Genomic DNA, 72089 nt, shown 5'->3' with positions numbered 1-72089 from the left:
GTGGAATGCAAGTGGTCACTTTTAAATAACATGGTCTTCAATGCTGGATTACTACCCAGGGAGACATTTCATAGAATGTTTCGATCTTGGATATTTTCCCTGTCAACAATTGAATTCACTTCACTCCTGGGATTCAATTGGGCCAACCCTGACAGCAATTTGTGTTCCATTGAAAGGAATGGGAAAAATGGATTTCTCCCACTAAATTGAAGTTCCTGAGCTATCAATAAAGTTGTAATGTTTGATGAAGATTGGAGACAAGATATGCGCTGCTTATTGCTAAACTATGTTCATGTGTTTCTGAAGTAAGCAGCTCCTTGATATTTTTGCTGCCCTTCAAGACAGCAGCAGAAATAAAAATTCAGTGTCTGTTTAATGAATACTCCAGAGGTTCTTGTTTCTAACGTTTCTGATCTATCTGGTAATATTGCTTTAGTATGAATCCTGACAAATTATATTTGGGATGTTCACCTCCCATCGGAATAAAATGCAAAGTGGGTCAAATTGATAGGCAAGTTAATTAAATCCAGAAAATTCATAAACACGAGATTCTGCAGAGGCTGGAATTCCAAAGTAACACACACAAACTGCAGGAGGAACTCAGCAGGACAGGCACCATCTATGGAGGGAAATTAATGTTTTGGATTGAGGCAATTTATCGGGACTCCCAATGGCATTTTGGAGACACAGATGATTCCGCAGATGCTGGAAATCTTGAGCAACGTACACACAAAATACTGGAGGAACTCAGAAGGTCAGGCAGCATCTATGGAGGGGAATGAACAGTCAATATTTCAGGCTGAGGCCCTTCAAAATTCCTCAAAATTCAAACCTGCTTGTGTTAATCCATCTTTGACATGATAAATAAAGTTTAGAGAGAAACAACAAATGTCTGTGCAGATCTTCCATTAATTCCTCTGTAGGTAACTCTTTTAAAAGTTTCATGCAATGTTTTTATGGTTAAAATTAACATCTTTGTGGACAAAGTGTGGGAAATGGTGTAAAAGTTACAGTTGGGTTATCGCTGAGGTTCTTTGACTCCGGTTGTGAACAAAGCAGAAGAGTCTCAGTTCAATGCCGAAAGCGAACAAATCTCACAAACCATTAACTGCCCAAGTGTGATATCGAGACATACATCCACCGTACATATATCTTGATGTATCTAGATACGGAATTTGCCTTTCAGAAATCAATTCTCATGTTATGTTTTTACCTCAATTGAAGATAGTTTCACAAATGGAGAGTGAAACGCAGTATTCCTGGATCGCTATTAACATAAAATTATCCCTAATCCATTTCACAGAGAAAACAAATCAATACAGAACAATGAAAAGATTAAAAAGACTAAACAAAAATTTGGATCATACAAGGGGTGATTGATAAGGTAGAAGGAGTCAATTTTAGAAAACCTAGCACATTTATTTTTCCTACATTTGCACACTTAGTCCAGCGGTCGTGGAGCATACGGATCCTTCTTTGCAGAAGTCGATGTCGTGGTCCACAGTAGGGGTGATTGATAAGTTTGTGGCCTAAGATAGAAGGAGATGTTATTAACTTCAAACTTTCTACATTTTCACTCAAAGAATTGAACTGTATGTGCATGTAACGAGAGCTGTATAACTCATCTCCTTCTACACTAGGCCACAAACTTATCAATCACCCCTGCTGTGGACCACTTCTACGAAGAAGGGATCTGTATGCTCCATGACCGCTGGACTAAGTGTGTACGTGTAGGAGGGGACTATGTTGAAAAGTAAATGAGCTGGGTTTTCTATTGACTCCTTCTATCTTAAGCCACGAACTTATCTATCACCCCTCGTATAACTGAGTTTAAGAATGTTCTTAAATGATGAAGTTGTCATCGGTATCTGGAATATTATTCTGCTCTAGATCATTTGGAAAATCTTAGCATGTTTCTTTTCATATAAAGGCTCATTCATTCATTATGTGCCGTATCGTATGACATGGGTGATCATGGTATTGACCATGACTGTTCTTCAGAAGTAGTTTACTAAAGAAGTGGTTTGCCATTGCCTTCTTCTGTGTGGTGTCTTTACAAGATGGGTGACCTCAGCCATTACCAATACTCTTCAGAGATTGCCTGCCTGGCGTCAGTGGTTACATAACCAGAACTTGTGATATGTACCAGCTGCTCATACGACCATCCACCACCTGCTCCCACGGCTTCACATGACCCTGATTGGGGGGATAAGCAGGTGCTACGCCTTGCCCAAGGGTATCCTGTGAGGTAGATGAGGGAAGGAAAGTCTTACGCTACTTTTGGTAGAGACATAGCTACACCACCAAAAAATACATGTAAATAGAAACATGAAATATTGGACTTGCTTTTAAAAGTGAGTGATGGGGAAATTTTGTATTCAATAATGTTGGAAAAATTCTGTTAAGGAATGGAATAACCTTGTCGTTGAACTGTCTCATTCTCCCAGCACTGAGATCTCCTAGATGAGGAAACCCACTTCAAGCTCCAAAATTATATCAATATTGAACCAACAGATAAATAATGCATTCCACTTGGACCATAACTGAGAGGCGTCCATCCCATTTGGCAGTACGGTTTCTTCACTCATGGGACATTTTGGAGTAAGGATACGAGTTCTCAGCAATCACGTTTCATTTCAAATAGCTTTCAAGTTTTTCCAGCAATTCCAAAAGTGCAGAAAACCCAGGTTTACAGTTCATTGTATGTTTAAATGATGAGATTCTATGATTTTTCAGGTTACTTAAATAAGCCTCAGTACTATGAAATCTCAGCATCTACTGAACAATTACTGGCTTCCCTAAATTACTTTCAAATCCCTGCACTATTTTAAACTATAATTTCAATTAGTACTGGAGCGAGATCGTGATGCTGAGGCACATCCTAGGATGTGCTGGGACACAGCATCAGTGATGTATCCTGGGGTCATCGGGTGTTTCAACATCAGACACGCTCGTCCAGGCAACCCAGCCAGGGTTGATCAGGCCTTGGCTTGCGTCTCCCAGTAGCGCTGGTTCACGGGTCACACCTCTTGATTCACAGCCACCTGGAGGCTCGCTCAGCAGCCTCTGTGACGGTCCTGATGGCTCTTTTCTTTGCAGCCCCCAGAAATGCCGAGGAGAGAGCAGGTTCTGCAGAGTGAGCAGCCAGCGAAACCTCCACACCCCACCTCTACAGGCTCGCATCGTGCCCTCCACCCCTCTCTCTGACACTGCTCTACCAGCTCCTGGTATTATGCTCAAACACCTCCTCAATCCAGTCTTCCCAGGGAACTGTCAGTTCTACCATGACCACCTGCTCCGAGGTTTCTGACAGAACGACCGTGTCAGGCCTCAGGGATAATGATGATGCAATGAAGTCAGGGAATTTTAATTGCCTGTTAAGTTCGATTTTCAGTTGCCAGTCAGACGCCGTGGTGAGCAAGCCTGCTGGCGATCTGGGCTGAGGATGTGATCGGTCTCCAGCTGTGGCATTTCTGGACTGGTGGAGGCAGATTTCATGAAAAACTAAATAAATAAAAGCTCAGAAAAAAAGGCACTCGAACGTCCATAAACCTGTTCATCATTTATGAGTTAAGGTTGTGTACGGCTGAGTCAGCTGGTGCCATATGTATTCAGGACACAATTAAAGTGGAATTATTCTGAACCAAATTTCACCACGGTATTTTAAATGAAAATGCAAGCAGCATTCAGATCTGAGAACCTTTCCTTCTCTGACATAGCTCTCCAGATTTTTAGGAAGGTCGGACATATTGGCAACAAATCTCATTTATGTTTCTTCCTTTGTACAAAGCCAAAGCCTCAAACATGTCTCGGACGGCCAAAGATGGCTCATAAATAACGAACGTCCATAGCAACCTCTAATGTTTTCCAATTGTTAATCACCTACACTTTTGACTCAATTTTCTACTAGTTGGTAATACAGAGTTTGTCATACATAAATCTTTAAACATTTTACAGCAAGAATAAAACAAAGTAATAAAATTTACTTTCCCTTCTTTCCTGCGCTACGGGCACTCTCAGAGACTACTGGTGAACTGACAATTGTTCATCCCAGTTTGGCAAAAGAATAAACCAGGGAAGGTAGTGCACCCGTGGCTGACAAGGGAAATTAGGGATAGTATCAAGTCCAAAGAAGAAACATATAAATTAGCAAAAAAAAAGCGGCACACCTGAGGACTGGGAGAAACTGTCAGAGACCAGTAGAGGAGGACAAAGGGCTTAATTAGGAAAGGGAAAAAAGGTTCTGAGTGAAAGCTGGCAGGGAACAAAAAAACCGACTGTAAAAGCTTTTATAGATATGTGAAAAGAAAAAGATTGGTCAAGACAAATGTAGGTCCTTTACAGTCAGAAACAGGAGAATTGATCATAGGGAACAAAGACATGGCAGACCAATTGAATAACTACTTTGGTTCTGTCTTCACTAAGGAGGACATAAATAATCTTCCGGAAATAGTAAGGGACCGAGGGTCTAGTGAGATGGAGGAACTGAGGGAAATACATGTTCGTAGGGAAGTGGTGTTCAGTAAATTGAAGGGATTAAAGGCAGATAAATCCCCAGGGCCAGATGGTCTGCAGCCCAGAGTGCTTAAGGAAGTAGCCCAAGAAATAGTGGATGCATTAGTGATAATTTTTCAAAACTCCTTAGATTCTGGATTAGTTCCTGAGGATTGGAGGGTGGCTAATGTAACCCAACTTTTTAAAAAAGGAGGGAGAGAGAAACCGGGAAATTATAGACTGGTTAGTCTGACATCGGTGGTGGGAAAATGCTAGAGTCGGTTATCAAAGATGTGATAACAGCACATTTGGAAAGAGGTGAAATCATCGGACAAAGTCAGCATGGATTTGTGAAAGGAAAATCATGTCTGACGAATCTTACAGAATTTTTTGAAGATGTAACTAGTAGAGTGGATAGGGGAGAACCAGTGGATGTGGTATATTTAGATTTTCAAAAGGCTTTTGACAAGGTCCCACACAGGAGATTAGTGTGGAAAATTAAAGCACATGGTATTGATGTGGATAGAGAATTGGTTGGCAGACAGGAAGCAAAGAGTGGGAGTAAATGGGACCTTTTCAGAATGGCAGGCAGTGACTAGTGGGGTACCGCAAAGCTCAGTGCTGGGACCCCAGTTGTTTACAATATAGATTAATGATTTAGACGAGGGAATTAAATGCAGCATTTCCACGTTTGCGGATGACACAAAGCTGGGCAGTGGTGCCAGCTGTGAGGAGGATGCTAAGAGGATGCAGGGTGACTTGGATAGGTTAGGTGAGTGGACAAATTCATGGTAGATGCAATTTAATGTGGATAAATGTGAGGTTATCCACTTTGGTTGCAAGAACAGGAGAACAGATTATTATCTGAATGGTGGCCTATTAGGAAAAGGGGAAATGCAACGAGACCTGGGTGTCATTGTACACCAGTCATTGAAGGTGGGCATGCAGGTACAGCAGGCGGTGAAAAAGGTAAATGGTATGTTGGCATTCATAGCAAAAGGATTTAAGTACAGGAGCAGGGAGGTTCTACTGCAGTTGTACAAGGCCTTGGTGAGAATATTATGTGCAGTTTTGGTCCCCTAATCTGAGGAAAGACATTCTTGCCATAGAGGGAGTACAGAGAAGGTTCACCAGATTGATTCCTGGGATGACAGGACTTTCATATGAAGAAAGACTGGATCAACAAGGCTTATACTCTCTGGAATTTAGAAGATTGAGGGGGGATCTTATTGAAACGTATAAAATTCTAAAGGTATTAGACAGGCTAGATGCAGGAAGATTGTTTCCAATGTTGGGGAAGTCCAGAACGAGGGGTCACAGTTTAAGGATAAAGGGGAAGCTTTTTAGGACCGAGATGTGGAAAAAGTTCTTCACACAGAGAGTGGTGAATCTGTGAAATTCTGTGCCACAGGAAACAGTTGAGGCTGCTTCATTGGCTATATTTAAGAGGAAGTTAGACATGGCCCTTGTGGCTAAAGGGATTGGGGGTATGGAGAGAAAGCAGGTACAGGGTTCTGAGTTGGATGATCAGCCATGATCATACTGAACGGCGGTGCAGGCTCGAAGGGCCAAATGTCCTACTCCTGCACCTATTTCCTATGTTTCTATGGCGCGCTCTCTGAGAATTAAGATCACATTATGGTTGCGTGGCGGTTAGCACGATGCTATTACCCTGGGCGTTAGAGTTTGGAGTTCAGAGTTCAAACCCTGAAAGGTGTCTCTGTACGCCTTCCCTGTGGAATGTATAGATCCTCTCCGGGTGCTCCGGTTTCCTCCCACAGTCCAAACGCATACCAGGTAGTTGTACATTGTACATTGCCCTGTGATTAGGTTGGGGTTAAATCAGGGTTGTGAGGTGCGGCTGGAGGGTTGGTAGGGCCTATTCCACACTGTAACTCTAGGTCAAATAAAATAAATAATTCTCTGAACCATAACTATGCTTCCTATTTCACTTGCTGTGTTCTCATGGAGTTGGAGTTTTCTGGCATCTAGCTTGAATAGTTCCAAGTGATAATAATTCCAAGCAGTACAGAACCTATGTAACTAAATATTTTATCCTGGATATAGAATTAAAAACTTTATAACCAATTTCTATCAAAAAAAATCCTATTCCCGTATGTAGAAATTAAATTTGTATCAAAAAATGTATTACGGTAGGCACAAAATCAGATTCGGGAAGTAGTTCTCACATTGAATTGTGTGGAGTAAACTACTATCTAGTAGTTTCAAAAGATGTCTGTAAATTTATTCATGTAGCTTCAAGATAGATGTTGTTTACAGATGTCTTTAGCTATAATCAGTACTAGTCAGTTTCCAGCACCATACCATCAATTCCTTAAATAACTTTGCTGCAAAAATTGATCACCAGAAACTATGAACTCATTTGGATCGTAGTTGATGCGGCAGAAAGTTTTCCTGCGAATTCCAATTATAACCAACGTGTCGAGCCACAGGAGAGAAAGGTGAATGGCTTCCTCAGTGCCAGTGGAACTTCTTCTGGCATTTAGGAGGTCACCCATTCATTTGCCAATGTTCAACCACATTTTCAGGTAAAGCCTCTGCACCAATGCAGGCAATAAGCTTAGATACCTAGACGACATTCTTCATCATCATTAAGTGCTGTGTTGTATGCCATAGGCGATTATGGTCTCATGGCCATGATTGTTCTTGGCAAGTTTTTCTACAGAAGCGTTTTGCCATTGCCTTCTTTTGGGCAGTGTCTTTACAAACCCCAACCACGATCAATGTCAGATTGTCTGCTGGTGTCAGTGGTTGCATAACCAGGATTTGTGATAAGCAAACACAAGGAAATCTGCAGATGCCGGAAATTCAAGCAACACACACAAAATGCTGGTGGAACACAGCAGGCCAGGCAGCATCTATAGGAAGAAGTACAGTCGATGTTTTGGGCCGAGACTCTTCGTCAGGACTCATGAAAGGTCTGACGAAGGGTCTCGACCCAAAATGTCGTCTGTACTTCTTCCTATAGATGCTGCCTGGCCTGCTACGTTCCACCAGCATTTTGTGTGCGTTACTTGTGATACACGCCGGCTGCTTATACGACCATCCACCACCTGCTCCCATGGCTACACATGACCCTGATCAGGGGGCTAAGCAGGTGCTGCACCTTGCCCAGGGTGACCTGCAGGCTAGCGGAGAGAAGGAGCACCTTACACCTCCTATAGTAGAGACGTATCTCTGCCCCGCCACCCATCAACAATATTACACACTTTATATTCAAGTTCATCTGCAAACTTGGACATAATGGACATTGTTACACTGCACCGTCCTCCCAGGATAAATGAATGAGCTGCAGGACAGAAGGAGAATGTGGTGGTCCACGTATCTGAGAGCTAAACTGAATGCCTTTCATTGAAAGTTATGAACATTGCAATGTGCAGCTAACACGTCCGTACTGTCCACATTGAGAGATAATATGCTTCCTGCTCTTAATGCAAGTAGCACATCAAGGTCATATAGACTGCACACTTAGAAATACTTAGCCTACTTGTTGGCTAAGTTTCCTTTCAAAGTAGCAGCTCTGTTTGTGTTAATAGATAATGCACCAGTAGGATCTTACAACGGTAAGAAAAGGATTTGCCTTCCCCCTTCCTTGCACCCCTAGCCTTGCATTCCTGAAGACAATCCAAAAATCCAGTTTATTAATGTCTCTGACATTTAGAAACATTTCAAAAAGATTAAATAATTTTAGACATTATTAAAAGTACTTAATCGTTCTAACTACTAGAAATTAGTTCAATGTACACTTCTCCTCAAAGTATGCACTGTATGCCTTGAGACTGGTCTCCTTACAGGCAGCCATGAAACAAAGAACCCAAAATAACCCGTAAAAGAAAACCCAGACAAACACCCAATGTGCAGTTTGAGGGAAAAAACAAATTGTGCAAACATTAAAAGTAAGCAAACAGCATTTAGAACAAAAGTGAGTTACATTAAAACTGAATGATATTAAAATGTTAATAAAGTTATAATCATATAACAACTACAGCACGGAAACAAGCCATCTTGGCCCTTCTAGCCCGTGCCAAATGCTTACTCTCACCTAGTCCCACTGGCCCACACTCAGCCCATAACTCTCCATTCCTTTCCTGTCCATATACCTATCCAATTTTACTTTAAATGACAATACCGAACCTGCCTCTACCACTCCTACTGGACAAACGGGTCACCTACATGTACATTTTTTTAATAAAAGTTGGTGATCTAATTCAACGAGTGGCTCACACTGGGGCTAACATAAAGCTGGTTCTGACTTTGGCTTTTAACTCGCCAAGGTTCTCATTCCCAGCATCACCTGCTGAATCTCAAAATAAATAAATAAAAATATAATATTGAGGATGGGAAAGGCACTTTATCAATGTAGGGTTTTCACTCTAATTTGAACATAATTTAATGCAATAAGATTTGTACTTCTGCGATTTGACAGAAATTTCCCTTTATTTCTTCAGTGGCTGAAGAGCTTTGTGCAATTGAGCTCTGCCCCATTGTGGCAGATACTTGAATTGCAATCAATGGATCACTGCAAGCTAGTTTCAGAAAGTTATAGGGGTTACTTTTCATATTTAATTTCAACTGGTATTGCACTTAAACTACTTAATTTAGTTCTTCTTTTACTGATGTTCAACTTTTCAAGCATTGCTTTCCAGTCATTAGGTCAAATTTTTGGGCCCCTGTACAAAGTTCTTTGTTAGCAACAAATTACCTTTGAGCTATATTGTGTAATGCCCTGGTTCATAGTTTTTACTATTATGCTGTATGTATTTCATTTTGTGCTGTTCTGTGCGGGCTGCTTGTTTGCAGCTTATGTTCAGGTTAATGCTGAAGATAAGAGCGAGGAGAAATGTGTGCCATCCAGTTAGGATGGTCTGGTTAAGGGGAGGTTTCTCTGGTGAGGGACTCTAAGGCTGAGCTTGGAGCTTTTGTTCGAGAGGAGATGAAAAGAGAAGACACTGGGGAGGACTGGTCGTAGCATATGATCCAGTGGGAGACCCGTTTGTTCGAGATGGGTTGCAAGCGACGTTCGGAAGGTCGTTTGTGCTTCCATGTTGACCGAGGGCCCAGTGCATGAGGGACAGAGAAGTTCAAGATGAGCTCCAATTTGTGCACGTTTGACTGTTTCCATCTCCCTGCTTTTGACCAGTCTTCCTCTCCCTCTCACCCGCTGCTGTTGGAGGAACGTGTAGGGGTCTTGGGATCCACACTGCCAGGACTGGTCCACATTGTGGCAAGTCAATGGACCTACTCTGGGGGACTTTGAGGTTCATATTGCATGTGTTACTGGATTCTAATTACTCTTTTTTTTGGTTATTTTTGAGTGGTTTGACCGGGATAATCGATGCAGACTGGGGCGGTTGGTCCTGCAGGACAATGGTCCTGCCACCTGCATTAGCTAGCGGTTGGGGGCAGAACTGAGCTAAACTGAATACTGCTGGACTCCTAGTTGAATGTTTGATACTCTACCTGTTGTCCGCTTGCTTCTTGGCATTTGCCATTTGTTCTCTTTTTTCGAGCATTGGCTGTTTGGTATGTTCTTGAACGGGTTTCCATGGTGTTTCTTTGTTTCATGGCTGCCCGCGGGAGGACAAATCTCAGACTTGTATTCTGTATACATACCTTGATAATAAATGTACATTGAATCTTTGATTCTTGAATTGTTAGATTTTGTTAGTGTTATAATGTGAGTATTATTAAAAGTAAGTTAATACTAATCGGGAAGCTGTTGGTAACAGGAGGCAGGTTCCGGGGTCAGCGGGGTTTTAACTCCCGGTGTGCATTGTATATAGTTCCACCACCCATGCCGCACGAGGTACCCGAAAGCCTCTGTATTATAAATATCATTTGCCGTCCCAGATAAAGATGTTCTTTTGGCCATAAAATTGTCGAGTGGTCCTTTTGTAAAGTAGAAGTTACCACATATTTTTGGTGACGAGGATAGAAGTTGCCACAGTTAGTACATCTTACGATTCCTTTAAAAATTTTAAGGTCAAAGGCAGGTTCATTGAGTTTGTTTGCATGTAAAATTATATCTATACTATTCAGGCAGGAAACTTGTGAAACGTTTTGCAACAGCAAGTTAGTATGTCAATGGGATTAATGAAAGTCCCGTGTTGTCTTCATATCTGTTCTATATATTTATAAACACCTTGTGCTAAAATCAGGAATTAAGCATTAACAAAGGCAGCATTTTGTAGTGGGCAATGAAACCATAAATGAATTTTGAAGTTCTGTTAAAATGAATATAAAAATAACTTTACAAAATAGTGTTATCAGCATATTTCATGGCACTAGGGTCTAAACAAAATCATGTTTAATGGTTTATTCAATGGGGAAAGACATGCTGGGGGAGTGGTTGTTGAAGTATATGGGATTCTAGGATTCACTGGGGCACAGGTTAGAAACATAGTAAAAGTACGTTGAACTTGATTGCTATATGGTTAGAATGGAAAATATAGGGTGGTCCTCTTCATAAGGAAGACAGATAAGAGGAGATTTGATAGAGGTCCACAAGATTTAAAAATTGATCTCATTATTTCAATGCCACAGGAAGATTAAAAATTTGGGCATAGGATCCAAGAGGGAAAGTTTTTTTTTAATTCTAGAGAGTACTTAGAAATGTATTGCCGGTAAGGCCTGTGGAAGCCTTCTGTCAGTCCTGGTCCTCAGGGTCCTGCAGGGAAGCCAGGATTGGACGGCATAGGAAAACCAGGTCAAGATGGATTAACAGGTAAGCCAGGAGCTGCAGGGTATAAAGGTGAGCCTGGACCACCAGGTGCGAGGGGTTTGCCTGGAGTTCCAGGGTATGAAAAACTAGGAATGAATGGAATAAAAGGCCAGCGAGGGCCTCCTGGTGCACCAGGTGCTCCAGGACCCAAGGGTGAACCAGGTGTAAATGGTTTACGTGGTGAACCAGGTTTTAAGGGTGAACAAGGTTATCCAGGGCCAATGGGATCCAAGGGTTTAATGGGAAAGCATGGTCTACCAGGACCTGAAGGTAAAATTGGGCTTACTGGGCCTCCAGGGCCAAAAGGAAGACAAGGGGATCAGGGATATAGTGGTGTACCTGGAAAATCTGGTATACCTGGGGAAAGGGGTTTACCAGGACTTCCAGGAGCACCAGGTAAAATTGGTCCGAAAGGAGACTTTGGACATACAGGGGCTCCTGGGATACCAGGATTAGCAGGTCCTATAGGACCCAAAGGTGAACCAGGGCAAAATGGACAACCAGGGCCCAGAGGCTCTTCAGGAATTCCAGGTATGCAGGGGGCTACAGGACCTAGAGGACCAATGGGTTTACCTGGTCCCAGAGGAGAATCAGGGCCTCCAGGCTTACCAGGAGAAGGAAAATTAGGAGTACCAGGAACTACAGGACCAATGGGCCCAATGGGACACCCTGGTATTCCAGGTAGGATGGGAGCTCAAGGCCTGCCTGGACCTCCAGGCCCACTGGGCCCACCCGGGATCATCGTTAATGGGGAAACAACAGGTATTGCTAGCCTGCAAGTAAATGGTGGTGTGGATGGTGCCTCAATACCAGTAAACGGAAAGCCAAAATATGAAAGAGGAGAAATTTCTGCACACGTAGTTCCAGCTTTCACTGCAATCCTTACCAAGTCATTTCCACCTTCAGGGGTTCCCATTAAGTTTGATAGGATTTTGTATAATGGACAACATGGTTACAATCCAGCAACCGGGCTATTCACGTGTCAAGTTCCCGGTGTCTACTACTTTGCTTATCACGTGCATATAAAGGGAACCAGTATCTGGGTGGCACTGTACAAGAATAATGTTCCTGCAATGTACACGTATGATGAATATAAGAAAGGATACCTTGATCAAGCATCAGGGAGTGCAGTTCTGGAACTCAGAGAGCATGATCAGGTGTGGATCCAGATGCCGTCAAACCAAGCCAATGGTTTATATTCCACCGATTACATCCATTCCTCATTCTCAGGATTCCTACTTTGCCCAACATAACGATGATCAACTTGAATTAGCGGATTTATATATTGTGTAGTAATTAACTGTATCAAGAGGGACACTGGGAACACACACACACACACGTACTATTTGTTGCTACCATTTTCCAGTATAAAAGAAAAGCCTCTGGATGAAAATCGGCGTAGTATAACAACCACAAACATCAGACCTTTTCCCTAGTGACTGCACATTTTCAGCTTACGCCATAAGGGACAAAATGTGGAACTGTTTTTTTTAATGGTCAGTTAGAGGGAAAAGTTTTGTCAATGAAAGTTGATATGATGTACGTGACACTTGTATTCCCTGTGGAACTTTTGAGTAATGTTCTGCGTAAGGAAGCATTTCTTGTTCTTTCTTCACATTTATACCATTGACAGAAACAATCTATCAATATTACGCAGTTGTATATTAATTATTATAATCATATCTTTTAAGTGCAATACATGATTAGTGGTGTTCCATTGTGAATTCTGACAACTGTGTACACTGTATACTTACTGAGAATTAAAACTTTGAGGAATGGTATAATCGCCACTGCAACTTGCTTGAATTTTAAATTTCAATTTAATTTGTAGTAATGTTTTGCTGACTAGAAGAAGGCTGAAGGATAAATGATGTAGTGCAAGTAAATGTCTCTTTTGTACTGGTTAGGTTTTATGTATTTTAAATTATCTTAGTACCCTGAGATATTCACGAACGTTAATTGAGTTGGATTAAAGGGTAAGAAATGTTGAACTGTACAGGAACTATTTTGTGCTCAAGTCTCAGGATTGGGATTTGAATCAGAATATTCTGACTCAGAGAGTGCTGTTCATTGGCTAATGCCCAAATCAGAATGTGGTGTACCCCAACATTTCACCAACTGATGAGACCATGCAGGAATTCATCCATTATCTGTCATTCCCTCTAATGAGATACTAAATGATCCCAGCTGATGTGATCTCAGAATAGTTACATGCAATGAATGACCTCTTTCTAGATCATAAATTGTTATGACTTTAACATATTGAAGACGTCTCTGGGACAGATGTAGTGTAGTTACTCGGTAATTTAATTCAGTTTGCTGGCAGCTAGAGTGCTGCACGTACATACGCCACTATTTTTCAAACTGGCAAAGACTGTGAAATGTTTAGTCTTTTAAAGCACATCACACAACAGCCTTGATGAGAACCCATTCCAGAGCCCAGAGGGAAAAGCACTTGGAGCAAAGGGCCATTGGATTGCAATTATAGTGGATCCTTCAATGGTTTATACATTGCTGAGATTCACTATGTCAAATTATTCCCATTGTGGATAATGCTTCATAAAAGCAATACATTACATATGCTGTTTCAGATTATGTTGTAGGGTCTGTGCTTCTGAGCTGAGGCATGTACACAACAGTAGATGTTATATTTTCAAAAAGAGGATACGTGCAGATTGACTATTATAAACCTCTAGGCGCTGTTTCTTTTCTTTTTTTTTTAATGCATTTTCTACATCGCTACAGATAGAAAAAAACCCCAAATCAAAATGAAGAAAATTAATACAGTGCAAAAAAAAACATAAAATACTAATATAATACAAAAAAGATAATTGAGAAAGCACCCAAATTGAAGACATCTAAAATTATTATCCTCCCCAAGCCCCGCAACAAAAAAAACTCCAGACCAACCACAACACAATATAGAGAATATAAATCAGGACATTCAAACCCCCAAAACTGTAAATACACTTAAAAACAGAAGATAATAATGCCTACTAATAAAAAAAAGAGCTGAAAGCAAGGGACCGAAAAAAAACCTTAGTTAAGAGGAAGGTTATGAAAGTACTCAATAAAAGGTCCCCAGACCTTATGGAACTTTATATCCGAATTAAGAACTGAATAATGAATTTTTTCAAGGTCTAAGCAGGACATAATATCATTAAGCCATTGAGCATACGTGGGCGGGGCAACATCTCTCCATCTAAGGAGGATTAAACGTCTAGCCAGGAGAGAAGCAATCTTTTCTGATCATAAGAGGCCAAATTATTTTTGTTGCTCGAGAAACTTATTGGTAAATTCTCTGCAAGTAAAACTTAGTTAATAAAAAAAATGCAATATAATTTACTTGCACTGGTTCATTTGTAAATGCCTTGTCTCTGAATTTTTTTCCCCCTGCCTCTTCTCTATCTGGTCTGCCTTGTCTCTGAATTTTTTCCCCCTGCCTCTTCTCTATCTGGTCTGCTAACACTTCTATTGACACAAGAAACCAATGTTGAAAGCTGTAATCCAAACCTATAATATACACATCCAATTAGATTTAAAAAGGTAATACAGATATTTTAAATATTCTGATGCGGTAAATAGAAGGAATGCATTCTACTGAAACAATCAATTAATAAAGAAATTCAGAATGGATAGCAAAAATGTTGTGGCTGATAAAAATGATGAAATATACTTAACAAGTAATTTGACTACTTATGAGTCAACAATGATCATTAAAACTGTTTTATGATCTCCCAGTTCTTTCCAGACATTCTGACTGAATTATAATAGTTATCCTGCTCCATAGAATAGTTAAATTCAAACTACTTTTTAACTTTTTAGTTGAATAATTGTATTTACAGAATCAAACTGATATGCAAAGCAATATGGCTTCTGATGAAATTACGCCAATAAGAATTCTGTTTACAGGCTCTTCCAATTGTTTTTGTGCAATTATGCATATTTATTGGCATATTACCCTTTTACTAACAGAATTAAAATCAACTGAACTGAAAAATGCACAGCAGAGACTGGGTTTGAAGGAATGAGTTAATAATTGTCTCAGTTTACTAAGATAGAAATTTCAGAGCAAAAGTCATAAAAAATGTTCAAAACATGGAGATTATAATATGAATTGATAATTTCTCTCAGATTTCAATTATAAGCACTGGGCTGTAAAATAATTTATTTTGTAACAAAATTACCACCACCAACTGAAGATGTCTTTTGCAAGAAAATGTAACGACAGCTGTTGCAATAAATCGCATTGTGAACCTCTGTAATATCATAATGTGCAAAGGATATTATATGAAATGTCCATTGTTTGAAACAAAGGCTTAAATCAATCACTTGGAAAGGTTAACAAGCATGGATTTGTTAATGTTACCATATGAATTTTCTGATAGAGTATCAGTGGATTGCAAATTGATACTTTCATTCTCTGTACTAACGTCAACAGAATTGTCATCTGAAATTCACTTATACATTACACTTTATTAACCTATTGTTATATCCAATGCCAGCCAGCATAACAATTCCAGCATGAAGGGATTGCATTTCAATATTTCACACTATGCAACTTTAGATTATAAGTATTTTAATAAGCTGTTGTTTTCACATCAACTGCTTTTTGATAAATCACATTTTGAGTCTGGGTGATTATGTTAATGAATTATTACTCGTGAAGAAAGAGACTAATTCTCCCTCTTTTTGTTAAGAGGAGATCTTCACCTTCTGTAGTCATCTTTTTCTGATGTAGAAGGATAAGTTTTCTTTTGTAAATACTTAAATGCACTGTAATAGCAACTGGTAAAATGCACTCCTATCGGAATTGAAAGCCAGACTCTTCTTTGAAAACTAAACTACTTGATTGTATTGACAGAACATCAATAAAGCGTTTCTTGGTATAAAGAAAAATGAATTTTGGTCTATTTTGTGTACTTCTAATAAAGCATTTCCTTTTTTATTCCTACCTGAAATATCCTGAGAAAAAGACACCTTTCAGTGTCAAAGCTTAGACAATTTTTCTTGTCTAAATTGGCAGCATGACAATTCATTTTGCATTATTAGATATAAAAAGAAAACAAATAGATGATTTTAATACTATTAAAATTTCACCTTTATATTACCATACAGGCTCATATTGGAAATTCAAAACCAACAACTCCTGATGAAGGATTTCGGCTGGAAACGTCGTCACTACCTCCTCCCATAGATGCTGTCTGGCCTGCTGAGTTCTGCCAGCATTTTGTGTTTTTAACTATTAGTACTGTTCCAACAACCAGCTACAAATAAAACGCTTCGATATTCTACTATATACAGTAAATACACTATATATCAGTATAATTAACTGATAGCAGGTCACTATTAAAAACACAAACACATTTATATCACACAGCAGCTTAGGGCATTTATAAACAACTCACACATTCTTAATTGATTCAACACAAGATTGTGAAGAAGGGACTGAAAAATCCACTCAAATTTTAGAAATAATATGATATACTGTGGTGACCCACTTTCCGGCTCACAAAGTGGCACACACCGGCATTGAGGCCGGCCCCAAAAAGGGCACCAGGCTTTCTCCACCAGTAAGCGGGACGGGACTGTGAATACTTGCCCCCTACAGCACGCCCGCCCGGGGAGGACGGGAACAGGAAGGCTTTAAAGCGAGGCTACGAAGTTTGAATAAACCTCTTTTACAACTGCGTGTCGTTATTTCAGCACGGCGTGTGGCACACCACTACAATTGGTGACCCCAACAGCCCAAACGATATTTGGACCGGAGATGAACGACGCCGCATCTGTTCATGCAATTTCGTTAAAACTGCCAAGCTTCTGGACGCTGCGACCTCACCTATGATTCCAACAAGCAGAAGCCCAATTCCACATTTGGCAGATAACCTCAGATGCCACACGTTACTACTACATGGTGAGCTCCCTTGACCAGGAGACAGCCACCCAGGTTGAGGAGTTCATACAGTCACCCCCGGAGGATGGCAAATACACAGAACTTAAAGCCCTGATCATAAGGACTTTTGGACTCTAACGGCGCGAGCGAGCTGCTGGCTTTTTGCACCTGGATGGTTTGGGAGACAGGCCGCCATCGGCGTCAATACTGACTGACAGAGTATAAAATTATAAAAGCACAACTGTAATAGCTTAAATAAATTAACATAGTTTAGTTTAGAGCAGGGGTTCCCAAACCTTGGATCTACGGACCTCTTGGTTAATGGTAGGGGTCCATGGCATAAAAAAGTTTAAGAACCCTTGGTTTAAAGTGATATGAAAGTTTCAGACTGTTTGAAAAGAGAGAAGCAACAGTGAGACTATCAGTTGTCATTGTTACTGTGGGAAAAATATGACAGCAGCCTGCAAAGAATGCACACAAACAACTGTTCAAGAAAATCATGTTTCTGTCATGAATTCCCTTCTTCGCCACAGAGAATGTTATTTTATCTTTAACAATCTGATGATAGGAAGGAAGTGACAGGAACCCTGAAAGGATGTACTTATTGTTGAGTTGTGTAACTTTTTGGTTGAGTTGAGGCCAGAGTTGACCATGGATGTTGTGTCCTAGCTGTCTAGATATGCAAGCCTGGGCAGTATGATACGGAGAGCAAGCTGTTGCCCATGTAGCAAGCTCCCCCTCTCCACAGACCTGATGAATCCAAAGGAGCAGCAGAGACTGACACAGTTTGGTGCCAGAAGTATCACAGCAATGCCAGTCAGCATTGAACTAAGTGTAAAACTGACTTCAGCCCTGGATTTTTCACTCAGGGTTTACTCCCGAAGCCTTTCCCACGAGTGAGTATAGCTACAAGGCAGCAGGGGTTTGAGATCAGAGTTTTCCTTCAAGATAAGCTGCCAACTACGGCTGATGAGCCCTATCTGCTCGAAACCACTGGTTTTAAGGCACCAGTAACCCGCCTTTGTCCCTTCTGCCAGCTTAGTAGCTAAGCCACATGTGAAGGCCAGGAGCTGGACTTAGTTGTCAGAGGCTACTTGAGGATGCATGTCATTGGGAGCATTTAATAGGTAGTGGAAGCTTATCTCCACTACCATCCCCGCTATAACAACCTTAAGGAATCTTAACTTCCTTAACTTCTTGATAGTATCTTAAAAACTACTCTGACCTACGAGCATGTGCATTGCCATTCCCCCAGCTAATGATTTCAAAGATCCTTGCATATTTAAAAAGAAAATTTAACTTTTATTATACTTCTTCTTTGCCCTTAATTTCATATTTTTCCCCTAAGCAAAGTAAGATACTTTGTACAATGTTTTAAAAGCTGGTCAATGAAAAAAGGCCCAGAATCTTTTGTGACTAGTGATATAGCACTCTGTGCAAGAGTACTTTCAATGTGGAGAACGTCCAGCGGCAAATGGGTTCTGCTTTGGCTACCTCATTACAAGAAGGAAATGGAAGGTTTGGTGAGGTTGCAGAGGACATTTACCAGGATTCTGCCTGGATTAGAGAGTATATCTTATGAAGACAGGTTGAGTGAGAGTATTTCTCTTTGGAGAGAAGAAGGATGAGAGGAGACTTGATAGAGATATACAAGATGATAAGAGGCATAGATAGAGTATTCAGCTGGCTCCTTTTCTTCTTGGGTGGCAATGGCCAAATGAAAGTTAAGGTGCTACAAAATAGTCCAAACTTCCTTGCCTTGTGGTTGAGCCCACTAGGGGATCAGCATTTCTGGATTGGGTGTTATGCAATGACCCAGATTTGATTAGGGAGCTTAAGGTAAAGGAACCCTTAGAAGACAGTGGTCATAATATGATAGAATTCACCCAATAGTTTCAGAAGAAGCTAAGATCAGTACTCCAGTGGAGTAAAGGGAATTACAGAGGCATGAAAGAGAAGCTGGCCAAAGTTGATTGGAAGGGGACCATAGCCAGAATGACAGCAGAATAGAAATGGTTTGAGTTTCTGTGAGCCGTTCAGAAAAGTGCAGGGAAGATATATCCCAAAAATTAAGTAGAATTCTAAATTGGGGATGAGGCAATCGTGGCCAACAAGGGAAATCAAAGACAACCTAAAAGCAAAAGAGAAGGCATTTAATATAGCAAAAATTAATGTGAAGGTAGAGGATTGGGAAGCTTTTTAAAAACCAACAGAAGGCAACTAAAAAGCCTAAAGAGACAATAGATGAAGTATGAAGGTAAGCTAGCTAATAATATAAAAGAGGACACCAAATGTTTTTCAGGTATATAACAAGTAAAAGAGAGAGCAGAGTGGGTACTGGACCATCGGAAAATGCCACTGAAAGGTAGTAATGGGGGACAAAGAAATGGTGGATGAACTTAGTAAGTATTTTGCATCAGTCTTCACGGTGGAAAACATTAGCTGATTGGCAGAAATGCAAGACGGTCAGGGGGCAGAAGTGAGTGTTGTTACTATTACTAGGGAGAAGGTGATTGGGAAGCTGAAGATTTAAAGGTAGGTAGGGCACCTGGACCCGATGGACTACACCCCAGGGTTCAGAAAGAAATAGCCAAAGAAATTGTGGAGGCATTGGTAATGACCTTTCAACAATCACTAGATTCTAGAATGGTTCTGGAGGACTGGAAAATTGCAAATATCACTTCATTCTTTAAGAGTGGAGGGAAACAGAAGAAAGGAAATTATAGACCAGTTAGCCTGACTCCAGTGGTTGGAAAGATGTTGGAGTCTATTATTAAGGGCAGGGTTTTGGGTACTAGGAGACACATGATAAAACAGGCCAAAGTCGGCATGGTTTCCTTAAGGGGAAATTGTTGCCTGAAAAATCTGTTGGAATTCTTTGAGAAAATAACAGGTAGGATTAAGTCAGTGAATGTTGTTTATCTGGATTTTCAGACAGCCCTTGACAAGCTGCTGAACGTGAGGCTGCTTAACAAGGTAACAGTCCAGGTATTACAGCAAAGGTATCAACATGGGTAGAGCATTGGCTGACTGGCAGGGATCAAAGAGTGGGAATAAAGGGGGCCTTTTCTGGTTGGCTGCCAGCGACTGGTGGTGTACAGCAGGGGTTGGTATTGGACTGCTTTGTTTCACGTTATGAAAATACTTTGGACGAAGTAACTGATGGCTTTGTGGCCAGATTTGTCGATGCTACTTAGAGAGGTGGAGGGGCGGGTAGTGTTTACGAAGCAGGATGTCTGCAGAAGAACTTTGAGAGATTGGGAGAATGGGCAAAGAAGTGGCAGATGGAATACGGTGTAGGGAAGTGCGTGGTCATACACTTTGGTAGAAGGAATAAAGATGTGGGCTATTTCATAAATGGGGAGAAAGTTCAAAAATCAGAGGTGCAAAGTGACTTGGCAGCCCTTGTGCAGGATTCCCTAATTGTTAACTTGCTGGCAGTGGAGAGAGTTCTAAGAAGGTTCTCAAGAATTATCCCAACAATGAAGGCTTAACATATGAGGAGGTTTTGATGGCTCTGGGCCTATACTTGCTGGAGTTTAGAAGAATGAGGGTGGGCGGGGGGAGTCTCATTGAAACCTATTGAATATTGAAATGCCTATTTAATGTGGATGTGGAGAGGATTGACCACTGATGCCAGGCAGGCAGTCTCTGAAGAGTATTGATAATGGCTGGGGTCACCCGTCTCGTGAAAACACTGCCCAGAAAAAAGCAACAGCAAACCACTTCTGTAGAAAAATTTGCAAACAACAGTTATAGTCACGGGACCATGATCGCCCACATTATACCACAGGGCACAGAATAACGATGATGAAGTTAAATCAAGAAAGTTATTTCAAGTCGGAACAAGTTCAAAAACCAAGTATGAACCAGACCCCATATACATTTGCTTTCCAAAATATTACACATCTTCATTCAAGCGTAGGTAAATCATTTTGCCCTTCTGAAAATTCCTTGGGACATATCTTGACACTAGAAAACTGTATGTAAAAGCAAACTGCTATTGAGATATCGTTTATTCACTTTAAGGCTGATTATCGGACACTGCAGCTGCAATGTGTCTTCTGTATCACCTTCAACGGGGCTTCAGGTGAATGAAACCATGTGAGATACCTCATGGCTTGCTAATTTTTTCAAAGTTTCACGGTTCTCACTATTGACGAGCAAATAACAATTTTTGGTTATAAATTTGTCTTAACTGAGGTTTTAAATTCATTTTGTCTTAGGTCTGTTGACTTCCTAATACTAGCGAATTAATTACAAACGTTTGTAGATAATGTTAATTATGGAATGATATTGTGTACTAAATGAATATTGGTTGCGAACAATAAATGCTACCGCATTGTTCTCGCCCCTTTTCACGAGACTATTTAAGAATTTAACAAGTGTAAAATTCTCCATGGTGCACATGAAGAGCCTATGAATAAGCCACACAAGATGTTTCAGCTCCTTGCATTTTATTTCAGTACTGCATTTTGTCAGAGGCTAATAACTCACTGCATGCATGACTTTAATACACAATTCAGACATTGACACCCATCTGAGGTATTTTCAGGAGTGCTGCATACACCTTAGCAATGTCAATGAACCCCCCCCCCCCATCTGTCTAACAATCTCTTTGCACCCCCCAACCACCATCAGGCAGGAGGTACCGCAGCATTAGGATAAGAACTGTTAAGATGGCAAACAGCTTTTTCCCCCAGGCCACGAGACTACCGAACTCCCTGACCACCCAGGTATAAAGTGCCACTGACCTTGTACTCATGAGGAAGTCTGCAGAAGCTGGAAATCCAAGGAAACACACACAAAATGCCGGAGGAATTCAGCAGATCAGGCAGAATCTATGGAAATCAATAAACAGTTGATGTTTCAGGCTGAAACCCTTCCTTGGGACTGGAAGGGGGAAGATGCCAGAATAAAAAGGTGAGGGGAGGGAAAGGAGGATAGCTAGAAGGTGACAAGTGAAACCAGGGGGTGGGAGAGGTAAAGGACTTAGAGAAGAAGGAATCTGATAGGAGAGGAGAGTGGACCATAGGAGAAAGAGGAGGATGGGACCCAGCAGGAGTTGAAAGACAGGTGAGAAGAGGTAAGAGGATAGAGTGGGGAATAGAAGATTAGGGGAGAGGGAGGGAACTTTTTCTGTTGTGCACCTTGATCTGGGGGAGCATTGTTCTGTTTGGCAGTATACAAGTGTACAGCTGAATAACAATAAACTGAACTTGAACCACCTGACAAGTGGAGCACAGTTTGAGGAATTTGAACACGTTATTTTCCTCTCTCTTCTCTCACCTCTTTCACCTCCCTTGTGTTCCTATCACTCATTGTCTAGCTCAGATACATAGACCTCAGACCTGGAAGGTGATTGCCTAGCAACCACTGAGGACAATTTGGGACAGGAAATAAATGGTGACTTTGCTAACAGATTGCGTACATCATAAGTTTATAAAAACTATATTCTTTACTCCAATCCCCTCCCTTAACAATCTGTGTGTTGCTCTGTGAAATGCTCTTGCAGGAAAGCAGCATTCATCATTAGAGATCACCACAGCCCAGGACATGCTCTTTTGTCACTGCTACCATCAGGTAGAAGGTACAGGATCCTCAGGATGGGCACCGCCAGGTTCAAGAACAGTTACTACCCCACAACCATCAGGCTCTTAAACCAAAGTAGATAACTGCACTCACTTGTCTTTCCATTGGGAAGTTCCCACGACTAATGATCTCACTTTAAAGATTCTTTAGCTCATTATCTCCCGTTCTTGTTATTTATTTATATTTGTATTTACACTGTTTGTTATCTTCTGCACTCTGGTTGATCTTTCATTGATCCTGTTGTAGTTACTATTCTACAGAATTGATGAGTATGCCTGGAAGAAAATGAATCTCAGTGTTGTATATGGTGATTATGTATGTACGTTGATAATAAAATTAACTTTAAACTTTACCTTATGGCTTTCTAATCACTGTAAATAATATTTGCTTGTCTGATACCTTGGATAACTAAGGAAATAAAAGATAGTATCAAATTAAAAGCTCATGTGTACAAAGTTGCAAAGAGTAGTGGGAGGCTGGAGGATTGGGAAAACTTTAAAAAGCAACAAAGAACAACCACACAAGAAATAAGGAGAGGGAAGACAGAGTATGAAAGTAACAGCACAAAATATAAAAAACAGATAGCAAAAGTTTTTATAAATATATAAAGCGGTAGAGGGTGGCTAAAGTCAACATAGGTCCCTTGGAAGACAAGAAGGGGAAATTGATATTGGGTGATAAGGAAATGGCTGAGGCATTGAAGGACTATTTTGTGTTGGTCTTCACGGTGGAGGACATGTCTAATATGCCACAGAATGGTGTTATGGACGAAATGGGAGGTGAGGACCTCGATAAAATCATTGTCATTAAAGAGATAATGATGAGCAAACTAGAGGGCCTGAAGGTAGATAAGTCCCCTGGTCCTGGTGGGATGCATCCCAGGGTGCTGAGAGAATTGGCGGAGGTTATAGTAGATGTGCTTGTAATCATTTATCAAAACTCTCTAGACTCTGGGCAGACACCGGCGGATTAGAAGACAGCAAATGTCACGCCACTTTTTAAAAAAGGATGTAGGCAAAAGATGGGCAACTATAAGCCAGTCTGTAGTCGGGAAGATGCTTGAAGCTGTCATTAAGGAAGAAATAGTAAAACATTTAGAAAGGAGTGGTTCCATTAGACAGATGCAGCATGGATTCAGAAAGGGCAGGTCCTGTTTGACAAACTTACTGGTTTGAAGACATAATGGGTGCAGTGGATGGAGGGGAACAGGTGGATGTCATATACTTGGATTTCCAGAAGGCGTTCGATAAGGTGCCGCACAAAAGACTTATAAATAAGATACGGATGCATGGAGTTGGAGGAAGTGTATTGGCATGGATAGTGGATTAGTTAACCAGTAGAAGGCAGGTAGTTGGTATAAATGGGTGTTTCTCCGGTTGGCAGTCGGTGGTGCCGCAGGGGTCGGTGCAGGGCCCGAAGCTGTTTACCATTTACATTGACGATTTGAAAGAGGGGACTGAGTGTAGCATAGTAAAATTTGCTGATGACACTAAACTGAGTGGAAACGCAAATTGTACAGAGGATGTGGAGAGTCTGCATAGGGATATAAATAGGTTAAGTGAGTGGACAAAGGTCTGGCAGATGGAATACAACGTTGGTAAATGCAAGATCATCCACTTTGGAAGGAATAATAGAAGAGCAGATTATTATTTAAATAGTGAAAGATTGCAGCATGCTGTTGTGCAGAGGGACTTGGGAGTGCTTGTTCATGAATCGCTAAAAGTTGGCTTGCAAGTACAACAGGTTATTAGGAAGGCAAATGGAATGTTGGCCTTTATTGCTAGAGGGATTGAATTCAAGAGCAGGGAGGTCATGCTGCAACTATACAGGGTACTGGTGAGGTCGCACCTGGAGTACTGTGTGCAGTTCTGGTCTCCATACTGGAGGAAGGATATACTGGCTTTGGAGGCAGTGCAGATGAGGTTCACCAGATTGATTCCAGAGATGAAGAGGTTAACCTATGAGGAGCGATTGAGTTACCTGGGACTATACTCTCTGGAATTCAGAAGAATGAGAGGAGGTCTTATAGAAACATACAACATTTTGAAAGGGATAGATGAGATAGAAGTAGAAAAGCTGTTTCCATTATTAGGTGTGACTAGAACTAGGGGACACCTTGCCTCAAGATTCAGGGGAGAAGATTTAGGACGGAGATGAGGAAAAGACGTTTTTTCCCAGAGCAGTAAATCTGTGGAATTCTCTGCCCAGGGAAGCAGTTGAGGCTTCTTCACTAAATATATTTAAGATACAGTTGGATAGATTTTTACATAGTAAGGGAATTAAAGGTTATGGGGAAAAGGCAGGTAGATGGAGCTGAGTTTACGGACAGATCAGCCATAATCTTATTGAATGGCGGGGCAGGCTTGATGGGCCGGATGGCCAATTCCTGCTCCTATTTCTTACTTTCTTTTGATACAGCGACAGGTGCTTCGCCCAGGTGCGGTGAAGAACAACGGCTCAAACTGGCGCTGGTCGGTCTGCGCAGACGCAGTGAAGTGCGATTGGTGCGACCTGAGCGTCATGCGCATGCTCATGCCAGCTGGTAACCGGAGGTCGCTGATGCAATTGAACAACGTGAGGTGTTGGCGGTGGAGGTAGACGGTCATTCATCGTTGGCTCCCGAAGCTGATCTGCACACGGTAAGGATATCTGGTAGGATTTGGTGCCGGAGGATGCAGGGCTTGGTCGGATTCAGGTGGGCTGGGGTCCTGTCAGAACTGTAGCCAGCCTGGGCTTTGCTTCTTCCTACAGGTGCTACCTGTCCTGCTGCGTTCCACCAGCATTGGTTTATATGGAGCATTCGCGAGTGCGGTGACATCTGACTTGCCTTTGCCTATTTATTTTTCGGGTTGAGGATCGCGGGCAAGGATACAGCATTTATTGCTCATACAAAATTGCTCTGGAGCTGGGTGACACAGCAGGCTGGTCAGAGGATATTTAATAGTAAAACATAATGCAAGGTTTGGCAATAAAAGGAAGTCTGCAGATGTCGGAAACGCGAAGTAGAAAATGCTAGAAGCACACAGGCCAGGCAACATGTGAGGAAAGTGAAACAAACTTCATGTTTTAAGTTTCAGATTCCTATAAGACCAAAAGCTTTTAGTTCTGTTTCTTCTTCTTCTTCGCTGATGGTACTTCACTTCCTAAATGTTTCCACCATTTTCTGTTTTTTTTTTCATTTTTCCATCTTTTTTATTGATTTTCAAATAAAGAATATACAAATCGGAAAAGGAGTTTAGCAAGTAGATAATATAAAAGTCATATTAACAGCAATAATAAAAACAAAGTATATAATGTCAAAATCAAATAGATAAAATATTATGCTGTTATATATACAATGGTCAAAAAAAACTACAACTCCTCATAGCAATCATAAAAAAAGATTGGAAATAAACCCACTAACTAAACTGAAACAAAAAAAAAGAGAAAGAAAGAAAAAGAAAGATCGGGCAATCCAATTGAGGATAAAATTAGAAAAAAAGAAAGAGAAAAAAACACATTCTTCCAGTCATCTCCAAACCTTCATGGATAATGGTTTTCCCCAAAGAGAATAAATAAAAATAAATAAATTAAATCATATGAAAATGTTGAATAAAGGGTTGCCAGACTTGTTCAAAATAAGGATGTATCAAATATCCGGCTTCTAAATTTCTCCAAGCTTAGACATGAAATAATGGAGGAGCGCCGATAGAAAACAGAAGGTGGGTTAGATTCTTTCCAGTGTAGCAAGATAGCTCTCCTAGCCAGTAAAGTTGAAAAAGCTATCACATGTTGGGTGGAAGCAGACACTTTGCTTGCTTCCTCTGGAATAATCCCAAAAATTGCTGTAAGTGGATTAGGTTGAACATCCATATCTATAACTTTAGATAATATTCCAAACACATCCCTCCAAAAATTATTTAAACTTACACACGACCAAAACATATGAGTTAGAGTAGCCACTTCTGCGTTACATCTGTCAGAAATAGGGCTTATATTAGGAAAAATATGCGCCAATTTATCTTTGGACATATGGGGCGTGTGTACTATCTGAAACTGAATTAAGATATGGCGTGCGCAGATAGATGAATTATTGACTAAGTAATAAATTTTACTCCATTGATTATTTGAATGTGAATGTTGAAGTTCTACTTCCCAGGTGCGTTGAACCCTATCATTAGGTGATATGCGAGCATTCATTAACTGTTTATAAGTGATAGCTATTAATGGTTTTTGAAAAGGTTTAAACTGAAAAATAACATAAGCCAAATTTAAAGAGCAGGCCAAGGAGTAATTCGGTAAAAAATTGCTAACCTGTAAATACCTGAAAAAATGTGTGTTAGAGATATCATATTTATCCATTAACTGTGAAAAAGACATTAAACAATTTTGTTAAAACAAATCTAAAAAAGTTTTTATTCCCTTAATTTTCTATGTTAAAAAAGCCTTATCCAAAGTTGATGGTTTAAAAAAGAAACTAGAATAAATATTACTAGAAAGTAGAAAATCATTTAATTCAAAAAATCAACAAAATTGAAACCAAATTATTAATGTATGTTTAACAATAGAGTTAAGAGCTTGTCTACCTATTCTGGAGAGCGAAAACAGAAGAGGAGCTCCTAATAAATCTGTTTGTTTTATTGTGGGATTGGGCCAGACCAGGTAGAATGATATCTTTCATTCCTTCAAGGACAGTCGTAAGCCACATGGATTTTTACAACAGTCTATTAATTTTATGGTAATCTCTAATTACTGGCTTTATAAGTTTAAGCTCCACTGCTACCAGAGTAACATTTGAATGGTAGTCTCTGGTTTCTTAAAGCCACTGGGTTGCTCAGTAGCCTATCTAAGACTGATACCAGCGGTACCAAAGAAACAGATACTAGGGGTTCATAAACACAGGTGTAGAAATCTTGAGTAACACACACAAAATGGTGGAGGAACTCAGCAAGTCAGTCAGCATCTTTGGGCAGGAATAGGTAGTCATTGTTTCTGGCCTGAAATATCAACTGTTCATTATCCTCCATAGATGTTTAAACATTTTGATTTTGATTCTGAATCTCTCTCCATAGGTGTTGCCTGACTTGCTCAGTATTTTTGGGATCTTTGATTTTTGTTTCAGGTTTTCAGCATCTGTGGCTTGCAGAGTCTAGAAATAGTTTATTATTTGTATATCAAATGCAGTGGCTGCCCCTCTCACTTCAGAAAATTGTCAGTCCTTGCATTGCTCAATAATAAATTTTATTATTGCACCAGAATAATAAAATTTGTCCTCTTAAACTGTGTTAGTTCTGCAAAATATCATTGTTATGTGCCATGGGCAATTATGGTCTTTCTGTGACCATGATTGTTCTTGGCAAATTTTTCTACTGAAGTGGTTTGCCATTGCTTTCTTCTGGGAAGTGTCTTTACAAGATGGGTGACCCCAGCCATTATCAATATTGTTCAGAGATTGTCTACCTGGCATCAGTGGTCGCATAAACAGGACTTGTGAGATGCATCTGCTGCTGCCATGGCAGGTGGTGAAGAAATGTGACCCTGATCGAGGGGCTAGGCAGGTACTACACCTTGTCCAAGGGTGACCTGGGGGCCAGTGGGGTGAAGGTTATTACCAGCTTTGGTAGAATTGTATTTCCACCCTGCCATCCAACTGCAACATAACAGCATACATATTGAACCCTTGAAGGGGAGAGTTGTGATTGTATTGGCTGAGTCTATAACCCTCTGCAGCCTCATCCGATCTTGTAAACTGGAGGGCTCACTCCAGGCCGTGTTGCCTTTAGAAATTTGCAATTTATAAAAACATACCAAATCCCCTCAAACTCCTAATGAAGTAGTCTCCATGATTGCATTGATGTGTGGGGCCCTGGACAGGTCATCTGAGATGTTGAAACCCAAGTGACTTAAGGCTTCCCACCCTTTCCACCACTGTCTCCCCAATGAGGACCGGTGAATGTTCTCCCTACTTTACATACACAATCACTGAGTGCGAGTTTGTTGCTGCAACACCACTCATCTAGCCGATCTGCTTCGCTCCTGTCTGGCTCCTCATCGTCATCTGGGATTCTAAGATAACAGTGGTGTACCTGGCCGCCTGTGATTTTGGGGAACTGATGGATCCTCCACTCAGAACTTCGGATAGTAGATGGTTACAGAAGGTGCATCCTTGTCTTTGGCACTTGTACTAGGTGAAGAGTTTTAGGAATTGTCTTCCTGTAAGTGTTTAATTGCTATTCATAGCCGGATGTGGCAGAACTGCAGAGTTTTGATTGCATCTGATTTGGACTGTGAGATTCTGTTTGCTGTATGCTCTTGTTAATTAGCACACATGTTACATCTTCAACGGGTTCCCTCTCCCAACTTGCTCATTTCCCCACTTTGACCTTTTACCTTTTACCTGCCTGTTATTTCCCCTGGTGCCTATGGTGCCCTCTTCTCTCTGATCAGATTCCTTCCATTCCAGCCTTTGACCTTTCCCATCCACCTGGCTTCACCTATCACCTTCCAGCTAGCCTCTTTCCCCTCCCTTCCGCCCTTAATTCTGGCATCTTCCTTCCTTCCTTCCTACTCAGTCCTGAAGAAGGGTCTCAACCCAAAACATTGACTATCAATTCATTTCCGTAGATGCTGCCTGACCATCTGAGTTCCTCCAGCATTTTGTGTTCTTAACCTCACCAGATTGTTACCTCATTTTTCTACATGTCTAATGCCATGTGTGGCAAATTCTTGTACGCTATTCATTTAAGCAGGTTTTGGGGACAAGTGGTGTCAAAAGGTTACAGTCTCAAGATGGCACAGAACTGTGACCTCTGTTGAAGTTGTAACCAAGTTTTAGTTTCCCCCCCCCCCCCCCAGTGAATATTTTTAGTGTTTTGTTTGGGTTTGTAGGGATGGTTTTGGGGACAGAGAGGGTTGTCAGGGGTCAGCTTGGAGTTTTAGGGACAAAGATTTTGGGGAATTGGAGGTCAGGCTTAAGTGTCCTCATCATATTCAAAGGAGAGTGACGCAGCAATGAAGGATATGGGGCATCCCTGTGAACCTGGCTGGAATGTCTGGCTGACAGACGATGGATGTTGGCTCATTTTAGGGTCAAGTTGTCAGCAGCATCCAGAGTCAGAGTTCGGTTCAGACAGAAGGAACAAGGTCCATTGATTGCTGTGCGTTCATGAATGGTGAGACCAGAGTTCCAAGGCCTAGCGTTCAGAGTCCTGTCATCAGGGAGGATGGAGTTCGAGGTGAGTCTGAGAATTGAGGCCCGAGGCTCCAATTGGAAGACTAAAAGGTTGAGGCCCGTTGGCCGGATTCGTGGGTCTGCTGGGGTAGTCGAATACCCAATGCCTGTGTGTCCACATCCGAATCTGGGTGTGCTAGAGGCCAAAGAATACAGGCTGACGAGCTTAGAGGACTGTGTGTGTGCATGGGGGTGAGGAACGGGACTTATTTTGCTGTTGTGTGGAGCATTGTGGGCTTGCTCTGTTGACATCTGTAGTTGGGAAAGTGCTTGAAGCTATCATTAAAGAAGAAATAGCGAGGCATTTAGATAGAAATGGATCTATCATGCAGACACAGCATAGTTTCAGCAAAGGCAGATCCTGTTTGACAAACTTACTGGCGTTCTTAGAGGATATAATGAGCCCAATGGATAGAGGGGGAGAGATGAATGTTATTTACTTGGATTTCCAGAAGGTATTCGATAAGGTGCCAGCACATAAAAGACATCCATAAGATAAGGATGCATAGAGTTGGGGGTGATGTATTACATGGATAGAGGATTGGTTAATCAATAGAAAGCAGAGAGGTGGGATATGTGGGTGTTACTCTGGTGGACAATCAGTGGTGAGTGGTGCCGAGCCCACAACTCTTCATGATATTCTTACTAACCATATAGTCAAATTAAGAATTATAAAGCTGAATCGTTAATTGCAAAAAAAACCAGAAAGGGGTCCATTCTCATGAAACAGTCTAACGCACAACGTTGTAGCTCACAGATGAGGCCGTTTGTCCACCATCGACCTCCATCGATCGTCGCTGACCTCCGGACCCTTGGTCCAAGTCCACTCCGTCCGGCTGTCTACCAACTCTCTCCATTCGCATCTTCTCTCCTCATCTCTTCCCAGCAAAAGACCGCAAATTCCTGGCTCCCAGACACACAAAAAAGAACAACATCCTGTGCATTGGCTAACATGCCCCATTATCTTTAGTCATAACTCAGACATTGCTGCTGCAGAGAAACCATTACCTCAGCAGTGGAACATTACAGAGAAGCCATTATATTAGCAGTGAAACCTTACTCTGTGTTACATACATTAACAATCTTTGAAGAGGAGACTGAGTGTAGTGTATCTTAAGTTTGATGATGACATTAAATTGAGTGGAAAAGCAAATTGTGCAGAGGATATGGAGAGTCTGCACAAAGAGATATAGATAGGTTCAGTGAGTGGGCGGGGTCTGCCAGATGGAGTACATTGTTGATAAATGTGAGGTCATCCACTTAGGAAGGAAAATGGAAGATCAGATTATTATTTAAATAGTAAAAGCTTGCAGCATGCTGCTGTGCAGAAGGACTTGGGAGTGGTTGTGTATGAATCACAAAAGCTTGGTTTGCAGGTGCAGCAGACTATCAAGGAGGCAAATGGAATGTTGGCTATTATTAGAGGGATTGAATTTAAGGGCTGGGTGGTAATGCTGCAACTGTATAGGGTTTTGGTGAGGCTGCATCTGGAGTACTTTGGGTAATTCTGGTCTCCTTACTTTGAGGAAGGATATACTGGTTTTGGAAATAGTACAGAGGAGGTTCACCAGCTTGATTCCAGAGGTGAGGGGGTTAGACTATGAGAGAATGAGTTGCCTGGGACTGTAATCACTGGATTTCAGAAGAATGAGAGGAGATCTTATAGAAACATATATAGTTCTGAAAGGGATCGATAAGACAGAGGCAGGAAAGTTGTTTCCACTGGTAGGTGAGACTAGAACAAGGGGACATAGCCTCAAGATTCGGAGGAATAGATTTAGGATGGAGATGAGGAGGAACTGCTTTTCCCAAAGAGTGGTGAATCTGTGGAATTCTCTGCCCAGTGAAGCAGTGGAGGCTACCTCAGTAAATATATTTAAGACAAGGTTGGATAGATTTTTGCACAGTAGGGGAATGAAGGGTTATGGGAGGGAAAGAGCAGGCTTGACGGACCAGATGGCCAACTCCTACTCCTGTTTCTTAAGTTCTTATCTTGACACTGAAATGTGTGACGACGATTGTGGTCTAACCCCGGCACACCCTATGGTGTGTTGGTTGTTGATGCAAGCAATACATTTCACCATATGTTTCAACGTATGTGTGAGAAACAACTTTGAATCTTGCCATACTTGGAAGTTACGGACGGTGGCAAAATACAATTCTGATCTTGATTGTCCACTTTGTCTTGCAAATGCATTGTTTTAAGCTGGTAGATTTGTTCTGAATATGCATTGCCACGTACCACACAGTGATGGGTGTGTACAGTGTGAAAATAAGAATTTCATTAATGCTTTCTTCCTTCTAACATATTTATAGACAGTTTCGGTATTGTTAGTATTGCCATAGCAAGAAAGCACTTTTGAATTATAGTCCTGTTTGTAATAAGCATGGTAGGTAATCTTTATCCAGCAAGGGGCCAGGGTAGCACAGAGATTAGCACAGCACTTTACAGTGCAAACAACCTGGGTTCAATTGCTGCCGCTGCCTGTAAGGACTTTGTAGATTATTCCTGTGACCATGTGGGTTTCCTCCGGGTGCTCCGGTTTCCTCCCACAGTCGAAAGATGTACCGGCTGTTAGGTTAATTGGCCATTGTAAATTGTCCCGTGATTAGGCTCGGATTAAATTGGGGGATTGTTGGGCAACCTGGCTCGAAGGCTTGGAAGGGCCTATTCCACACTCATTAAATATTTTTTTTAAAAAAGAGGACAATATTTGTATTTTTGCTTTAGAAGTAAGCATTATAGCATTATACAGGATATCAGAGCCAGTTTCTCTATCCTTTTCAAAATGGTGCCAAAGGATCTGTTTTGCATCCACTGAGATGGCAGGTGACTCCCCAATTTATTTCTCCTCAGTTATTCTCAAATGTTAATGTAAAAGTACAGTACTGTACCAGTTGCTCAGTTTTGCTTCTTGTCCTTGAATCTTTGAATTGGTAACCCACCTCCTACTGATTTGTGTAAAAGCTTTCTCAAGAGACCTCGTCTTACACTAAAGGCAACCTTTACTCTTGCACAGTTGTACATGCAGAAATCTAGAAATATTAGACAGTTCTTCAGATTCATTTATTTTTCACATGTACATCAAAATATACAGCGAAATGTGTTGTTTGCGTTAACCACTGGCACAACTTAAGGATGTACTGGGGACAGCCTACAAGTGTTATCATCTATGCAATTATAGTGGGCAGGAGAAGTTCATGTTTACTGGCATTGTTTGTGAACAATAATGTTATGGTAAAACTGACTTCTCGGTTTCTCGCAGATCGCCATTGGAAGCATTCAGCATCATGGGGGAAAGCAGAAATGTTGAGGAGAAGATCAGTCTTATCACACGAAACTTGCAGGTGTGACATTATGCAAATATCATTGATAAGAAATAAATATTTTTCTTTCTGTTTGAATACATAGATTTGATTACCGGGAATGCTGGCGAATGCAATTATCATTGATAAGAAATAAATACTTTTCTTTCTGTTTGAATACATAGATTTGATTACCGGGAATGCTGGTGAATGCAAAGTTAACTGGAACTTTAAATGAGTTGAATGGTGAAATATGTTGAAACCCTAACCTTCTTCTCATTATATTGAGCTTGTAAATATAAATCTATTAAAACTTCTCACCCTGAATAATGTGCAAACTGCAGACCATGTAATATTGTCACTGAAAGTAAATATATGGTGAAAAGATAAAAAGTGATGTAATATTTTTGGTAAAAAAGCACAGAACAGTATAACTGGTAAATAACTTGGTGGATAATTGATTACATTTTGAGGATCAATTCACTTTTATGTCTATACATTCTTGAACTGCAGTCATTTAATCTTATTATATATTTTGCATTTTCAGCAAAAAAATCAGTTTAAGAATGTATTTTTAAGCTTAATATATACTTAAATAGTTCAACAAATGTTTTTTTCTAGGAGGTCTTGGGTGAGGATAAGTTGCATTCCATTCTGCAAGAGCGAGACCTGAAAGTTTACTGGGGAACAGCCACAACTGGAAAACCCCACGTAGCATACTTTGTGCCAATGTCAAAGATCGCTGACTTCTTGAAAGCTGGCTGTGAGGTGAGATGATAGGCAAATAGGAAATGTGCAGATTTTTTCTCCATGGACTTTGTTGTCCAAACTATATTATTGGTTCAGTCATGATTTTGTTGAAAGCTGGTAGCATAAATCAGAGTCAGGTTTATTATCATTGGCGTTTTGCAGCAGCAGTACAGTGTGAGACATAAAAATTCCTGTAAGTTACAAAAATGTAGTGTAAAAGAGGGAAAATACCGTAGTATTCATAGGTTCATGGACCGTTTAGAAACTTGATGGTGGAAGTGAAGAATCTGCTTCGAAAATGTTGAGAGTAGGTCTTCATGCTCTTGTACCTCCTTCCGAATGGTAGTAATGGGAAGAGGAATTGTCCTGGATGGTGAGGGTCTTGATGATGCATGCTACCTTCTTGGGGCACTGGCCCTTGAAGATGACTCAAGAGTGGGGGTGGTTTTGTTGGAGCTGGCTCAGACTACAACCCTCTGCAACCTCTTTCGATGCCGCACGTTGGAGCCTCCGTAATCAAGCCATGATGCGTCCCGTCGGAATGCACTCCACCCTACATTTGCAGAAATTTTTAAGCCTTTGGTAGTATGCCAGATCTCCTCAAGATCCCAATGAAGTGGAGCCGCTGTTGTAATTGTATCAAAATGTTGAGCCTGGGATAGATCCTCTGAAATGTTGGTGTCCAGGAACTTGAAGCTGCTCACCTTTTCCACTACATCGCTTCAATGAGGATTGCTGTGTGTTCTCCCTTCCTAAAGTTCATGACCAGTTCCTTGGTCTTGTTGATGCTGGGTGCGAGGTTGTTGTTATGACAAGTTGCATGCCATCTTGGACAATGTCTCCCATCTACTGCATAATGTACTGGTTAGGCACAGGAGTACATTCATCCAGAGACTCATTCCACCAAGATACAACACTGAGTGTAATAGGAAGTCATTCCTGCCTGTGGCCATCAAACTTTACAACTCCTCCCTCGGAATGTCAGACACCCTGAGCCAATAGGCTGATCCTGGACTTATTTCCACTTGGCATAATTTACTTATTATTTAATTATTTATGGTTTTATATTGCTATATTTCTACACTATTCTTGGTTGGTGCGACTGTAACAAAACCCAATTTCCCTCGGGATCAATAAAGTATGTCTGTCTGTCTATCTGACACCACTCAACTAGCTGATCTATCTCATTCCTGTATGCCTCCTTGTTGCCATCTGAGATTCAGTCAAGAACAGTAAAGTGATCAAACTTAGAGATGTCTCTTCAGCTGTGTCCAGCCACACAAGTAGCCCAGGTCAGCAGTACCTTGGAGGTGTTGATTGTCAGTGACAGCAATACATTATTATTGCTCTGCAGTGAGTGTGGTCTTCCGATGGGGAAGGCAAGGAACCAGTTGCAGAAGGAGGTACAGAGTCCCCAATTTTGAAGCTTGTTGATTATTAGTGAGGAATGATGATGTTGAACGCTGAGATGTAATCGATAAACGGCAGACTGAGGTCGTGTATTGCTGTTGTCCAGATTTTCCGAAACTGAGTGGAGAGCCAGTGAGGTGGCAAATTGCACTGGGTCCAGGTCCTTGCTCAGGCAGGAGTTAATTCTAGCCATAACCAACTTCTCAAAACATTTCATCACAGTTAGGAATGTTAGTTAGTTAGAGATACTGTTAATTAGAATAGGCCTTTCAAGCCCATCCCTCCATAGTTAACCCTAGCCTAATCACAGGACAATTTATTATAACCCCATTAACATAATAACCAGTATTTATTTAGAATGTGGGAGGAAACTGGAGGACCCAGAGAAAACCCACACATTCCACGGGTGTTATGTCTGCAGCCCCCTCCTTTGTGAGAATCGCAAGAGCACTAGTTGAGGGGGGGTCAGTAGACCCAGGAAATGGGAGAGAGAGACGTGCCGAATGCCTCGTTCCACAGCGATGCAAAATAACGCGACATTGACCATTGTCTCCTGGAGACCACATTTGTGGATTGGGGACTATGCTATGTGCAAGCCCTTGGGCAAAGTGGGCTGGTTGAGAGAGAGATTGCATCACCCCAACCTGATTGACATCTGAGACCCCGTGAGGAAGTATAAAAGAGGGTCTGGGGGGAACAGCCCCTTCAGACGCACCAGAAGAAACGCTAACGATCCCATAGTAGCGGGAAGCCATTTGAAGGAAGTCACGTGCGTTCGATTCCGTGGCTGGAATCGGTGACTGGCACCACGGAAACCAGCTTTTAGCTAACAACGGAGAAGCCCTCTCCCCGATTCAACGGATTCCCTTCATAAAAGACCCGGGCAAGTTTCTTTTCTCACCAATCTCTCTCTCTCCCCAACAAGTGAAAACCCAGCGGTCCTCAAAGGCTGAAGCCTGCAGGAACTGAGTGACTTTTATATTTCCATCGGACAATATATTATCCCCTAGACAAACGATCGAGCTGTTTCTTATTGATGGTTATTATTAGACCCGCGCTTTTAGATTGAGTAATGACAACGTATATTATCTGAATGTTTGTATTAATCTTATTTTTGTGCCCCTTCATAAATAAAGACTTTTAAAAATAGTACCATCAGACTTCAACGGACCTCTCTATCTTTGCTGGTAAGTGACCTAGTTACGGGGTACGTAACGTGGGGAAGACATACAGACTCCATACAGATGATGTTGGAATTGAACTTTGAATTCTTGATGTCCTGAGCTGTAATAGTATCCGGTAGCCCATCGTGCTCTTCTTGGGCATTGGGATGAATGATACCCTTTTGAAGCAGGCGTGAACCTCTGATTGTAGTAGTGAGAGTCTGGAGATGATTTTGAACACTCCAGCCAGTTATTCAACAAAGATTTTCAATACCTGGCCAAGTACACCAGTGGCTAATTCCTGAGATTTGAAGAGGAATCCCTGATAATTCTGCTTTTTTAAAAATTCCATTATACTCTGTCATTGTTGATAGCAATAGCACCTTTCATAATCGAGGGCCTCCATTAGTCAGGGTTGACCGTGGGTGTTGAGTCTTAGCTGTCTACAGGATATGCAAGTCAGGGCAGTACAATATGGAGAACAAGCTTTTACCATGTATCACACTCTCCATCCACACATCTGATAACCCAAAAGGTGACAGAGACCAATACTGTTTGGCACCTGCAGTGTTGGAGGAGTTGCCAGTCAGAGTTGAAGTCAATATAGCTCTGCCTTTGGGGATTCCAGCTCTGGATTTTTCCCTCAGAGATTACTCCCGAAGCCTTCTCCACGAGTGGGAAGAACTGCAAGGCAGTGAAGGTTTGAGGCTGGAATTTTCCTTCTCCTAGACGAGCTGCCAACCATGGATGATGAGCCCCACCTGCCCGAAGGGACAAGTTTTAAGGTGCCAGCAACCCTCCTTTGCCGCTTCTCCTGAGAGTAGAAACAGTTCCGCCAGGCTTAGTAGCTAAGCCACAGGTGAAGGGCAGGAGTTGGACTTGGTTGGTCAGAGTCTATTTGAAGTGTGCACTGCTGCGGGCATTTAATAGGTAGTAGAAGCTTATCCCTATTACCATCCCCGGCTATAACAACCTTAAGGAACAGTCTTTCATAATACAGCACCTTAAACAGAATGGATCAGTGAGTAGTATGCAAGAAAATAAACGATTCTGATAAATTAATATGCACAAGATCCTGCAGATGCTTGAAATTCTGATGATGGATCTCAGTGATCTTTATTCCTCTCCATAGATGTTGCCTAACCTGTTGAGTTCCTCCAGCATTTTGTGTATTACTCCAATCAAGTGAGTGGATCTTAGGACAGATAATCAAAATTTTGCTAACAATAATTTTAATGACCTTCATAAAGGCCAGTGGAGAGTTTAACGGTGGGAGTTCTTGAGTTTAAGGATTAGCTGAAAGTAAAAATCTAAAATTCTTTATCAATGTACATTGTGAGTACCGAATATTTTTAATTGAGGAAAAACTCTGACCCCCGACTTACTTAGTTGTATTATATCAAGCTTACAAACATCCTGAGAATAAAACTTGTTGGACTATGGAGCACATTTTTGCAAAGATGGTGGCAGTGGTCTTCATGGTGCCTAAATGGAGAAAGTTTCTGTTGTTGTTTTCTGGATGTGGGACTTGCAAAGTGTCACATCATAGTAGTGAACATGTGGAAAGAGTTTAAAAATCTGGAAATGTCATGAGTTAGCCTTCTGAAGCACTGTGCAGGATCTCAATATGTGTGAATACCTTCTAGGAAAGCTATAGCACATTCCAGAAATAGCAGAAATTGCAATAAAAAAATTCTTACAAACAATTAAAATTTCTGTTTTCCCCTTCTGCTTCAGGTAACTGTTTTATTTGCTGATTTGCATGCTTATTTGGACAACATGAAAGCTCCTTGGGAGCTGCTTCAACTGAGAACGAAGTACTATGAGCATACTATAAAAGCCATGCTGGAAAGTATAGGTGTACCAACAGAAAAACTCAAATTTGTGAAAGGGACCGATTTTCAGTTAAGCAGGTAAGGTATCAATATCTAAATGGGGAAAAGATGATTTTCATTTCATAGATTGAAAGTCTTTATTTTGTTTGGCTGTAACAAGTTAACTTCCCTCAACTTCACTTGCCCCATCATTGAAAAGTTCCCACAACCTATGGACTCTCTTTCAAGGGCTCTTCATCTGAAGTTCTCAATGTTTATTGCTTTTTTTTTGTGTTTGCACCTTGCTGTCTTTTGGGTTGGGATTTTGGGGTTTGATGTTACAACTGCCGATTTCCATGAGGACGATCCGTTAGTTTTTTTGTGTGAGGGAGGGGGTGGGGGTGTTTTGGCTTAGCAAGTTTTGTTTCTTTTTCATGTGGGGAGTGGATAATGATTTTTTTCTTTCAACACCCCCCATGATTTTTTCTATTTCACGGTTATCTGGAGAAGACAAATATCAAGAGTTGTATTGTACATGCATACTTTGACAATAAACTGAACCACTGAACCTTTTGCACATTGGTTGAATGCCCAGATTGGTGCAGTCTTTCACTGAGTTTATGATGGCTATTATTCTGTAATGGATTATTGAGTTTACCCATAAGAAAACGAATCTCAGTGTTGTATATGGTGACTTGTATGTACTTAGATGATAAATTTACTTTGAACTTTGAACAGTTTCTCTAACTTCAGCACGTGGCTGTGTTTTCAGGGAATACACTTTGGATGTCTACAAGTTGTCCTCTGTAGTGACCCAACATGATGCCAAAAAAGCTGGTGCGGAAGTAGTTAAACAAGTGGAACATCCTCTCCTCAGTGGTCTCCTGTATCCTGGGTTACAGGTAGGAAGGGGAAAGACTGATAACAAAGGGAATGTACATGGTGAGGAAAAGGGGCTCTGACACCTGTGATGATGTCCAAGAAGGATTCCTGACACGATATGTGGACCTGCTGACTAGAAGAGAGGTCAATCACAAACACAAAGTCTCCAGATGCTGGAAATCCAAAGCAACACACACAAAGTGCTGGAACAATTCAGCAGGTCAGGCAGCATCTGCAGAAAAGAATAAACAGTTGCCGTTTTGGGCCAAGAACCTTCTTCAGAACTGAGAAGGAAGAGGGAAGTTACCAGAATAAGAAGTTGGTGGTGGGTGGAGAGGCTGACTGGAAGGTGATAGGTGAAGCCAGGTAGGTGGGAAAGGTAAGGGCTGGTGAAGAAGTAATCTGATAAGAGAGGAGAGTGGACAATGGCAGAAAGGGAAGGAGGAGGGCACCCGGGGGAAGTAATAGGCTGTTGACAAGAAGGGAAAGGTCAGAATGGGGAATAGAGGAAAGGTTTATGCTGGATAGAAGAGAAGCCATTCTGGATCTGCTACTAGGCAATGAACCTGGTCAAGTGACCGATCTCTTGGTGAGCATTTCGGAAACCGTGACTACAACTCCGTAATATTTGGACAAGGAAAGGAGCAGACAGTATAGAATAGTGTTTAATTGGGGAAGGGCAAATTAGGATTCTATTGGGCAGGAACTGGGGAGATACTGGGGATGTATGCGCAGTAAGCATAGAAAAAGCTAAAGTGCTGGAACCTGTCGAGGTTAAGGAAAAGGATGTGTTGGAACTTTGGAACAACATTAGGCTAGATGACTCCTTGGGCTGGATGGGTATACCCCAGGTTATCAAGGGAAGAGATCGCTACGCAGTTGGCATTGATTTTTGTATCCTCATTGGCCACGGAAGTCATAGTAGAAAATGGAGGGTGTCACATGTAATTCCTTTGTTCAGGAAAGGTAATAGGGATAATGCTGAGAATTATAGACCACTGAATCTTATATCAGTGGTGGGCAAACAATTGGACAGGACTGTTGAGCATTTGGAGAAACTTAGTCTGATTAGAGGCAGAAAGTACGGTTTTGCGTGGGACTGGTTGATCCTCATGAGCCTGATTGATTTTTCCAGAAAGTGACAGAACAGATCAATGAAGGTAGAGTGATGGATGTGATATTTATAGATTTTATTTTCCACCCACAGTTCAAAGGCATAGCGGATGGTAGGTTAGTTAGTCGTCGTAAATTGTTCTGTGATTAGGCTAGGATTAAATTGGGGGATTGCTGAGTGTCATGGCTCAAAGGGCCTATTCCACACTGCATCTCAATGAATAAATAAAGGTTGGCAGAACATTGTGGCAAAGGGCCTGTACTGTTCTATATTATTTGAGCATGAAGCAGATTGAGAATGCATGCTTGCATGCACGATATATGTATTATTTTAGTGAGCCCCCTCAAAGCAGTCAAATTTAAATTCCTATCCATATCACAGCTGAAATTTATTAAAGTAAGGGATATCCTTTCTCTTAAATCTTTGTTGTCAATAGATTGACAGGAATTTCCATTTCTCATATGTAAATTCGTGGGTAATTAACCAGGTGTTCAAATGATGTCTGAAATATTACTTATTCATTTTTGATTTTTTTTTCAGTCATTCATTTATATTTTAATAAAAGCACAACCTTTTGTAGCCTGTTCAAAACCATAGGGCTGGGTTCCAGTGACATCATCGTCGAGAATGGCGGTTTAAGTCACTAGCTCCTCCGGAAAAACGCGTATTAAGCCCCATTAACCCATCAAATATAGTATTTTTCAAAAGTATTTGAACTGATAAGAGGAGCAAGAATGGGGAAAAAGAATGGAAATTAAAAAAGCGACACTGCGGAGCCTGCAGCTGAGAGGAGTGCAGCGAGCGGCTCTCCTACCCGAACGTGTGCTAGCGAGACGGACGCTGGGCCTTGTTCAGGCGAAGCGGCAAATATGATCGAAATTTTGAAAGAGATAGGGGAGTTCCAGAAATATATAAAACAGCAGCTACATGATATTAAGTCAGAGCTCACCAACATCAATCAAAAAATAGCGGTGACAGAGACTCGAATTGTGAAGGTGGAAGATCGAGTTCAAAACGTGGAACGGATACTAAGTAAGGCAATAAAAATATTAAATCAACAAGAAGATAAACTGCTTGACCTGGAGGGACGAATATGGTGGAAAGATAACAGAATTTACAACGTTCCCGAAGGAGCGGAGGGCTTGTGATAATGAGCATAGAGAACTAAAGAGAATGGGCTTCACTAATTTGTTTTCTCCTCATATAAATCAGGACATAGGAGAGGAGTTGCTATTCTTATCTCAAGTAAGCTAACTTTTGAAAAAGCATTCGAAATGGGAGATAAAGAGGGCAGATACATTCTGGTAAGGGGGAATATAGATGGAAATTCAGTTACTCTATTGAATATATATGCACCCCCAGGAAGTGATATTGGTTTCTTTCAGAAAATTACTGATATTATGGTAGCGGAAACAGAAGGTCTCCTGATATGTGGGGGAGACTTAAATTTACAATTACAACCAAACTTACTCTTCCAATAGAAAAGCCTATGAAACAAAATCCTTACATAAGAAAGTTAATACAGTTTATTGAGGATGTTGGTCTAATTGATATATGGAGGGACCTTTTCCCCGACAGAAGGGATTACACTCATTATTCTGCTTCCCATTCTGTATGTACAAGAATAGACTGTTTCATAACATTTGGAAAAGACAAAGACAAAATAAACACCTGTGGAATTGGAACAATAGATGTAAGTGAATGCACCTATATATTTATCTGTTGATTTTGACCTACAACCAAAGAATACTATTTGGAAACTAAATTCAAGTCTACTCAATGATCCGTACTTTAAGGAACAAATTAAAAAAGAAATTGGCCTCTACTTAGAATTTAATGACAATGGAGAGGTTTCACCTCCCATTTTATGGGATACTCTGAAGGCTGTTTTAAGAGGGAAAATTATAATGATATCTTCATATAAGAAAAAAATAAGGAATAAAACATTAGAGGAATTATAAAATAGGCTGAAGGAACTAGAGAAAAAACACAAATTGAATTTGGTACAGGATACATTAGGGGAAATTTAAAGAATTAGGAATGAAATTAATAGTTTGGCTACACAAGAAATCAGGAAAAATTTAATGTTTCTGAAACAGAGACATTATGAAAGTGGATCAAAGTCTATGAAAATACTGGTGTGGAAACTGAAAAAAAAAAGATAGCAGAAAATACAATTCATAGAATTAGGGACCCAAGAACGAAAATGATAAAAAATAAGCTAAGTGAAATTCAAGAAGCTTTTGAAGTGTTTTACAAAACTCTATATTCCAAAGTTCCAGGGGGAAGCATAACCCAAATTGCCACCTTCTTGAATTCTCTAGTTACCCACTTTAAGCGAAGAACAAAATAGAATGATGAGTGCTGACATAACTGAAGTTGAGTTAAAAGCTGCAATTAGTAGTGTTACGTACCCTGTGTGTCTGACCAGCAGAGGAAGAAGAATCCGTTGGAGTCTGGTGGTACCAAACTAAAGGTGTTTATTAGTAAACTACACAATACAATAACAAAAATGCAAATATACATATAAAACAAGTTAACAGTAATAAACCTAAAAGTGTAGGAGTAATAATAATAAACAAGCTCTATTGATGTCTAGGGGTAAATGAATTGTCATAGGAAAGTATAGAGTTCAGTTCATAAATGCTGAAGTAGTTATGGTTGTATTGAAATCATTGGAGAGAAAGAGAGAGCGCGAGCGAGATGTAACAGCAACAGCTGCGGCAGGCAAACCTTTTGTTGCTTTCTTAACCAGTCGTGTCGTTGTGGTCATTCAGTTATGACCCCTCTGGTCTTCTGTGGTGGACTCGTCACTCTGGCATGAGTGGACACACACACAAGTCCCCACCGGCCCTGCTGTAACACTGTGAGTTTTACTGACCGATCTCCTGGTTCGGTCTCTGAAGCCCCCCACCTTTCTGTGGGTTCCCAACACTCAGTCAGTGTCCACTAGTGTGTCTGAAGGGTGTCTCTCCAGACCTGTCTTTTATCCCCACTCACGGGGTCTCAGCTATCCATCAACTTTGAATGACCGTGCCCATCAAATCAGGCCACTCCTGCTATCTCCTGAGGAACGTTAATGAGCAAAGTACAGTCCTTGTAGTAGAAGGTAAATAATCCAGGAAGAGTCATAATACAGTAAATCAACAGTCTCCCTCCCCCTCTTATCTGTAGCAGATGTTCTTGCCTGGGCTTTATCTCTCTCTCTCTCTCAATAGCAGCGTCACAGCAGCAATAGTCCGTAGTTCTCGGGGGGGAGGGGGAATGGTTAACTCTGCACCCCATTGTCCATCAAGTCTGTCCATCACTCATAACAGTAGGCTTAAATTAAGCAAGTCACCAGGATCAGATGGGTATACGGCAGAGTGGTACAAAGAATTTAAAAATGAGTTAATTCCTGCTTTACTCCCCACACTGATCTGGGCTCTTAAAAAAAAAGCACAAATGCCACAATGAAGGAAGCACAAATGAAGGAAGCGATAATCTCAGCTATACCGAAAGAAGGCAAGGATAAAAATGGAATGCGGGTCATTTAGACCAATATCTGTTCTTAATGTAGATTATAGGTTATTTACCTCCATCATGGCCAAATGATTAGAGGAGTTTCTACCCATACTGATATGTAACGATCAGACAGGTTTTATACGACAATGCCAAACACAAGACAATATACGAAGGACACTTCACATTATGGATCATATACAAAAAAATAAAATCGAAGCAATAATGAGAAACGTGGACACTGAAAAGACATTTGAGTCGGTTAATTGGAATTTTCTTTACAGAGTTTTACATAGATTTGGTTTCCAAGCCACAATTATTAAAATTATCCAGATACTATATGACAACCCTACTGCTAGGATTAAAATCAATGGATATTTATCAAATAGTCTTACCCTAGAAAGGGGCACAAGACAGGGTTATGCATGGTCACCGCTACTCTTTGCATTATGTCTGGAACCATTAGCTCAATACATCAGACAAAATGTAGATATCAGGGGAATTACTATTAAAGGGACAGAGCATAAATTGGCTTGTTACGCGGATGACATTTTGATCTATCTAGAGCAACCAACATACTCTTTACCTAAGCTGATGCAATCGTTTGAACAATATGGTCAATTAACAGGATACAAGATCAACATAGATAAAACCCAATTACTTTCATATTACTATAACCCACCAAGAGAAACTGAAAGTAGATAACCCTGGGCGTGGCAAACAGAGTCTTTCAAATATTTGGACATCATTATGCCAAAAGATTTGGCAGAATTATCAGAATGTAATTATCAGCCTTTATTCAAGATTCAAAAACTTTATTGTCATTCTAACCATACATCAGCTCTGCAGGGCTGAATGAGACAGCGTTTCCCAGGAGCAGTGCAATCATAACATAACAAACGCAACAGTAAATAATAGACATAACAATAAATAGTAAAACACAATAGCCACATGTCAGTTAAAAACAAGTTATAAGTGTCCAGTGCAAGTTAAAAGTGTCCAAAGCAGAGTCAGGTAGAGCAGCTATTTAGCAGTCTGACTGCCTGTGGGAGGAAGCTGTTTAGTAGCCTTGTGGTTTTACTTTTGATGCTCCTGTAACGTTTACCTGATGGCAGAAGAACAAACAGTTCATGGAGAGGGTGTGAGGGGTCTTTAATGATGTACCGTGTCTTCTGGAGGCATCGACTCTGAAAGAGGTCTTGGACAGAAGGTAGGGAGGCCCCAATAACCTTCTCTGCTCCCCTAACCACCCTCTGCAAGGGTTTTTTGTTGGCAGCACTACACTGGAGTACCAGGTTGTGATGCAAAAGGTCAGCACACTCTCAACCACTCTTCTGTAGAATGTAGTTAAGATGTTAGTGGGGAGTGATGCCTGTTTAAGCTTCCTCAGAAAGTGCAATCTCTGCTGGGCTCATTTCACAATCCCAGTGGTGTTCCTAAGGTTTTTAGGTTTTTTAGGTTTAGGTTTTTTTAATATAAAAAAATAAGGAAGATATGGCAAGATGGAACATGATTCGTTTTTCAGTCTCAGTTCAAGGATTGAGTCTATTAAAATGAATATACTGCCCAGACTGTTATATCTCTTTCAGACCCTACCAATAGAGATTAATCAAAATCAATTCCATGAATGGAACAAGATGTTATCAAGGTATATTTGGCAAGGAAAAAGGCCTAGGGTTTGTCTCAAAACTTTGCAATTAGCAAAGGAAAAGTGGGGATGGGGCCTACCTTCTCTTAGAGATTATTATTTTGCTGCACAGCTCAAAAACATTGACAAGCGGGTACTTCCCATCCCCATACAAGCAATTTTGGCAGATAACAACCTGCAAAGGTACATCAATACTATTGATAACCCATGGGTGAAATTGACTCTTAAAATATGGAAAACTGCTATAAAAGAATATAATCTAGAGGGAGATATGACTCGGATTTTACACCAAATAAATTGGATGCTAGGTTTAAGGACTGGACAGCTGAAGGAATAACAGTCCTTTGCAACATGATGAAAGAAGGAACACTGTTCAGTTTTGAAATGCTTAAAGAGAAACACATTCAAAAAACAAGGTTTTTATCGGTATATACAGATGTGACAATATGTTAATAAGACACTTATTGTAACAAAGGTAAGTACATGCTTGATAGAGCTATTTATAAAAGCATATAATTCAGATAATGGTAGTAGAATCATTTCAAGCATGTATAAGGAGTTGTCAAATCTTAAAACACATTGGACTTCATACATTAAAATAAAATGGGAGAAGGAAGGAGGGATAATTATATCTGAGGAAGAATGGATAATAATATGGAGGTATCAATGGAAGTGTACCAGTTCACAGAAATGGAGGGAATTTGGATGGAAAAACTTAATAAGATATTTTATTACACCCTCTCAGAAATCCCATTATGATAGTAACCTCCCTGTTTGCTGGAGAAATTGTGGAAATCAAAATGCAAATCATATCATATTTTTTGGGACTGCCCTGTTATCGAAGACTATTGGAGGGGGATACACAATGCCCTACAAGACATCTTTAAATGTGAAATACCCTTATATATTTTGGATATATACCTCAAGAATGGTTGAAAAGAGATAAATATTTAATGAATATTGTGTTGGTGGCTGGTAAAAAGACTCTTACTAGGAAATGGATATCACAGGAGAGCCCAACTTTAAATGCATGGATGGAAATTACAATGGACATCTACAAAATGGAGGAGATAACAGCATCTGTTAATCATAAGCTGGAACAATTTGATTCATACTGGGAAAAATGGTTTAACTACATAATGCCTCATAGGCCTGATCTTATTCTCACAAATCAATGAATCTGTTGTTTTAAAAAAAATCACTCCCTACTTGTACATAGTTCTTTCCTTTTGCTTGTTTTTTCTTTCCACTCTTTTCTATGTGTATACCTCAGATAAATACTATGTGGAGATTGGTGATATATATGTACAATGTTTGAAATACATCTTATGGAAATGTTTGATGATGAACTTCAATTAAAAAAAATAAATTACAAAAAAACCCCCCATAGGGCCCTAGGTTAAAATAAACCTGTGATGCCAGCCCTGTTCAAATGTTGAAATGATCTTGTGTGGCAAGTAATTCATTTTATTAACAGCTTTCTTTGTTTTCAAAGCTTCAATATTTTCATTAATTGAAAACTTTAAAAGTTTTATTTTATTTTAATCCCAAGTGTTAACGTTGTTTTTTTAAAAATATTTTCTCACTCCTTTTAGGCCCTAGATGAAGAGTATTTGAAGGTTGATGCACAGTTTGGTGGGATTGATCAGAGGAAAATATTCACCTTTGCAGAAAAGGTACTACTGTTATCAAAATATTTACAGTTATTTGAAATATTAAGCAGTTGCAGTATTGAATGTCTAACTGTGCTTGTCATATTGTTGTCATGTTTTATGAGGAAAGGTTGAGCGAGTTGGTTGGATGTGAAATTTATTAAGGTACATTAGTGTAGTGGTTACTTTACAATACCAGCAACCTGGGTTCAATTCCCACCCGCTGCCTGTACGTTCTTCCCATGACTGCGTGGGTTTCCTCCAGGTGCTTAGATTTCCTCACACAGGCCAAAGATGTACTGGTTGGTAGATTGGTTGGTCATTGCAAATTGTCCTGTGATTAGGCTAGGATTAAATCCAGGGTTGCTGGCTGCCGTGGCTGGAAGAGCTTAGCACAGAAACCAACTCTGTCACAGGGAGAACGTACAAACTCCTTACTCTGCGCTGTATCTCAATAAATAACTTGGAGAATACACAAAATCTGCAGATGCTGGAAATTCAAACAACACACACAAACTGCTAGTGGAACACAGCAAGCCAGGCAGCATCTATAGGGAGAAGCGCTGTCAACGTTTTGGGCCGAGACCCTTCGTCAAGACTAACTGAAAGGAAAGATAGTAAGAGATTTGAAAGTAGTGGGGGGAGGGGGAAATGTGAAATGATAGGAGAAGACCAGAGAGGGTGGGATGAAGCTAAGAGCTGTAAAGATGATTGGCGAAAGTGATACAGAGCTGGAGAAGGGAAAGGATAATGGGACGGGAGGCCTAGGGAGAAAGAGGGGGGGGGGAGCACCAGAGGGAGATGGAGAACAGGCAAACAACTAAATATGTCAGGGATGGGGTAAGAAGGGGAGGAGGGGCATTAACGGAAGTTAGAGAAGTCAATGTTCATACCATCAGGTTGGAGGCTACCCAGCCGGTATATAAGGTGTTATTCCTCCTACCTGAGTTTGGATTCACCTTGACAATAGAGGAGGCCATGGATAGACATATCAGAATGGGAATGGGACGTGGAATTAAAATGTGTGGCCACTGGGAGATCCTGCTTTTTCTGGCGGACCGAGCGTAGGTGTTCAGCGAAACGGTCTCCCAGTCTGCGTCAGGTCTCACCAACATATAAAAGGCCACACCGGGAGCACCGGACGCAGTATACCACACCAGCCGTCTCACCGGTGAAGTGTTGCCTCACCTGGAAGGACTGTCCGTGGCCCTGAACGGTGGTGAGGGAGGAAGTGTAAGGGCAGGTGTAGCACTTGTTCCGTTTACAAGGATAAGTGCCAGGAGGGAGATCAGTGGGAAGGGATGGAGGGGACGAGTGGACAAGGGAGTCGCGTAGGGAGCGATCCCTGTGAAAAGTGGAAAGAGGGAGAGAGGGAAAAATGTGTTTGGTAGTGGGATCCCGTTGGAGGTGGCGGAAGTTACGGAGAATTATACGTTGGACCTGGAGGCTGGTGGGGTGGTAGGTAAGGACAAGGGGAACCCTATCCCGAGTGGGGTGGTGGGCGGATGGGGTGAGGGCAGATGTGCGGGAAATGGGAGAGATGCGTTTGAGAGCAGAGTTGATGGTGGACGAAGGGAAGCCCCTTTGTTTAAAAAAGGAAGACATCTCCTTCATCCTGGAATGAAAAGCCTCATCCTGAGAGCAGATGTGGCGAAGACGGAGGAATTGTGAGAAGGGGATAGCCTTTTTGCAAGAGACAGGGTGGGAAGAGGAATAGTCCAGTTAGCTGTGAGAGTCTGTAGGCTTATAGTTGATATCAGTATATAGGCCGTCTCCAGAGATGGAGACAGAAAGATCAAGAAAGGGGAGGGAGGTGTTGGAAATGGACCAGGTAAATTTGAGGGCAGGGTGAAAGTTGGAGGCAAAGTTAATGAAGTTGATGAGCTCAGCATGTGTGCAAGAGGCAGCGCCAATGCAGTCGTCGATGTAGCGAAGGAAAAGAGGGGGATGGATACCGGTATAGACTTGGAACATGGACTGTTCCACAAAGCCAACAAAAAGGCTGGCATAACTGGGACCCATACGGGTGCCCATGGCTACACCCTTGGTTTGGAGGAAGTGGGAGGAGCCAAAGGAGAAATTATTGAGAGTAAGAACTAATTCCGCTAGACAGAGGAGAGTGGTGGTAGAGGGGAATTGGTTAGGTCTGGAATCCAAAAAAAGTGAAGAGCTTCGAGACCATCTCGGTGGGGGATGGAGGTATATAGGGACTGGATGTCCATGGTGAAAATAAGACGGTGGGGGCCAGGGAGCTTAAAATCTTTGAAAAAATTCAAAGCATGAGAAGTGTCACGAACATAGGTGGGAAGAGATTGAACAAGGGTGGATAAGACAGTGTCAAGGTATGCAGAAATGAGTTCAGTGGGGCAGGAGCAAGCTGAGACAATAGGTCTACCTGGACAGGCAGGTTTGTGGATCTTGGGTAGGAGGTAGGAACGGGAAGTGCGGGGTGTGGAAGCTATGAGGTTGGTGGCAGTGGATGGGAGATCCCCAGAGCTGATAAGGTTGGTGATGGTATAGGAGACAATGGCCTGGTGCTCCTTAGTGGGGTCATGATCAAGGGGTAAATAAGAGGAGGTATCAGAGAGTTGTCGCTGTGCCTCGGCCAGGTAGAGGTCAGTATGCCAGACAACAACAGCTCCCCCCTTATCAGCAGGTTTTATAGGAGGTTGGGATTGGTGCGGAGGGAGCGGAGAGCAGAGCGTTCGGAAGGAGTGAGGTTGGAATTGGAACAGGGTGTGGTGAAGTCAAGACAGTTGATGTCCCTTTGGCAATTAGCAATAAAAAGATCCAGAGCAGGCAGAAGACCAGAGCGGGGTGTCCATGAAAAGGAGGAGGGTTGAAGACGGGAGAAGGGGTCATCGGTGGGGGTAAGAGAGACCTTGTCAAAGAAGTAAGCTCGGAGACGGAACCTGCGGAAGAAGAGTTCAGCATCTCTTACTTGGAGAATAATTTGGTTTGCAAAGGTGTAAGAGCAGATCCAATGATTTACTTGGAACTGGCAAAGACTAGAATGTCCTCTTGTCCCAGAACAACTCTGTAAATATTAGGTTGCAAAAGCACATCCCAGAATTCAACTTCCAGTTTAAAAGTTAGAATTATTTACAGAATGATATTTGGGGGGTGTCCTTTCAGAGGAGCATTTCAAATTTTGTGTTGCAATACAGTTGATTTTCAGCTGAGTTCAACAGGAAATTTTTGTATCTATTGGAAAAGTACGCATTTTTTTTGTTCAGTTACATTAAGAATACCTTGTCATAGAAATCTGAATTTATAATCTAGGTTATTTCTCTAGTTCAAGATTTAGAGGGATGGGATTTGCTGCACCATCTGCAGCTGGCATCTCTCGTATAGGATGTTAAACCAGGATCCCACAATAAAACCTAAAACAATGGGTGATTCTTGGTGCCCTGATAAAGCTTTGTCCTCAATAAACTCCAACTAACATAATATTGCTGTTTTTTGGAAACTTGATATATGTAAACTGATGACTGTGTTTCCAATGTTACAAGCATAATACCTCAGTTATTTTACTTGATCTAAAGTAATTTGTAATGATCTGTGCTTTATGAGACCAAGTGTCTGTTGGTCTTGCCAGAACTAGCATTCAATGTTATGAGTAATGCAGCTGGAGATGTCTGGATAGGTTATTAATTGCATATATTTTAAATCTTTAGAAATATTAATATCTTATTGGAAAATGCAATTTTTAAGATTCATTTGAAATGCTGAATATTCCCTATGTTATTGTTTCAAGATGCTGCTGCTTCAGTTGCTTCAAGGACCAAGCAAATGATGATAAAAATGTAAAATTTAAATAACTTAATTCAATGCACAACAGTTGTTGATTTATAGAATGTGATGTCTAAAATGTAACAACTTCTTTCTCTTTGCATTTTCCTTGTACTTTTGAGACTATTCATTGGCTTAGTTTTTGATCACATTATTAAACATGGAATTAATATATGATACCCTATGCTATTAATGTTGATATCTTGCTAGATCTGAATGACAACTCTTTAGATTACATAACTTCATTGATCATCTAAATCTAGAGTTATCACTTTATAAAATTTAACAGGATTAAACATAACTCGTAAGTAATCTATTAGTAATCTTCAGAGATACTTTGACGATAAAGCTTTCTAAACAACGTTGTCAGGATGATGCAAATGTTTTTTAAGATTATCAGTCCTCCTCTCAGTTCAGGTGGACACCAACTTTTGGTTGCAGAATGCTAAAATCTTCAAGCAGTATCTGGATGTATTTAACTCTTAATTGTTCTTTCTTCAGTACCTTCCAGCTCTTGGGTATTCCAAGCGCATTCATTTAATGAACCCTATGGTCCCAGGCCTGACTGGAGGGAAAATGAGCTCCTCAGAAGAGGTATTGATTTCAATTTCTATTGTTCTGGATAATTTTACTAATTGAGAAACAAAATTGTAAATGCCCATGGCTTGTTATAAATCATAACTAGATCGTCATCCAAAAATAAGAATAAAATTCAACAAGAAAGGGAAAGTAATGGCCCCGAGGTGATACAGGCTAATGATATCGTATCTAATGGGGATCATGTTCTCTAGGTGTCACCCTGATGTGTTTGGGGAATGGGATTAATGTGTTCACTCCAAACTGCATCATAAGCCTGAAGGATTAAATGGCTTCCATCTATGTCAGGAGAGAATAGGAAAGACAGTGATGTTAAACTTTATTTATTTATTAAAATACAACATGGAATTGGCCCTTCAAGCCATGCCGCCCAGCAAACCCCGATTTAACCCTAGCTTAATTACAGGTCAATTACAGTGACCAATTAACCTACCAACCAGTAGGCCTTTGGGCCGTGGGAGGAAACCGGAGCATCAGGAGCAAACCCAGGCAGTCACAAGGAGAACATACAAACTCCTTACAGGCAGTGGCAGGAATTGACCCAGGTCACTTGTACTGTAAACCGTTGTGTTAACCGCTATGCTACCATGCCACTCAAATTGCCCTTAATGCTTAGAAAATGGATGTTGTGGTATGAATATCTGCTAATGTCTTGATTCTTAGAAAAAAATTCCTCGGCTCTCACAAGATATAAACCATTGAATGGTTAATCAGTCTATATATACTGTTAAGCCAGAATTTGATTCTGTAACAAGTCAGAAATGTAACGGAAATCTTAGAAGAAGATAGTGGTGTTATCATATTTATATACGAAAAGTAAAGCAAAAGACACAAAATACTGAATGTAATTGCTTTGGTAGTCTCTTTGATAATGCAGTAAATGTTGCTTTTAGGAATCCAAAATTGATCTGCTTGATGACAGGGAAGATGTAAAAAAGAAGTTAAAAAAGGCGTTCTGTGAACCTGGCAATGTGGAGAACAATGGTGTTTTGTCCTTTGTGAGGCATGTCTTGTTTCCATTGTATGGAGGTGAGAATAAGTTATACTTCTGTTTCTGGCCAAAGATGATCACTGCCCTGTACTTGCAGAACTGAATGCTTTATCTGTCACAGTCACTTTATCTGATTGGTTAAGGATTGGTCCAGATTGAACGATAATAGAGATTGTGCCATTTCCACTTTGCATGGGCAGTGAATTTGGCATGCAGAATGCCATTGGCGTTACCTAGCAAATGCCAGCCTTTAACAACAAATTTAGTCAAGCCATTTGCCAAACATTTCCAAAGAAAATATATCAATTAAAAGATCAAAAGGTTTAAAATGTTAATTAGAGTAAGACTGAGGGTTGAGATTAAGGATTAAAGATTTTAAAGATCGAAACATACAGTGAAATGTGTCATTTGTGTCAACAACCAGAACAGTCTGAGGGCAAGCAGCAATTGTCACCATGCTTCCGGTGCCAAAATGGCATGCCGATATCTTACTAACCCTAACTTGTATGTTTTTGGAATGTGGGAGGAATGGGAGCACCTGGAGGGAACCCACATTGAATGTACAAACTTCATACAGCCAGCATTGGGAAATTGAACCCCAGTCAAGGGCAGTGGAATGGGTTGTGCTAACAGCTACGCAACCATGCCACCTGAGAGCTTTAGGAAGCAAAATGTTTAACTGGGAAGTCATGAGGAGAAATTAAATGTAAGAGTAACCAATGAGGGAAATTTGAGAAAGTATTGTACAGGCTATGGGGCATGCAAAGGGAGGTGAAATTGTGAAGAGTAATGATGTTGGCAGCATTAAATATTCGGTGTAGTTTTTCTGGAAAAGATTCAAATGTGTGGAGTGTGTAAGACCTTAAGGCATAAGGGCAGAATTAGGCCAATTGGCCCATCGAGTCTGCTCTGCCATTTTATCGTGGTTGATTTACTATCCCTCTCAACTACATTCTCTTGCCTTCGCCCTGTAACCTTTGATGCTCTGACTAACCAAGAACCTATCAACCTCTGCTTTAAATACACTCGATGACTTGGCCTCCACAGCTCTCTCTGGCAGCCAGGTTTTTAGTCTCCCTCTTATATGCTGATTTGGCCTATGGCAGTGGTGCCGTTAGCAAACTTGAACATAGCATTGGTGCTGCACTTAGCCACACAGTCATAACTGTAAAGCAAGCAGAGCAGGGGGCTAAGCATACCTGTGCTGATGCAGATCATGGTGAAGATGTTACTGCCTATCTGAACCAGTTGGGGTCTGCAAGCGATCCAATTGCACAAGCTGGTATTGAGGCCAAGGTCTTGAAGCTTATTGTTTAGTTTTGAGGGGATGATAGTATTGAATGTTGAGCTGTAGTTGATAAAGAGCATCCTAATATCTTTGCTTTCCAGGGGTGATTGGAAAGCCAATGAAATGACATCTGCTGTGGACCTGTTGTGGTGGTTAGCAAATTGGAGTGGGTCCAAGTCACGTCTCAGGCAGGAGTTAATAGGTTTCATTACCAACCTCTCAAAACATAACAGTGGACAATAGTTATTGAGGCTGGTTACCATGTTCTTCTTAGGCACTGGTAAAATTGAAGCCTGCTTGAAGCAGGTGAGTATCTCAGACTGCTGAAGTGAGAGGTTAAAGATATCGGTGAACATTCCAGCCAGTTGATTAGTATAGGTCTTTTGTACTTGGACAGGTCTGTCATCTGGGCAGAATAATGTCTGTGGGTTCACCATCCTGGAGGATGTTCTCATGTCGGCTTCAGACCGAAATCACAGGGTCACTGAAGGGTTGTGGGAGGTCATGGAGATTCCTCCATGTTTTGATGGTCAAAGTGAGCAAAAGAGGCATTGAACTCATCTGAAAGCGAAGCCTTGTTACCTATATCGCTTGGTTTCACTTTGTAAGAGGTGATAGCATTCAAGCCCAGCCACAGCTATTGAGCATCCTTCAATGATTGAAGTTTAGTCTGGAATTGCCACTCTACCTGTGAGATGGCTTTCTGGATATCATACCTGGACCTCTTGTATCTTGGTCACCAGACCTGAGTGCTACTGATCTGGCCCTCAGCAGATTGCAGATTTCATGGTTCATCCAGGGCTTCTGGATGGGGAAGCCTGAATGATTTTGTGGGCGACACGCTAGTCCACAATTGTTCTTATGAAGTCCATGATGCCCGTGGTGTGTTCTTTCAGATCCTCTAATGGCCTGGTTCACTGACTTGAAGCAATCCTGTCACTGTTTCTCTGCCTCCCACAAAGACCTCTTTGTTGTTCTTAGAGCTAAAGAGCCTTGTCTTTAGCCTCTATCTGCGTGCAGGTAGGAGAAGGGCAGTCAAGTGATCAGATTTCCCAAGATGTGGTCTGGGCATGGAACGTTGGGTATTCCTCATCGTAGTATAGCAGCGGTCTAGTGTGTTGGGATGTCTGGTGGTGTAGATTATATGCTGATAGTTATTGGACAGAGATTTCTTCAAACAAGCCTGATTGAAGTCCCTTGACTATGATTTGAAATGTGTCAGGGTGGACTATTTTTTGTTTGTTGATGGCAAGATGCATTCATGTCTGATTACAGTCGGCGATTTGCAGTAACTGTCAGGGAGAACTTCCTTGTTAAATAGAACAGTTGGCACTTAATTATGAGATGTTTCAGGTTGGAGGAACTAGAGCATGACACATCCCTCTGTGGTATGAGCACCACAGTGAGTTTATCATGAAAGACACACTCCTATCTTTTGCCTTTTCTTAATCTACAGTTCAGTCCAAGTTGTGAATTGGTGAAGTCTTCAGGTTTAATTGCTGAATCTGGTAGGTTCAAAATAGGTCTCCTTTTTTCCATCTCTTGGCCTCTGCCAATCTTCTGTTGATGCTCGTAGCTTTCCTGTAATTTTATCTTATTAAGTAGCTTCGTGTGTGGTACCATGTCAGAGACCTTCTGAAAATCTAAGTAAACAACATCCACTGACTCTGCCTATATGTACTGCATGTTATTTCCTCTATTTGTCAGACAAGATTTTCCCTTGCTGACTTTGGCCTACTTTATCATGTGCCTCCAAGTAGCACGAAACTTCATTCTTAATGGATTCCCACTTCTTCCTAACCATTGAAGTCAGGCTATCTTGCCTATAATTTATTTTCTTCTGCCTCCCTCCCTCCCTTTCAAAGAGTGGAGTGACATTTGCAGTTTTCCAGTCCTCTGGAACCATTCCAGAATCTCATGATACTTGAAAGATCATTACTAATGCACCCACAATCTCTTCAGCTATGTCTTTCGGAACCCTGGGGTATTGTCCATCTGGTCCAAGTGATCTCCTTAGTGACGGCAACTACACTCACTTCTGCCTCTCTGACACAGTCAAATTTCTGGCATACTGCTAGTATCTTTCACAATAAAGGCTGATGTAAAATGTAGTGAGATGGGACAGCAGGTTCAAACATTGATAAGTGCGTTTGATATAGTGATCAGCCGTTATTTAATTTCCAAAAACATTTGACACTACTCCTTTTGGGACATGAGTGTCAATTTGAAGAATAGCCGGGGAGCAGTAAATCTCCAATGTACAGAAAGTATTGTTCAAGCGGTTGGCGGTGATCTAAGATGCAACATATCTCCAAGTGCTTCCTCTACCTCCAGAAATAAATTTCTAATTTTTCCTTTTCTTATCTTTCAAGTACTTTTTTTTTGCTCCTCCACTCTGTGCACTTTTCTGTACTTGCATTGCAATAGGATAGAATTTGCAACTTGCCAGAAAGATTTACAAACTTGCCTGATAAAATCTTGGCTTGAAGGTTGGTGGGTGGGACCCTAGTCTGATACTGCATGGCAGGGTCCTAGTTAGATGTAGAATTTCATACAGTGCAATCAAAGTGAGCTACTTCCATTAAAAAAAAACTTCTATTCACAGAAACATTCTTACTCTTCAATTCAGCTGTAAGTGTAACTGAATGCTTCAGATTTCCAAAAACGATTCATTCGTTGTTATGTGATGTGTCATATAAAGTGCGTGATCATGGTCTTTCCATGATCATGTTGTTCTTGGCAAATTTTTCTCCAGAATTGGTTTGCCATTTCCTCCTTTTTTTACAAGACGGGAGACCCCAGCCATTACCAATTCTCTTCAGAGATTGTCTGCTTGACTTCAGTGGTCACCCAGTCAGGATTTGTGACGCGTACCAATTGCTCGTACAATCATCCACCACCTGCTCCCACAAAACCATTACAAATTATTAAAATGTTGTCATTAGTTTTTTAGAAAATTAAATGCATCTGGTGCACTGATGTTTTAAAAAATTTAGATCATTTTCCCAAAATTCATTGGAATTGTTTTCCTCTAGAGTTTTTGCTATGCCTACTCCCATGCAGCGCAGGTTCCTTGGACAGTTTCCCTACCCAAAGAGGAGTCATTGCTCCAATGAACTACAGCTTCGGCACACTGTCCATCAAGACTCCCATCTACACCAACACCTTGATTGCCACATTCACATTTACTGAAACACTGATGTAGGTGTCAATTACACAAGATAATATTAATCAATTCTTGATAATGTTCTCAACATTTCCTCATGAAATCTGGACTACTATGTCGCTTACCAAGTCTTTCACAGAATTCAGAAAGTTGCCATTGCACTTCAGTTATTTTATCCTAGGAATTAACAGGGTGGATATTGAGATGACTTCATGGTGGAAGAGTCACAAACAAGGGGTTATGGCAGCAAAATAAGTGAGAAAATTAGATGCACATACATTTCTTCTCTCAGGAGGTAACAAATTACTGGAATTCCTAGCACCAGAGGGTGGTTGAGGCCATATTATTGGATGTATTAAGCTGTCTGTAGATATTTGAAAGATCAAGGAATTGAGAGCTATGGGAAACTGGTACAGAAAAGGAGTTACAATCAAAGGTAGCTCAGCCAATTTCATATTGAATGGAGGCCCACTTTTCCTATTGTGCTTTTATATGCTTTGTATTGCACCTGTGACTGGAAGAACGGGAAGTTTAATTTTGAATGACTAAAGGGATTTGCTATTGCAATATTATATGTCAGTCAAAACTTAGAGCAAGTGTCTTTTTTTGTGCCATTGACCAATACCATTAATCAAGGGTTCTGTGGACCCAGGTCAGGAACCCCTGACTTAGAGGATAGTTGATGTATACATTATTTATTTTTAAACTCTAGTTTTATTTCTGTTCAACTGCAATAAAATGTATTTTTTTCTGCTCCCTTTCAGAATTTGTAGTTTTGAGAGATGAAAAGTGGGGTGGCGAGAAGACCTACGTAGAATATAATCAACTTGAAAGTGACTTCCGTGATCAAGTAATTTAACATTAATTCCTGTAATATTAACAAAGATTATTAAACTTGTTACTTTGTGGTATTTCAAGATATAACTTTGGATATATCTTGTTTTGAATACTTAATTTAACTATGCTTGTTATAGAAGGAGACAACAGAGAAGTATAGCACAGAGGGCCCCTTCAGCCCCTCTAGTCCATGCCAAAACCATGTAACCTGTCTACTCCCATCACCTGCACCAGGACCATAGCCCTCCATGCCCCTACCATCCATGTACCTATCCAAACTTCTCTTAAACATTGAAATTGAGCTTGCATGCACCGCTTGTGCTGGCAGCTCATTCCACACTCTCGCGACCCTCTGAGTGAAGAAGTTTCTCCTAATGTTCTCCTTAAACTTTTCATCTTTCACCTTTAACCCTGGTTGTAGACCCACCTAACCTCAGACACCTGCTTATATTAACTCTATTTATACCCCACATAATTTTCTGTACCTTTGTCAAATCTCCTCTCAATCTTCTACATTCTAAGGATTACAGTCCTAACCTATTCAATCTTTCCTTATAACTCAGGTCCTCCAGACCCAGCGACATCCTTGTAAATTTTCTCTGTACTCTTTCAAACTTGTTTACATCTTTTCTGTAGGTTGGTGACCAAAACTGCACACAATATTCCAAATTAGGCCTCACCAACGTCTTATACAGCTTCACCATAACATTCCATCTCCTGTACTCAATACTTTGATTTATGAAGACCAAAGTGCCAAAAGCTTTCCTTATGACCTATCTACCTGTGACACCGCTTTCAATGAATTATGGACCCTGTATTCCCAGATCCCTTAGTTCTACCACACTCCTCAGTGCCCTACCATTCACTGTGTGATACCCAACCTTCTGTGAAGCTTGCTCATTGATGTCTACTGCTCCTGAAGCTGCAATTTAATTCCTGTTTAGAGTTTGGCAGGTGCAGTGTCACTTGCATGAATATCCACATTTAGTTAGTATTTATGTGTATTAATAGATTAAAACATTTTCTCCTCAGACTATCCATCCTGGGGACCTGAAGAATTCTGTGGAAGTCATGTTAAATAAGCTGTTGGACCCAATCAGGAAGAAGTTTCAGACTCCAGAGATGCAACAACTAATCCAAGAAGCTTATCCTGTGCCTAAGAAGTAACCAAGTGAGTAGATTTTAGTCAAATTGATTCTTTGCCTTGTTTAACAGGAAGGAAACAAGTTAATTGTAACACATACAAACAAGGTGGATGAACTCAGCTGATCGGGCAGCATCCGTTGAAATGAGCAGTCAATGTTTTGGGCCGAGACCCTTTGTCAGGACTGCAGAAGGAGGGGGCAGGGGCCCCATAAAGAAGGTGGGGTGAGGGTGGAAAACCAATCAGAGGAAAGATCAAGGGGTGGGGGAGGGGATAGGCAGGAGAGGTGATTAATTGGTGGCAGGGGAAGGGATTGATTGAAAGCTGTTAGAATTTAAACACAGGATAATAACACCTGGTATAATAGAAGAAGGAACCTGCAGACCCGGAATCGGGTGAGTAAATGATTTGAGGAGAAATTGGTTGGTGGGGGTAAAAGTGCATGTGAATTCCTAATGTTCATTTAGTACCATCACAAGAGACCAATGTCAGCCTCATTATATCTCAGCCTTATGATTAATTTCAACTAATGTGTCTAGAATGTAATGGATTCATTGGAGCATTTCTGCAAATCAAAGCTGAAGAATAAAAGTGAAAGCATTTTTGTCTTGAGCCCTTCCTGATTCGGAACATCGGCATGAGTTTGAAGACACAAGAGACTTTAATTGCTGGAATTCAGAGCAAATAACAAGCTGAAAATATAGAAAAATTGGAATTGTGAAAGCAAATAAATGTAATTATCTAGCCTGATGGACAGAGTAGCTTTAGGATTTGTATGGATTGAGGAAGTTGTTAACAAGTAATAAATTCATTAAGGTTCAGGTGCCTTGCCGTTTGGCGTAGGCGGGCGTATCTCTCCATTCATCACTGACCTGACCCTCCGAATTGTAGTTGTTGCCTCCTCTGTTTCTAACCATGATGTTAATCCGTCTATCAATTTCCTTCTCTGCCTCTGCTTCTTTTTCCTTCCAGCTTTCCAGTTGTAACTAAATGTTCCAACGTCTCTCTCCGCATGTGTGTCCAAAGAATTTTGATTGCTGTTTTCTGGTTTTTTAAGATTAATGTATGTTTTGTTTTTGTTCTCAGTAGAATTCATTAAGGTAACGCAGAGTGATCTAGGAATAGTGGTGCATAGTTCCCTGAAGGTGGAATCTCATGTGGATAGGGTGGTGAAGAAAGCTTTTGGTATGCTTGCCTTTATAAATCAGAGCACTGGGTATAGGAGTCGGGATGTAATGTTAAAATTGTACAAGTTATTGGTAAGGCTGAATTTGGAGCATTGTCACTGGTCACTGAGTATTGTTTGGTCACCGAATTATAGGAAGGATGTCAACAAAATAGAGAGGGTACAGAGAAGATTTACTAGAATGTTACCTGGGTTTCAGCACCTAAGTTACAGAGAAAGGCTGAACAAGTTAGGTCTTTATTCTTTGCAGCGTAGAAGGTTGAGGGGGGACTTGATAGAGGTATTTAAAATTATGAGGCGGATAGATAGAGTTGACATGGATAGGCTTTTTCCATTGAGAGTAGGGGAGATTCCAACAAGAGGACGTGAGTTGAGAGTTGGGGGCAAAAGTTTAGGGGTAACACGAGGGGGTATTTCCTTACTCAGAGAGTGGTAGCTGTGTGGAACGAGCTTCCAGTAGAAGTGGTAGAGGCTGGTTTGGTATTGTCATTTAAAGTAAGATTAGATTGGTATATGGACAGGAAAGGAATGGAGGGTTATGGGCTGAGTGCGGGTCAGTGGGACTAGATGAGAGTAAGCGTTTGGCACGGACTAGAAGGGCCGAGATGGCCTGTTTCCGTGCTGTAATTGTTATATGGTAAGACTTAAATGTGTGTTCATGGGTTGGTTGTTTATTTTCCATTTTACCTCTAGTGGGCAGTATTGGCCTTTTAACTGATCAGATTTGTTAGTGACAGTTGACTTCACTTCCTGAGCCTGGCATCCTTAACTGATAATTTGTATTTGTGCAGTTTACTGCAAAGCTCTGCCTTAATTTTCTACCTGGAATAAAATTATTCACATTCATAAGAGAGGGTGGCCCTACCTGTACTGCTTTAATCTTGGCAATGTTATGGCATTCACTGTGAATCTAACTGCGTGTTCTGATATCTGCATATGCACAGTTCATCAGAAGCCAGGAGATTCCTTTGAGCCTTTTACTGCAACTGAAATTGCAGTTTTGGTCATAGTGTCAGAGGAAAGGTGGGGTTAATCTGGAAACAGTGCAGGAAGTGGCCAGGATCAGCAGGTCTGAGTTATGGATAGGCTTGGTCCCCATTGCTTGAAACATAACGGATGACCTTTATAGGAATGTTTAGAAGTATAGTAGGCAAGGTTCAGTGGGATGTTAAGTGTTGGGCTGAAGAGCCTGTACTTGTGCTGTATTGAACCATGACTCGATGCTGTCTTCTTTCTCCATAAACAGTTTTGTAGCCTTTGTAAAACAAGAACAAACTCACTGCAAGTCGTAAACTTAAGAATTTTCATAAATAAAAATTCATGAGTATTACTATATCATGCAGGTGGGGGTTAAGTGAGTTTTTACAGGAATTATTAGTGATCGTGCAACTAATAAACCTCTTTGGCCCTGAAGAAGTTGCGAAAAGGATTTTTTTGTAGTCTTGCTCTCCTTTAACAAAATAATTACCTTTTATAAAAAACAAAATGTATTGGTGAGAATTACTTGACTGATAAAGGACCCTCTCTGCTGATCATGGAAGCAGTAAGTTCCCTTGAGAGAGCTGCGTCAGATCAGATGTGGGACTAGTAGCAACCTCTAGAGGCTGAGGTAGTTGACAATCGCCATTCCTTTGCACACAGTAAATTAGTGGTCATGATCCTATTCAGTCTCAGGTAGAATTTTCTAAGTTTGACATGCAAGGTGACAATGTCAGGACAATTCCCTAAAAGATATGCCACCAATTCTGCATCATAATTTCCCTTAAGATAATTTTGGAATAATGTTCAAACCTTAGTGAGGAAAACTTTAGTTCAAATACATCACTTTTAGATTTAATCTGGTATAGTCCAGACATTAACATTAATAACTCCTAACGTAGAATTTTGTGTAGCACAAAAGAGGACAATATGGACTCTGCTATTTCTTCGCTCTGTTGGAGCAATCCACAACTAATCCTTGAGGAAGCATTTATCTCTTTTGCACATTCCATTACTGCTGTTAAATGTTGCGCAAAGATAATTTTCTAAAATCAATGCTTATTTATTTTACAGGTAGATCTCAGGATTTCTGATGACTGCATTGCCCAGTGGAAGGAGAAGAACTTCATGACAAATCTTGGTGCCATTACATGTAAATCGCTAAAAGGAGGAAGTATAAGTTAATTAATACATCCTACTTGAAAGTACAGAAATTGCTTTTCGTCTGGCTTTAAGGCTTCAGCTCCAGCCCTGTACAGTTGAGGACATTATTGCAGTCTCTCAGCTGAAACGCATATTATGTTGTCTTCTAGTGGTGAAATCATGAAATAATGAAATATCAATGAATTGAATAAAAGTTATTAATCTTGGAATAATCACATTCTCATTAGTAGTATCTAATATACCAATTATCAATGTGTCAGAATGCATTTATTGCTCAGGTGACATCCTTGCACTGCATCAGTCGTTTCATCGGCATGTACCTTGTGTCTAAGTTGAGATGTTTGATAGTTGGCTCACTAGACACTCAAGTAATTAGATAGTAAAAGTCCACTATCTGCTAATTATAAATATCATAGTTGGTATATAGCCCTGATAAAGTCCAAACAGCAGAAGGAATACAGCATCTCATAAACTAACCTCCTCCTGGCACACCAACAGGCATCTTCTGCCCTGTAGCTGGGAAAAAGTCTGTGCTTCCCATGGTGCCATCATTAGCCACTTGTAAAGCCACAAACAGGAGCAGAATTTGACTTTTATCTTGAGGAATTGCTCAGGAAGAATGTTTATATTCATTAAAGCCCACATAACTAGTGGTAATAATTTGACCATACCTCTAAATTTCATCGGAATGGCTTTTGGTTTCTTTGGCCTCGTAGTACTCCCTGGCTTAAATTGAATATACATAGACTATCTGTAAACATCTGTAACTTGCCTTCATTCCTTAAGGTAAATGAGTAATTATGTTCACGCAGCCTCAGAGCCTGCTTTGATATTTATCTTGTGTGACTTTTGTTAATGGGGGGGGGGGGGGAAGAGGTGTCAGTAACCCAGTTTAAATCTTGACCTCTGGTGCTGTCTGGGGTTTTTGTGCATTCTCCCTGACACTGTGCTCCAGTTTCTTCCCACATCCCAAAAAAAAGTGGGATGGTTAATTGGCTATTGTAAATTGCTCCACAAGTGTACAGTAGGTGTGGTGGTGGAATGTGGAGGAGTTGAAGGGAATGTAGGGAGAATAACATGGAATTAATGTAAATGCATGCTTACCAGCTGGACAGGTTCTGGGGCTGGAGGGTGTCTTTCCATGCTGTGTGACTTTACTGATTGTGATTCATGTCACAATTATATTGGGTGAGACTACACTGTGTTGAGAACAGTTTTGGTTGGCTTCCATAAAATTGGATGTACATGTCACAGAGAATGATGATTCACCAAGCTGGTTCCTGGGAAAGCAGGCTTGCTGTATGAACAGACATCGAGGAGGCAAGTCTTGAATTCTCTACCATCGAGAAGAATAAGAGGTAATCTCGCTGAGATTTTTAAAAATTCACAGGGGTTAGTGCAGAGGAGGTTTTTTTTCCTCGTTAAAGTGTCTCAAACCAGGGTTCCTTGGTTTTGCTAGTGTTGAGTGTGAGGTTGTTGTTGTGACTGTGATGAAATCTGAAGGATTATTCTAAAGTGGATTGTTCCTATAAATGAGAGAGCGAGTGAGCGAATAGCGAAAAAGGGGAAAGTCATTTCGGGCTGAGATTAAAATTGAAATGAGGTAAAAGAGCTGCCATGAACTTGAAAGTCAGAGCAAACTTGAAGGGCCAGATGCTAATTCTTATAAGAAGTAATGTGCAAGAAAATGGACTATAACCAGATTTCATTGTGTACTTGTGATCCATAGAATGCACGTCTGAGTGTGCAGCAGTAAGACATTGCATGTTCTAGCAAGGAATTTGTCATTGCATCAGAAATATCACCAGCTGCCAAGACCCACGTTAAATTTTCAGTTTATTCTGACTTTTAAATGATTTGAGACATCTTAAATTTTATGTTGTATAAATGATAAAATAATCTTTGAAAAATTAAGCAACCGAAATTGTTTTTCCTAAGAATTGATTGGGACCCAGAAATTCTTTGCTTTACTTCTCTAAATCTAAGTTGCCTCAAGCTCTAGCTGGGACAGAATATATCAATGCACTTGTAACTTAGATATGCTGATCATAAGTGAAAACAATTTCTTTAATATTTAAATGTCTGCAATTTCTATTTTGTGTATTGAAGAAATAGGGAGTTTTTAAATTATTTTGAGAAAGAACAAAATAATCAGCCTCTTTTTTAAACTATGAACTCTGTTGGAAACTAATTGGAGGTGATTGATATGTTTCAATTAAAAACAATCAGTATAATTTTTATTTTTTTTAATTAATTTAGTTATTTAACCTCCAAGACCTATTACAAGTGTAACTTGGGAATCATGATGCTCTATTTTATGCATGTGTAGGTGGTTTGGCTTTGTAACAGCTCTCCATTTAGTTATGCACTCTTTACTTTTTGACGAATATTGTTCATATGTAAGGTGCAATGGCCAATTCTAATACACCAATTGCTCCTGCTGGCGGCCCAGCACGGGTTGTTACCCCTGTGTGATGCGCCCTGCAATCACTCCAGTAATGATGTTCCACAGAGTTGAAGAAATATATTAGGTCCTTTATTACAACTAGCAAACCAAACAGTCATGAAGTGATGCAATTAAGCATAACTAAGTGGTCAAAAAAGATGTGATATCCAACGGTCCCCAGAACAAAACACAAATGCATAACTTATAGCCTTCACTTCTACCACGCCCCCACTTGAATGACTAGTTATTATAAACATGCAACAGATGCTATGTTTCTACTTAAGATTTGCTCAAAAGCCACCCCACTAGGGATGATGTTATTGTTTACTTCAAATGGCCTGTAGCTGAGTGTAACTGATAACAATTGAACCATAACCTATATATGTTGCCTTTAGAATTAAAACACAAAGGGTGTTGGTTATAGAAAACCTGAAGACCAGTTGCACACATTAAAACAAATCAGCATGAATTATACACAAATCAGAGAGCGTGCACAAATTCAGATGTGAATACGTGTAAAACATGGATGGAGCACTCACTCACATAGTTTGCATTTTAATGAAAACTAATTGGTTGTGGGTATTACTTGGTCCTTCAAGTAGGCATTTGAATTTAATCCATTTACCACCTTTCCATTTTCAGACTTACAAGTAAACTTTCTGGCAAACTTTAGATAGGACCAATACTCAATGTCCCAAGAAAAGCCAGAGGAGCGTAATTAGTTGGAGAGTTCTTTCAGAAAGCCAGCATATGTATGATGCTTTGTTCAAATTTAGAGTTGTGTGCATGTTGTATATTAAAATTGCTTATGGAAGGGTCTGTTTCTGAATTTATATCAAAATCACATTTAATATCATCTGCATATGCCATGAAATGTCATTATGTGACAAACTTTATGCAATACATAATAAAGAACCTAAACTATATATATTTTAAGTTAAATAAGTAGTGTCAAAAGAAACAAAAAATAGTGAGGTAGTGTTCATGGGTTCAATGTTCATTCAGAAATCTCATGGCAGAGGGGAAGAAGCTGTTCCTGAATCATTGCATGTGCGCCTTCAGGCTTCTGTATCTCCTCTCCGATGATAGCAATGAAAGAGGGCATGTCCTGGGTGAAGGAATACAACTTAGTTTTGTTAAGTCATTAGGTTATCACATCTCCGATAGATAACCAGGTAATGATAGATGTAAGCCAAATGAAGCTTCCAGGTCAGGCAGCAGCTATGGGGAGGGATGAAGAGTTGGCTTTTTGAGCTGAGACCCTTCTTCAGGAGTTTCTGAATTCCTGCATTTAAATGTTCAGAAGTTGCTCTTTGATTTCCTTAGTTATAATGTGACCACAAATTACAACACTGAACTTTTCATTTCAAATTCTAGGCATTGGTTTTCATTCAGGAAGTACTACAAAATAAAATTGGTCTTTGTATTTTTATTACAGCTCATCTCTTTAAATGGCCTTAAAAGTACATCAGACAAAGAATTCTGAAATACCATGGCTACTTTAGGCAAATGTGCTAATAATAATGTCCCACAAATAGCAAGAAATAACAGGTTCAAGAACAGCTGCTTCCCTGCAACTATTTGGTTCTTGAAACAACTGGCAAAACCTTGATCACTATAATTACTTATCACTAAAATGGACTTTTTTTATAGTTCTAATTCTGGCCAAAACCTGGGTTCTTTATTCCGCTCTGTGGATGCTGCCTGACCTGTTGAGTTTCTCCAGTATTTTTTGTGCTTTACTCTGGATTTCCTGACTCTCTTGTTTTGGATTTTGATGACTAGAATATAAAAGTGGGGATGTACTGTTGAGGCTTAATAAAGCACTGTGAGGCCTCACTTGGAGTGTTATGAGCAGTTATGGGTCCTTTTCTAAGAAAGGATGTGCTGACGTTGGAGAGGGTTCAAAAGAGGTTCGTGAAAATGACTCCAGGATTGAATGGCTTTTCAGATGAGTGATGGACCTGGGCCTGTACTCACTAGAATGCAGAAGGGGTGGGGGGTGCTCTTTGAAACCTTTTGAATGTTGAAAGGCCTTGATAGAGTAGATTTGGAGAGGAGGTTTCCTTGTAGTGGGGGAGTCTAAGACCAGAGGAGGCCAGCTTCAGAATAGAGGGGTGTCCTTTTAGAACAGAAATGAGGAGAAATTTCTTCAGCCAGAGAGTGATGAGTGTGGAATTTGTTGCCACAGGCGGCTGTGGAGAGAGGACAAGTCATTGGGTATATTTGAGGCAGAGGTTGATAGATTCTTGATTAGTCAGAACTAGATATAAACCTGAATTAGAGTCCAAATCTACAATCCGCTTCAATTAAACCTTGCTTTGGCAACATCTGCTGACAGCATCGAGAGGGAGGGAGAGAGGGAGGTCACTCAAATGCAAGAATGTTCCCTTGGGAGTAAAAAGTGTGAGACCACCATGCACAGACACCTTCAGCTGGCAGTCAGCGCTAACCACTCGATCGCCTTCCGCACCCTCATGGATAAAAATGAAATTATTCATTTTGGTTCTTATCTGAATGGTGAGAGATTGGGAAAAGGGAACACACGGTGAGACCAGGTGCCCTGTTCTAACACCACATATAGCGAAGATCATGTCTGTTATTCTGCCTTAGGGAAGGAATCTCCATTTCACCTTTGAGAGAAGATGTTCTACAACTGCCACAAGGTATTTGAAGTGATCCTGGCAATAACTGTTCCCTGTGACAGAGAGAAGTAAGGCTCCTCTAATCTCCATTCTCCAGGTGATCACAACAATGGCGTGCGCAAGGTCCCGTTGCCTTGTCATTCTCTTGCTGGAGGAAATAAGGTTATGAATTTCTGCCTGAAGTACTTTTATACTTAAGCAGGAGTTTGGTGTGCTTCGATCCCCTGATGGTTTTCACTTGTCAAGTTATCTTATCAACTTCTTACCAGGGTGGGGTAATGGTGATACTGTAGCAGATGGTGTGGTGTAGGATGACGTTAAGGACAATCTATCAAGGTCAACATCTTGACTGAGCAGATTTTGCAAGGAGCTCCTTTCAGCAGTAACTGCCTGCCGCATTCTCCCTGATTAATTCTAAGGGTTATTTCTGCAAAACAAAGGCAAATGGGACTAGCCTGGATGGGCATCTTACTGCTCCATTTCTGTGCTATATGTTTACAAATCCTCCAAATCCATTTGCAGGATGCCGCTGCATGCATCTTGGTTGGCAAGTCTGTGATAGGCCAGCCTTTGTCACATACTGTATGTTTGGCCACACAGAACATATACTCATGATCTAACATGAGATTTCCAGGATACAGGAACTGTTTTCCTCATGTTCTCAATGTCTCTTTGAAAAACTAACATCCTCCAACTTAAGATTCTAAGTACATTCAGTATCAAAGTATATATGCAGCACACAACCCTGAAATTCATCTTCCTCACAATCATGAAACAAAGAAGAACCATGTTTCTTTGAACCCGTTTAAAAACAAACATCAAACCCACCCCCCTACCCTGTGCAAAAAAAAATTGTTCAAACGGCAACAAAATATATGGGAGAAAACAACGTAAAGCACAAAATCAAAAGACGTATTTCAGTACAGTTTGGCCCAGTGTTTCACTATCTGGAAGCTACCCCGATTCAAAAGTTGCCCAAAAGTAATGACAAAAAAGTAACGACCAGGACTTCAACTAGAAACTAGAACATCATAAACCTGAATTAGAGTCCAAATCTACAAATCATGCCGATTAAACCTTGTTCTGGGGCCATCCGCTGACAGCATCGAGGGAAAGAACGACCACTCAAATGCAAGGACTTCTCCCCGGGAGCAGCAAGTGAGAGACCACCACATACAGATGCCTCCTCCTGCAGCAGTGAGCTGGAGGATTGAAATCACCTGCCTTGATGGTTTCAATCTTCCTCAGTGAGAGATAGGTTTTAATTGTAATTGGTGAATAAATTATACATTTGTTGCTCCTAGATTTATATCTGAGCAGATATAAAGTCCTCACACCATGTTTCATACAAATCCAATTTGTAACTGAGGCTCTCAAGAAATGATTAATGATCAGGTAATCAAGATATTGTATTAAATTTCACTTGAAGTTCATTACTTTGTGATGGGGTGTAGATATTCTGACATGACATACCAGCTGGTAAATGCAAGATAGGGACAGATAAATAGATCAAAGGATCGCAACTATCCTTTACATTCACAATAACTACTTAAAAGAAATAAATACACATGCTTGACATTTTCTTTATTAAAACAGACTCCAGAATTTTCTTTTTTGAACTTATGTTCATGTTCTGTTTCCATTGTCTTACTACCTGGAGACATTTTTTATCTTTGACCAATGGATGAAGTTAATCAAAAGTGAAGATTATTAGGGGATTGGACATGCTGGAGTCAGGAAGCAAGTTCCCGCTGATGGGTGAGTCCAGAACTAGAGGCCACAGTTTAAGAATAAGGGGTAGGCCATTTAGAACAGAGATGCGGAAATTTTTTTTCACCCAGAGAGTGGTGGATATGTGGAATGCTCTGCCCCAGAAGGCAGTGCAGGCCAAGTCTCTGGATGCATTCAAGAGAGAGTTAGATAGAGCTCTTATAGATAGTGGGGTCAAGGGATATGGGGAGAGGGCAAGAATGGGGTACTGATTGTGTATGATCAGCCATGATCACAGTGAATGGCGGTGCTGGCTGGAAGGGCCGAATGGCCTCCTGCACCTATTGTCTATGGAATAATTAGATTGATTTTAATTGATCAAAGTTCAAAGTAGATTTATCAAAGAACATAAATGTCATCATATACAACCCTAAGATTCATTTTCTTTTAGGCATACACAATAAATCCAATAACCATAATACAATCAATGAAAGACTGCACCAACAGGGCGGACAGCCAGTGTGCAAAAGACGACAAACTGTGCAAATACAAAAAGAAAAAAAGTAAATAATAAGTAAATTTTGAGAACATGAGATGAAGAGTCCATAAAGGTGAATCTTTGATGGACTGAGCCATATCCACTACTTTTTGTAGGTTTTTCTGTTCTAGGGCATTGGTGTTTCCATACAAGGCTATGATGTGACCCATCTACCACACATCTATAGAACTTGGTCAGAGTTTTAGGTGACATGCTGAACTTTTGCAAACTTCTAAGGAAGTAGAGGTGCTGCTAGGTTTTCTTTGCAATGGCACTTCCATGCTGGACCTACATTGAGCCCTGTGAAATGTTAATTGGACCCTCTCCACCTCTGATATCCTGATGAGGACTGTCTCATGGTCCTCTGGTTTCCTCCTCCCGAAGTCAATAATCAGCTCCTTGCTCTTGTTGACATTGAGACAGATTGTTGTTGCGGCACCACTCAGCCAGGTTTTCAATCTCACTCCTCTTCAACTCCTTTGGTTGGGCCAACGATAGTGGTGTCATCAGCAAATTTAAATATAACATTGGAACTGTGCCTAGCCACACAGTCACAAGTATAAAGCAAGCAGAGCAAGGGACTAAGCATACAGTGATGCACCTGTGCCGATGGTGCTGATAAACAAGACAGATATGTTATCAAGTTCTTCATACCATTTGCATGAAGATCGTGTCTGAAAAGTATTCTGTAACCCTACAGGCAGCAGTTGTGGAGGAAGAAATAAAGTTAACAATTCAGGTGAATGCCCGCATCTTACTAGGATGTGGGTGGCATGCTTCCTGATTGTCATTGGTCTCAATCTTCAACAGAGCACATCAGAGATAATATTTTAGGTTATTGACAAATCGTTGACCCAAAACATTGTCTTTTCCTGTAAATTATTTCAAGTAGTTGCTGATTTTATTTCAGATTTCTACCGTCTGTAGTATTTTGCTTTTGGATTACTGTTCCATTTGTTCTGAATTTTTTTTTTTGTTTTAGGCCTATCCTCAGAAACCTGAAGATAAATGCTGAAATAATTATCCATTTATGGAGTTTATCACAGTGTATAGAGTTAAGAACACCTCACTCCTTTTGAGGGAGAGCTTGACTGAGATAAAACAGGATCTTTTGAATCATTGAAAGTTCGATCATTCTAAAACTTCAAACCTAGAATTAACTCATCCTAGAGCTTCAAAGTGCATGTTTAGGTCAATTAAATTTAAACAATTGATCCGACAAAATATAATCAGCAAGCTGAACCAAAGTGATGAATGCATTATCCGTAAGTGCAGCTGAAGACAACAGTCTTGCCATCAAAAAGTACAAGACAATTATGCATTTTAACACTAGGGTTTAATATAATTGTACATTATACGTTAATATCTCAGTTGAAAACTCCTTCAAAACACAAGTTTATCACACATATGTCTTCTTCTGAAGAGCTGTATAATCATGGCCAGTATGTGATTCCAATTTATAATACTTTAATATTCCTGGCATTGAGGTGCTATTCTCTGACAATTGCAAATGGAAGAACAAAGATATTTGGATGCAGATTTCCTCGTGTTTGGTTGCTGTTATTTGGTCTTTAATACCCCAGTGAACGGTCAGAACAAAAGGAGTTGAGAAGGCCAATTATTAGAAGGTCCTTGCCAAAACTTAAGCAGCACCCTGCTCACCAGGGAGAGAGAAAAAATACAAAAAGACATGGCACTCCACCCATTTCAACACCCAAGTATCTCAGCGGGAGACATAACGATGTTTGCCCTCGACTGCACCAGTAATCGCCTCAAAAAAAAAACCCCATCAGCTTCAACGTGGAAGCTCTCAGTGAGATCACAAAGCCGCCTTTGTCTGCCAGCGGGTAGCCCACAAGGTTTTCGTGCCTCGTGGGCGTTTGGCAAGCCTCAGCGCCCAACGACCTGGACCTCGGGGCCCATGAGGACCGAAGGGAGGCGAGAGCACGATGGGCGAGACCACTTGGCGGGCTCTGTCACGGCGGAGCGGCGTCTCGCGGGGACCGGCGCGCTTTCCCACAAGGAGAAGCGCGCGGTGAAAGCCGAACTGTGAGTGTTTATACTCGATGTTGTCTCGGAAAATCTCACTCGGCAGAGGCATTTTTCTTTCACCGTTCACCCCGCCCTATCCTTCGGTCATTTCCTCCCTCGTGTTTCGTTTCCCCCTCATGCGTTTCTTTCCTCTCATTCGCAGCCTGCTTTCTCACTTCATTCTTTTGTTCACCCCCGCCGCCCCATCACACAGTCTCCATTTAGTTTAACAAGTATGGGAAACAAAATAAGCTCAGGTTTGGGCTACTTGGGAACTGGGTGTTCATAAGTATAAAATTTCCTATTTAGTACGACCAGGAGACTTGTGTACCTCATTTAGACTTATAGAACAGTACAGCTCAGAAACTGGCCCATCCTGTCAGTACCTACCCATGTAAACTGCCC

General features: G+C 40.8%; 2 protein-coding genes across 2 annotated transcripts in view; both read left to right on the top strand.

Annotated features, from left to right (window-relative positions):
• LOC132383337 (collagen alpha-2(VIII) chain-like) overlaps positions 1-12721 on the top strand; it is a 20951-nt gene extending 8230 nt beyond the window's left edge. The window contains exon 2 of the mRNA XM_059954239.1: positions 11144-12721. Coding sequence (XP_059810222.1) covers positions 11144-12489 — 1346 coding nt within the window. The 3' untranslated portion in view covers positions 12490-12721. The remainder of the gene's footprint in view (positions 1-11143) is intronic.
• Positions 12722-25210: 12489 nt separating this feature from the next.
• Positions 25211-62526, top strand: LOC132383520 (tyrosine--tRNA ligase, cytoplasmic-like). The gene is made up of 11 exons (XM_059954609.1): positions 25211-25360; positions 33198-33279; positions 33859-34005; positions 38298-38473; positions 39147-39276; positions 47115-47195; positions 51465-51557; positions 52454-52589; positions 57770-57855; positions 58875-59013; positions 62225-62526. The coding sequence occupies exons 2-10, from the start codon at positions 33223-33225 to the stop codon at positions 59007-59009; spliced, it is 1041 nt and encodes a 346-aa protein (XP_059810592.1). The 5' UTR covers positions 25211-25360; positions 33198-33222; the 3' UTR covers positions 59010-59013; positions 62225-62526.
• The last annotated feature ends 9563 nt before the right edge of the window (positions 62527-72089 follow it).

The sequence above is a fragment of the Hypanus sabinus genome, chromosome 30 (genome assembly GCF_030144855.1).
Source record: "Hypanus sabinus isolate sHypSab1 chromosome 30, sHypSab1.hap1, whole genome shotgun sequence".
Taxonomy (NCBI): Eukaryota; Metazoa; Chordata; class Chondrichthyes; order Myliobatiformes; family Dasyatidae; genus Hypanus; species Hypanus sabinus.
The sequence above is the reverse complement of the archived record's forward strand: the minus strand, read 5'-3'. Positions and strand labels throughout refer to the sequence as shown.

Coding starts and splice junctions, on each gene's coding strand:
- LOC132383520 (XM_059954609.1), top strand. CDS start 33,223: ATGGGGGAAAGCAGAAATGTTGAGGAGAAGATCAGTCTTATCACACGA. Junction 52,590..57,769: donor CTTGTTTCCATTGTATGGAG/GTGAGAATAAGT, acceptor GCTCCCTTTCAG/AATTTGTAGTTTTGAGAGAT. Junction 57,856..58,874: donor AAAGTGACTTCCGTGATCAA/GTAATTTAACAT, acceptor TTTTCTCCTCAG/ACTATCCATCCTGGGGACCT.